At 42.1% G+C, this 72,089-nt stretch overlaps 1 protein-coding gene across 1 annotated transcript; it reads right to left on the bottom strand.

Annotated features, from left to right (window-relative positions):
• Nucleotides 1-14,386: 14,386 nt before the first annotated feature.
• LOC147462488 (uncharacterized) lies at nt 14,387-50,717 on the bottom strand. Its single transcript, XM_086493677.1, has 3 exons — nt 50,359-50,717; nt 21,727-22,325; nt 14,387-14,466 (listed from the first exon to the last, which is right to left on the bottom strand). Exons 1-3 carry the CDS (start codon nt 50,715-50,717, stop codon nt 14,387-14,389), a joined length of 1,038 nt encoding a protein of 345 aa, XP_086349803.1.
• Between the last annotated feature and the right edge of the window lie 21,372 nt (nt 50,718-72,089).

Raw genomic sequence — 72,089 nt, 5'->3', positions numbered from 1 at the left:
AGTCAAGATTTTCCACATTCATTTTGGATTCAGACTATCATGTATGCTACTTATGTACTTAAAAGGTGTCCTATTAAAGCCTTGCAGTGTGTGACTCCTTATGAAGCATGGCATAATAAAAAGCTATCTATTGATCACATGCGCGTTTTAGGTTGTTTAGCTTATGTTTTGGTGTCACAAACTCAACACACAAAATTGGATTGTAAGGCTATCAAATACATTTTTGTTGGTTACAGTATTGAAAGCAAAGGTGACATGTTATACTATCTGTAGACGAAACGTATCTTGGTTGCATGAGATGTTGTGTTTGTAACGGAATATGGCTAATAACATGGATTGTAGCGGAATTAAAGTAACAATAGTGAGTATTTTCTTGAGAGGATTCTTAATGTATAAGAAAAGTACTTTATTGAAGGTAGCAAAATAAACATTATGCCTAGTTAGCTTGGCATAAACAATACTTGCAAAAAAGAGAGAATTAGAGAAATTGATAACAGTTGAGGATTGGTTTCACTTGGAGCCGGTTCCTCCTGCAAAAGGCTTTTTGTATTATAGATTCTTCCTTGAAGAGAGACTTGGTATAATACATGCTTTGTGTTCCTTGAGACCTTGCTGATGCCATGAAGATGGTAAGCGCACTCTTTCAAAATTAGACTAGTTGCTATGACATATGAATGTCCACAAGTCGTTTTTGTTTCATGCTCGACATTTCATGCATATCATTGTTGAGCCAAAAGCAACCTATTATGGACACTTCCAATTGTGAGGCTATGTACAAGGCAATATCATAGCTACTGTTGAGTGTATGGCTCAGATACCTTATGGATGATTCGGGTGTTGGACAGGACATTGCCAGCATCATCTATAGTGACAGTGAGAGCACATTGGAATTTGTGAGGAACATAAGTTTTTAGGCTTGCACAAAGCACATTGAGGTGAATTATCACTATGTCAAGAAGAGACACTCACCAGGAGAGATCAACTTGGATTATGTGCCTACACAGGACAACCTTGCATATTTGTTTACAAAGGCATTGCCATGTGAGAAGTTCAAAGCTTTAAGTTTACTTCCCTTTGTGGATTGATCATGTCCTTAGGGCATAACACTTCCCTATACGCTATGTGTCAACTCTCACTCACTGCATCAATCCCCAAGGGGGATTTGTAACCATATATATGGTACAGTGATGTGCATGAACACACTTTGGAAACTTTGTCTTTTTGTCCTTTGAATAAGTGTTGGCTTGATATCACTTTATGTGTTGCCTCAAGGCTTGTAGAGACAATAGAGCATTGTCCAAAGTTTATGGATAATATGGAGTTCCTAAAAGTGAAGGTATAGGAGCAATAACACAAGGGAAGAAGAAGGGGAAGGCTAAGGGGGATAAGAAGGAGGAGGAAGAAGAGGCAAAGGGGTAGCTAAAGAAGGAGCCATCCACTCCAAGGAAGAGCCTAAGGAGGATACCACCCGAAGGAAGAATCCTAGGTGTAACATTTAATACACTAGTAACTTGTGTGTAGTGGAAATCAATAACATAGTGAGCATTTCATTAAGAATAAGTTCCTAATGAGCATAAAGAGAGTACTTAATTTGAGAAAGAAAACAATTGAAAACAGTTGAGGACTGGATTTACATGGAGCCGGTCCCCCCTCCATAAAGGCTTTGTATTACAGCTTCTCCCACCAAAGGAGACCTTTGTACAATACAATTCTTGTGTTCCTTGACAAAAATCATTGGTTCAATGAAGATGGAAGCTTCATGCACCAAATTATTCTTGAAAAACACACCTAGTGTCCCTAGCCTCAGTCCCAAGACCTCACACACCTTCAAAAATGGTAAGAGCTAGCAGGGAATGAGGATAAATTGAGAGGAAGAAGGTGTATCTTAAGAGGAAAAAGTATTCTCCTCACATAATCACTCTAATAGCATAGCTTATCTTAGTAATTAGCATGGTAGAGGAGATGAGAATGCCATTGAAGCTTGGCTCTTGGTTGGATTTGCATTCCATAGTCAAGAGTTGTTGTTGTAGGCCTCTACTTCTCAATGCTTGGAGAAGGAAATGGAGTTCTTTCTCAACACACACACACATGTGTGTGTGTGTGTGTGTGTGTGTAGCCAAGTGTGTGAGTCTAAAAATGCCAAGATTTCTCTGTCTTGGTCGACCCCTCTTGGTTTTTGCTCATGTTGACCTCTCATCGGCTCCTGCAAAGCTTAGCCAATCACAAATTAGAAGCATAATTGATAGCCTTGTGACATGTGTCCCCCTTTTTCCTTTTGTGAGAGCTTTAGGTAATTAAATAATTCATCTAAACTCTCACTGAACTATTTTTGTCTTCTGGCCATAAGAATCAGGCAAGCCATTGGGGTGTTGGATGCTCATTGGACCCCTTGGTACATTGTACAATAGTCTTCTAGGGAGCTTAATTTTTATTGGTTCTTTTATCAAGAATTTTTAAATTGATTTAGACTAAATTTACTCTAGCCTAATTCTCATTGGGCCACCTCTATGGCCATCCAATAGGATTTAAGGGAATCTTGGGGGCAACTGGCCTAGGAGCTTGACATGTGTCAAGTATTCCCTTTGTGTAAAGGGCGAGCTTTGGTGTGTGTGTGTGTGTGTGTGTGTGTGTGTGTGTGTGTGTGTGTGTGTGTGTTTCTCTCTCATTCCCTACTCTCATGGCTCGCCCCCTCCTTGATAGGGATGTGGGAAGACTTTTTAGTCTTCCCATGATGACCATTCAATTTTCCCCTATATTGGCCTTTGGACAATTGAATTAAAAATTAGGAACCTTAGCCTATGGAAGTCTTAATGGAGCTGAACCTTAGGTCTTTTAAGCCGCATTGAAACACATTGCTCTTTTGCAGATTGTCCCCCTTTGGATGCCTATTTTTCCTCCTTTGGATCCCTGCAGAGACCGGTCTGGCAGCCTTATCAATATTCTAGCTTTTACTCCCCTGGTACTTTCCCATATTAAATGATCAGCTTAGCATGAGAAAATCATTTCGGAAAATTAGATATTAGTTTTTATGACATTACCTCTCTCTTGAAATCATAATCGTCCTCGACTATGAGGTAGAGAAGATAAAGCCTAGTGATTAGTCTGTTTGCTAGGGGGTAGAGTATCCCTATTTTACCCTACGACACCATTCTAGAACAGATGACTAGTCTATTTGGTGCTTGAGAGCCGTAGCTTCTGCAAGCATGTCTGTACGTTAGTCCGTATCAACCTTCCATAGTAGAGTGACAAACTCTACTTGGTATTTGAGAGACGTCGTCTCCACAAACATGATCCTAAGCATGCATACTTATTATCATTTGTGCACAATAAAAAAAAGAGTCTTATAAGAAAACAAATTTGTTCATTTAAACATATTTACGTTTGCTTACTCTAGGGAATCATTGTAATCATTGACAAGGTTTAGGTTATCCTTTAATTGTATGCTTTGCATCCATCTAGCATCTTCAAAAGGATAATTTTTAAACTTTATAAGATATCATCGGATAGTCTTGCTGCCTCGTAATACCTTGTCTTCGTGTCAGAGAATGGACTTGAGCTGCAACACCTCTTCTTGGTCCTCTATCTCCGGTGGGTCTTCAATGATTTCTTCTTGAGATGGCTCTCCTTTGTAAGGCTTTAATAGGCTCACGTGGAAGGCATTGTGTATGAGCCAATGGTTGGGCAACTTAAGTTGATATGCCATCTCATTGATTGGCCTAAGAATCTAAAAGGGTCCATAGTACCTTTTTTCTAACTTAGCATAGTACTTTTGGTGTCCTATAGGATTCTTACCCGTTGTGTGCCTTAATTGGGCCTTGGGAAATTTAAGCAACACCCAATCATTTTGTTTGAAGGCTAGGTCTCTTCTATGCTTATCAGCAGAAGCCTTTTGCCTTTGCTGAGATATGGATATAGCATCCTTAATCTTTTGGAAAGATTCTTGCAGGTCTCGGCTATATTCATCCGCAACGAGGATCTTCCCATGAACCTTGAGTAGTAGGGGACTTTTTGATCTTCCTCAATCACCTCAAAAAGGTGCTTTTCCGGTGGAAGTATGTACAGTGTTATTGTAAGCATACTCCACTAAGGGTAAGTACTTCTCCCATTGGGACTTTTGATCTACTTCTGTGACATAAGCTTTTAGTAGATCAAGAATTGTTAGGTTAGCTATTTCACTTTGGTCATTTGTTTGGGGATGATAGGCCGAAGAGAAGTTTAGTCTTGTACCTAAATTCTCAAAGAGACCCTTCCACAAATTACTGGTCATTCTAGAATCTCTATCTGACACTATGGAAATTGGCAAGCCGTAGAACTTGAAGATTTGTGATATAAAAAGGGTTGACATTTGATGGGCCTTAATAGTCTTTTTAACAGGTATGAAATACGCTTGTTTGCTAAACTTGTCTACTATCGTCCATGTTCGTGTATTCCCATGGATAGACTTAGGCAGTCTAAAGATAAAATTCATGGATATGTTCTCCCATGGTGAATTAGGGATTGGCAAAGGTTGAAGCAATCCAGGTTGCTTTCCTCTATCAAACTTCGTCTTTTGGCATACTACACATTTTGAAACATACTCTTGTATGTTTTCTTTCATGGTAGGCCAATACAAATATGTTTCTATCCCTTTTAGGGTAGACTGCATTCCTCTATGCCCCGCATCAGGAGGAGCATGAGATTCATACATTAATTTCTCATGTAGTGAGTTAGTAACGCATCGTCGGTTATCTTCTCTATTGCCATAGAGAAGATAACCATCTTGTAGGGTAAATGGTTTTTCCTTCTTCCCTAGTGCAAGGGATGAAATCAAATCTCTAAAATTGGGATCAATAGCGTACTCATCTACCATTGAAGATAGATCATTGTGAGTTGCTATGGACACCGCATTCACTCTCGGTTGTCTTGAGAGTGCATCGTCCACTTGATTATTCTTGCCAGCAATGAGAGCAATATGGAATGAAATTGCGAAAGGAAATTTTCCCACCTCATTTGTTTGTCAGAGAGCTTGGTCTGCGTCATTAAGTACTTATGGCTTTGGTGATCCGTTCGCAGAATGAAAAGAGTCCCCAATAAATAGTGCTTCCACGAGTCTAGAGCATGTAGAATTGCTAAGAGTTTCTTCTCATATATGCCTAGAGCTTGCTCAACAGGGTCGAGCCTTCGACTTTCATAGGCTATGGCGTGCCCTTCTTGAAGCAAAACAGCTCCAAGGCAATCACCACAAGCGTCACATTGGACCTCAAATGGCTTTGAGAGATCTGGTAGTGTAAGCACAGGTTGTGCGATAAGCTTCTCTTTAAGCTTTTCGAAATCATTGTTCTCCTTGGTGGACCATATATACCTAATGTTTTTCTTTGTTAGGTCATGTAATGGCCTAAGCTTCTCTTTAAGCTTTTCGAAATCATTGTTCTCCTTGGTGGACCATATATACCTAATGTTTTTCTTTGTTAGGTCATGTAATGGCCCCACAATTTGTGAGAACTTCTCTATGAAGCTTCTATAGTATACAATGCATACCTATAAAGCTTCTTAGTTCATGCAGATTCCTTAGATTAGGCCATCCTTTTATTACCTCAAGCTTTGATGGATCCATTTGGATGCCATCTTGAGAGATAATGTGACCTGAACACTAAATCTCTTGTAAGAAAATTTCACTTTTCTTTCGATTAATATAAAGTTTATTCTCTTGTAAAACTTAAGATATTACCTGGAGGTGTTGTTTGTGTCCGTCTAATGAATTAGAGTAGATGATTATATCATCAAAGAACACTCTAGTAAAGGTTCAGTGAGCCTTGAATAGCTTCTCCATCAAGCGGTTAAATGTGGCTGGTGCATTGGTCAAGCCAAAAGGCATGACAATATACTCATAAAGACCAAACGTAGAGCGAAATGTGGTCTTTACAATGTCTTGATCAACTATCCTTATTTGGTGATAGCCACTTTTTAGGTCAATCCTACTGAAGTAGGTCAACCCTTGTGGTTTATCAAATAGGTCCTCTTCCCGTGGAATGGGAACCCTATTCTTGATAGTGGTCATATTTAGATCTCTATAGTCGACACACATCTAATATGTGCCGTCTTTCTTTTGCACTGATAACACTAGTGAACAAAATGGAGATGAGCTAGGTCTAACCATGCCTTTCTCAACCAACTCATGCACATGCCGCATAATCTCCTCTTGTTGAGCTTGAGAAACTCAATAAAAAGGTTTATTAGGCGATGAGCTTCCTGGAAGAAGTTCAATTGCATGGTCATCATTCCCTCGTTTGGAGGTAGTTCACAAGGAATATCGTCAATAAAACATTTTGGAATCCCTTGAGGAAATTGGATAACTCTAATTGCTTTTGATTGGTTATATCTTCTTTTGCTAAAACATTAGGTTCATTTTGAGAATCTTTAACAAAAATCATGTACACGGAAATAGAGCTCTTTATTGACTTATTGAAAGCTTGCTTATGTACAATGGGTATGGTACTACACAACTCCTTAGCATCTATGTACATATCTTTTTCCATGAACCTAAAGTATATTTTCCTTTCAAGGAATTTAACATTAGGAGCCATGCAATCAAACCATGGTGCCCCTAGGATTACATCCTAATGCTTGAGACGAGAGATGAAGAAATCCTCCTTGTCCACATAGTTTTGGATATAAAGCCTCAATTTCCCAATTAAGGGAGTGATTGAGGCTTCTTGCCCCTTGAAAGCACCATCGGCACATAGGACATCTCCCATCTCATAGTCTTGGATGCTTAGCTTGGTGGCCAACTCTGTGGATATAAAATTGTGAGTAGAACCAGGGTCATAGAGAATAAAAGCATCATGTTCTCTTACTTTTTCCCAAGCATGGCATATAGGATATCCTTTGTGATGAGCATCCTCTTCTTGAATTTTGACCAAGGTAGTTCTAGGAGGCTCATTACGTGTATTCTTGTGGGGACAAGCATGATAAGCATGCCCTTGCTCCCCGCATTTGAAACAACGGTTATCTTTTCGATAACGCTCTAGCTCTTCTAGAGAGAGTTTATTTATGCCTTTATAAACTCCCTTCTCCTTAGCTTTGTTGTTGTTGGCGTTGCCTTTGGGAGATTTTTGGACATTGTCCTTCCCCTTAGGCCCGTTACGGTCCTTGTTTTCCATGCCCTTAAGAGTTTCTCTTAGCCCCTTGTTGGAAGTTGATTATGGAAGCCACCATGGTATGGTGTATGACCCCAGATATGGTGCGTGGCCTTCGGGAGTTAACATACTCCGTCATATCCTCAGCTAAACCCGCAAAAAATTGTTGTTTTTGCTCTCCAAAATCCATCTTTTTGAAGACCGTGGCTTTGAGATGTAAATCCCAAAACTTGTCTACATATTTGTGCATAGATTTGTAGGGAGAGAGTTTCAAGCTTCACCATTCGGTGAGTGCTTTGTCTTTGGCATCGGTAGCCAAAAACTGCTTCATGATGGAAGATCTTAAATCTTTCCATGTTCATGAAGCTTCATTGTTTTCTCGTAGACTAGACCACCATTGCCTGGCGGACTTTTGAAAATGCATAGCTACATGACGTAGCTTAGAGGACTTCGTGAAGCCCTCATATCCAACTGCCGCATCGAATTGTTGGATAAAGGCCAAGACTTTATCTGTAGCACCAAAAGTGCCATTGTAGGTAAGGAAAGTGATGTTCTTTCCTCCCTCTTTGTACTTTTTGAGCTTGGACAGCCTCTTCTAGGCGGCATAGGATTTCCTATGGCCTCTTCTTTTTGGTGGTTCAAGAGTTGCACCATCACTTTCTTCAGAAGAGGAAGAGTATGAGGAGGATGGAGAAGAGGGTGACCTCTTACTCGCCTTTTTCTTCCCATGTTCTTCCTCGTCTGCACCATCACTTTCTGAGGAAGAGTAAGAGGATGAAGAAGATGGAGATGAGGGTGACCTCTTTCTTGCCTTTTTCTTCTCTTGTGTTCTCTCTTCCCTTTTTGAATTATGGTGTAGAGAAGTATGTGATGGTCTTCTATATTTAGGGGGTGTTGGAGAGAGTTTGCCTGCCATCTTCATGGAGGTGTCTCCGTTGTGGTGGAAGGAGTCTCACTTCTTTCTCGTTCTTTCGGTGAAGGCTCTACCGTTGAAACTTGGATTCTCCTTTGAGAGGGAGACGCATCATCGAGTAGTAAGTTTTTGAGACCTTCGTACGGGTCCTCCTCTTCTTCCCTTATCGGAGAGAGCCCTCTTTTGGAAGTCTCACTAGGAGGCTTCCTAGGTACTCTCTCTTCTTGGTGGGGAGTTTGGAGAATACCATGTGTGCGCAATTGCTGTAGCACTTCACCTTGGAGGGATGGATTTCCCAGGGCTTGTTGAAGCCTAGAAACAAGATATTTCACAAGCATAGGGGCATCGTTAGTTTCTCATTCATTATCAAACTCAAAGCTATCAACATCCATTTCAATCTCTTTTCCCTTGTCAGACATACTAGCAAATTTTAGGTGTAAACTTTTACTTGTACTTTGGCACTTCAAGCCCTAGTTGCTACTCCTCTTTACTTTCAAAGATAAGCACTCAAGCATCTATACTTGTGGCTCGAATATTATTAATTGCAATGAATAGAAGAGAGGGTTCAATAGAGCCAAGAAAACACCGATTGCTGTCAAGCTTCTAACATCTCAATAATGGTTAAGCCATAAGCAAGCCCCGTAGGACTCCATTATTAAGACCATAGCTCTCGACGGTATCCCTATTAACTACATAAAGCAGGCGTGCTTCAAGGATGACAAATCTCTATTCTACTTACTCTTTTGCAATTAATAACAACAACCATTTGTAGCAAGCTTGAGGACCTCTCTTCTTGAGCAAGAAAAGAGAAACCAATAGCTTTGATACCAATGTAATATTTAATGCACTAGTAACTTGTGTGTAGCAAAAATTGATAACATAGTGAGCATTTCATTATAAGTTCCTAATGAGCATAGAGAGAGTACTTAATTTTCAAAAGAAACATAGCAATTTACACCTAGCTAATTTGGCATTGACAATACTTGAAAAGAGAGAGAAATAGAACATTTGACAACAGTTGAGGGCCGGATTTACATGGAGCCGGTTTCCCCTCCATAAAGGCTTTGTATTACAGCTTCTCCCATCAAAGGAGACTTTTGTACAATACAATTCTTGTGTTCCTTGACAAAACTCGTTGGTGCAATGAAGATAGAAGCTTCATGCACCAAATTATGCTTGAAAAACACACCTAGTGTCCCTAGTCTCAGTCCCAAGACCTCACACACCTTCAAAAATGGTGAGAGCTAAGCATAATTGATAGCCTTGTGACATGTGTCCCTATTTCCCCTTTTGTGAGAGCTTTAGACAATTAAATAATCAATCTAAACTGTGATTGGACCTTTTTGTCTTCTGGCCAATAAGAATCAGGCAAGCCATTGGGCTGCTAAATGCTCCTTGGACCCCTTGGTAGATTGTCTAATAGTCTTCTAGGGAGCTTAATTTCTATTGGTTCTTCTATCAAGAATTTTTTAATTGATTAGACTAAATTTACTTTAGCCTAATTCTCAGTGGTCCACCTCTATGTCCATCCAATATGATTTGAGGGAAGCTTGGGAGCAACTCGCCTAGGAGCATGACATGTGTCAAGTATTCCCTTTGTGTAAAGGGAGAGATTTGGAGTGTGTGTGTGTGTGTTTCTCTCTCATCCCCTACTCTCATCGCTTGCCCTCTCCTTGATAGGGATGTGGGAAGACTTTTTAGTCTTCCCATGACCATCCAATTTCCCCCTACATTGGCCTTTGGACAATTGAATTAAAAATTATGAACCTTAGCCTATGGAGATCTTAATGGAGCTGAACCTTAGATCTTTTAAGCCCCATTGAAGCACATCGCTCTTTCGCAGACTATCCCCCTTTGGATGCCTATTTTAGCCTTACCAATATTCTAGCTTTTACTTCCTTGATACTTCCCCATATTAAATTATCAGTTTAACATGAGAAAAGGATTTGGGAGAATTAGATATTAGTCTTTATGACACTAGGTATCTTAGTAAATTTTAGTGAAAACACCAAAGAAGAGCACCTAACATTTTGTAAAGAATGTATATTATCCCTTTTTGTTAACAACGTTTTTTATAGCTTAACGTCTTATCAAATTAACCATTTTGATGAAAAACCAAGAAAATGTGCGGGTAAAGGCTTATGGCCATCCACTTGTGACTAACACCCTCTACGTACTAACTCACTAGCTTGATTTAATCTTCAAGTGTATATATAATAAAGAAAACACATAGTGACTTCTCATTCTGTTTTGTTTCCCCCAATTACTCCTCTTTTTCTTCTCCTTCCCACACTCACATGCACAAGCACAGTGCCTCTCTCACAATTAGTATCAAAGTACAATGGTGGCTTGGTTCTAGATTTTCAACACCATCTCCTCCCCTTGCATAAGTAATTACCATAGCTTTGGAGGAATGAAGAATCTCACAACAAAAAAAGAATCTATGTAGGAGAAATAGAAATGTTTCTTTTATATTTTGGAAAAGGAGGAATTTTGAACCTTAGAGAAGCTAAGATGAATTGATTTGAAAAATAAGCAAAGTAAAGCATTGGAAAGAAATGTCAATTGTATGCACAAAATCATAATTTTCTTCTTCTTGAAATGTTTTGAGGAAATCAACTTTAAGAAGATTCGACTTTTGGAGGCTTTGGGCTTGCAAAAGTTTGCAAAATGCTTCAATTTTGTGTAGCAGGCTACAGTGTCACTTTCACAGGACACATAGTTAGTACAGTTGGTCTGGTCTGGTTCACACTGGACGGACTCTCTGGGCTGGGCAGTAACACGTGGTAGGAATATGGACGGTGGTCTAGTGGACATCGTGGCCAGTTCATCACCTCCACTCAGTCTCGAAATAAACTTAGATGGCTGACATTTATGAGTCATTGGTGGCTCTTTACGATGGTACATGTGAGTAGTATCTGTTGACCCAAGATTGTCATCTTCTTCATATATGGTCCAACATTGTCGTCTAGAGTAGAGAGTCTATACACACACAGCACATCTGCACCATCCTTGCACATCTGAGCCTCGACACCCCCATTGAGTTATGGGCTGGAGCTGAGTGTGCTGCCATTCCAGAGTCTGTATCGGTTCTTTGAGATAGTCGAGTCCTATGTTCTGGTGTGTTGTTGTGTCTCTGTGTGACCAGTTGCTATCTATTGTTCCTTTGTTTTCAGTCTGTTTTGAGTGAGATTTTCATGCACATTGCACTAAGAAGCACCCACTGTAGGGAGCACGACACACTATCCGTCCTACAGGTGCTCTCATTTTTGGCGATCACGGTGGGACCTCAACTAAAGTCTCCACTCTTTATCGAGGTGCAAATCAACGAGCTCGCTGGGTTTCCACTCTAGTTGACCTAGTGTCTCGCCTTCTGGTCTGGTCCTCTCTTGCCCTCGTCCAACCAAGTCCTCATCCTTGGTCTACTAGCCCTTCCTCGTCCCTGGTCCAGCTAAGTGGTCTAGTCACTTGCCCTAGTCCTGGACCAGGTGGTCTAGTCACTTGTCCTTGTCTAGAGAGTCTACACCTGTGTTCATTCAGTCAGTTAAAGGTCTTCTTGCCCAAATTTTGGTTGGGTTTGTGGTCACTGAATGACACATACAAGGCGGTCATTTGAGCGTCAAAGCACACTACTGAGTCCTCTAAAGCACTACAACAAAAGATGTCAGCCCTTGGTCTCCCATACCTCCACATACGGCATCATCCATTCCTCCATCCAGTTCTACATATTTCAGGTCACCTTCCCCAGTAAAGCTCTCTCCCATTTTGTTACAACAAACTATTGAGCAACAGGCTCCTAAGCAAGAGGTCATGGAGGCGTTGACCAATGTTTTGGCCAAGGTAAACATCAAGTTTCCTACTTTCAAGGGACTCTCCTCAGAAGATGCAGATGACCATGCAAGGAGGTTTGTATCTCTTTGTAGAGGTCGTGGTCTTAATAGAGAAGATTCTTATTTGGTACTGTTTCCATCAATATTGGATGGCTCAGCAGACAAGTGGTATAGTCAATTTGCAGAGAACCATTTTTCAACTTGGGTAGCCTTAAGAAAACAGTTCCGTGCAACATTCAGGCCAGGTGACTACCAAGAAAAGGTTTTGGATGAGTTGGCCAATATGGTGCTCCAGCCAGAGGAGATTTTTGCAGAACTCATGACTAAAACCAAGTCTGTGGTTGCGAAGATTCCTCAACAACCATGGGAATTTATGGTTAAGAAGTGGGTGGAGAAGGCTCTTCCCAAAACTTCTCAGCAAAAACTCCGAGAGAGTCTCTGACCTGACACCAATCTGGAGGAGTTTGTCGCGGCTACTACTAGGATAGAGAAAGCTAGGAAGCTGTTCACCAACTCTCCTTAGGTAGAGACCCTCTCATTGTTTTTGGAAAGTCCTTCTGATCCGTTAACTTCTTCACGCAGGGAACTAGAAGCCCTAAAGTTACAACGAGCTCTTCAAGAGGAGAGGTCCTTCTCTCTTCGACAGGAGAAGCCTCCACATCACGAGGCATTGGGAGAGCTAGAAGAGCTCAAGTCTCAGCAGGAGACTAAGGCTATGGTTTGGTGTAGCTCATGCCGCTCTCTAGGGCACCCTCTACAGGAATGCCCCCTTCGGGTTTACTGCCACTTCTGTGAAAAGTTTGGACATGAGGACAAGGACTGCTATTACCTAAAGCGATGCGACAAATATAGCAAAGTCTTGGTCCTACTCTTCAACAAGGGCCAACACCTACATCCAACATGGTTTCTCCCTGTAGCCATCCACACCATATGCCACCTTTGTTGATAGCCCCTGCTATGCAAGGTATGCAGAGCACTTTTCCCTCTCAGAGATTTTATCATACCCATGCTCCCTCATCACCTCAAAGCTTCTATGCCTCCACCTCCGTGTACCAGGAGCAAGGACCACCTCGCCCTTCGACTCGCCCTTTGAATCGACCCTTTTGTGCTAGAGATGCGGGGAATATGGGCATTACCAAAACAAATGCCCCCTACCAGAAGGGTCCCCTCACTGCCGTCATTGCCCTGAAACGAAGGATCACTACAGTAAAGATTGCCCTAAACTTCGTGCATCCATGGCTTCGAACCCAAGTCAAAGCCAAAATGAGTTTACCTTTCCCAAGCTCAATTTGATAGCAGTGAGCCCCACTCCTCAACCACCCCCTTCCGCCCATGTGGTTACCACTCAAGAGAAGTTGCAGTTGGTAGAGGAGGCAGCGGGCATCCTCACCCGGGCCCAGAGAGCCGCTATCGGTCTTAGCATTCCAGCAAGTTCAACTCCCCCACACATTCTCACACCAGTGGATACCCTGCCTTCAGCTGTTAACGAGCCATCCCCCAGTGCCATGAAAGAATCCAAATCTTTGCTCTCCGATATTGATGAAGCTTTCTTGGAAGCATTTTCCAATCTATAGAAGATCAAGGTACTAGAGAAACCACTGGTAGATCAGGAGAAGCTAACAGCAGAGACAGTCTTGAAGAACACCTTCCAACAAGTGTCCCTCTATGACATGCTGTGGCTAGATGCGAGTTTTAGAAGTGACACCTTGCTATTATTCAGTCACTTTACCCAAGAGCAAGTCCTAGTTGCGGGCACCTCCCAGTGTGACCATCAGAATCCTTTATGATATCCAATCCCGCTGCTCCCCTCACTGATTATAGAAGCCCTCGCCTGACAGTGTCAGTCTTGGGGCAACAATTTTCAGGAGTAATTGTGGATGGTGGATCTGGCATCAATATGATGCCTGAGTTCATTATGATGGCTTTAGGCCTGCAACCTACTCAACTACCCCATCACAGTAACATTGGCCGACCAGAGGACAGTATACCCTGTGGGCATATGAAAAAGGTGCCTCTGCAAGTACAAGATTTCACTTTTAGTTTGGATTTTGTTGTGATTCGTCTTCCACAGGTGGAGGGCAGATTTCCCTTGCTCATTGGTAGACCATGGCTGTGACACAATAAAGCACTTCATGATTGGGGAAACGATGCCATGTGGATACATACTCCTGGCTCTCCGATGCAACCCATTTGCCTAGGAGGAGGCATGGATCCTGTCGTGCAACATAGTTCTTTGTCCCTAGCAACCAGCTTTGAATTGGAACAGCCTACTCCACTTGATGAGTTAGACAAGGATCTATTGGAGTGGTTGGATGCTACCAAATCTATGCCCTGTTATGAAGTCTCTATTCACTCTTTGCCTGAAGGTACACCCTCTTCCAATGTTTCCACAGTAACTAAACCTAATAAGCCACCTGAGCCAGCACAAAGGTTGAAGGTCACAGAAGCTACTCCTCGTGCGCCCTTGGTGGTAGCCTTTGGATCTGGTGAGCCTATAAAGAATCATAGAAGGGGAAAGAAAGATAAGGTCAACAACCTTCAACATCAGCTCCATCAATGTCTGCTTCTTCAACCAGAACAAAGCTCTCTTCTGTGTCTAGCGAACTCCCTTCACAAAGCTTCTTCAAGACGGCATACAACAAAAACCATTTTGATTTCAAAATTGATATATTCCCTAATCATGACATCTCTCTGCTCTATCTCCCCTCACTACCCCTCTCTCTCCCTCACCCCATACCCACCCCTCGCCCCCCCCCTACCTAGGCCTCGCCCCCTACCTACCCCCTACCTACTCCTCGCCCTCCCCTTACCTAGGCCTCGCCCCCCTACCTACCTAGGCCTCGCCCTCACCCTCCCCCTACCTACCCCTCGCCCCCTACCTACCCCTCACTCTCCCCCTACCTAGGCCTCGCCCTCACCCTACCTAGGCCACCCCTCGGCCATTTACTACCCACTTCCCCCTCGCCCCTACCCACCCGATCTCCCCTCTCGCCCCCCTAGCCCCCCCCCCCCTCGCCCCTGTCTAGCCCTACCCACCCGTTCCCCTCTAGAAAAAAATGCAAAAAAAAGAAAGCAATATGTACACTTTGCTCTGCCAGGCCTGCTAGCTTTTGGAGTTTCTGAAGTAGGTCTTTTGGTGTTTCACAATAGACGAGCAAGATGAAGAGCCCTTTGGCTGTTTCCTTGTGGCTTTCAAGCATTCACTTGGTTGCCATCGCGTTGTTAGTGCTTTTTGTTCTGCCATCACAATGGAGTTTAACCTTATTTGTTGTGTTACTCCACCTTATGGTAAATCCCTCTTTTCAAGAAGAGTGTTGTGCAGAAAGTGTTGCAAGGTTCATCTACAAGCATGGACCAAGTCATTTTTCTCTCACTATGGTTATGGAAGATAAAGAAACGTTGGATCCAAACCGAGCATATCTCTTTGTTGTGGAGCCTCATTCTGTTTTTCCAATTGGGATTCTTGGACTATGCAATCATACTGGGTTCCTGCCTATTCAAAGGCTTAAGGCGTTTGTAAGCAGTACATTGCTTTTAACTCCACTTTTTGAGGCATGTAAGGTCATGGTTGGGGCCTAGCACCTGCTTCACGAAAGATATACGTATGGATGCAGTACCTAGTGGTTTTCTTTCACAATTTTTTAAGTATTCCTCTCATTGAGATGGTGAGTGGTCTTGAGGCGGGCAACCTGTAGCAGGCTACAATGTCACTTTCACAGGACACACAGTTCATATAGTTGGTATGGTCTGGTTCACACTGAACGGACTCTCTAGGCTGGGCAGTGACACATGGCAAGGATATGGATGGTGGTCTAGTGGACATCGTGGCCAGGTCAACACCTCCACTCAGTTTGGAGATAGACTTAGATGGCTGACATTTATGAGCAGTTGGTGGCTCTTTATGGTGGTACATGTGAGTAGTATCTGTTGGGTCAGGATTGTCATCTTCTTCATTTATGGTCCAACATCGTCATCTAGAGTAGGGAGTCTATACAGACACAGCACGTCTGCACCATCCCTACACATATGAGCCTCGACACCCCCATTGTACCTACGAGTTTTGGGTTGGAGCTGAGTGTGTTGCCACGCTAGAGTCTGTATCGATTCTTTGAGATAATCGAGTCCTATGTTTTGTGTGCTGTTGTGTCTCTGTGTGATTAGTTGTTATCTATTGTTCCTTTATTTTCAGTCTGTTTTGAGTGAGATTTTCATGCACATTGCACTGAGGAGCACCCACTGTAGAGAGCACGACACACTATCCGCCCTATACTTTGACAAAATAAAAAGTGAAAAGATGAAGCCTCTTGGATCTATACCAAAAGGAAAAGCATAGCTTTGAAACTTCTTTTGGGGAGTACACACACACCCCACAAACAGTGTGTAACACATATGCATGAAGGAATTCACAAGAGCCCAAAAATCAACGGCCACCATCATTCTCTCCCTTAAAGGATCAGACCTGAGAGTTTGAGAGCAGATTCTATGAGTTTTGTCTTTATATTGCAGCTTTCTTCATTGAGCATCGACAAGCTCGGCTCCGCATCTCAATGATTTTGAGCATTGGCAAGCCCAACATCTGTAGGAATTAGGGTTGCAGGAAAACACACACAGCTTGGAGAAGACGAAGAAAGCTCAAGGCACACAAAAGAGATTGTATTACTTAGTGTGCAATGGAAAGATACATAGCCCTAGAATGATGGGCGTATATACAATGCACGGGGGGGGGGGGGGGGGGGGGGGGGGGGGACCTCCTAGTGAGGGAAAAAAATGCCCTGATGGTCCTAAGTGTGTTCACACACATCACTACCACATGTATATGGTAACAAATCCCCTTGGAGTGAACATTGAACGAAAGCTGGCACATAGAGTAAAGGTAAGTGCCATGCCCTACAGACATGATCAGTCCACAAAGGGGAGTAAGCCCAAAGCTTTTTGGAAAGCTTCAAACTTCTCACAAGACGATGCCTTTGTGAAAAGATCTGCAAGGTTTTCCTGTGTTGGCACATAAGCCAAGCTGATCTCTTTTGCTAAGAGCCTCTCCCTGACATAGTGGTAATGCACCTCAATGTGTTCTGTGCGAGCATGAAAAACTGCGTTCCTCGCAACTGCCAATGCACTCTGACTGTCAGTGTAGATAGTGTTGGCAGTGTCCTGTCCAACACCCAAATCAACCATAAGGCGTCTAAGCCATACACACTCAACCATACCTGGAATTAGCCTCACAACTAGAAGTGTCCACATAGGTTTCTTCTTGCTCGACCATGATATACATGAACTGCCAAGCAGGAAACAAAAACCACTTGTGGACACTCGCGTGTCAAAACAACCAGCCCAATCTGAGTCCGAAAAAGCATGTAAGTTTGGCGACAATGACCCCCCCCGCCCCCTTGGGATAAAACAAGACAATAAGTAAAGTGCCACTCAAGTAGCAAATCCTCTTGACATCTTGCCAATGCTTAGACCTTGGGCTATGCATAAATCTATTGACCTGTGAGACTACAAACTGAATATCTGGCCTTGTGCTGCATACATAAATGAGGCATCTTGGTAAAGAGTGACATCTGCAGGATCACCAGCATCATGAAGACTCAATTTCAAACATGTTTCCATGGTAGTGGCAATAGGTTTGCAATCCTCAAGTCCAAACTTACATAGCAATGTCTCTATGTAACTTTTATGACACAAGGCAATACCATCATCACACTACTTAAATTGTATACCCAAGTAATGATGCAACATCCCCAAATCTTCCATCTTGAAAGTAGCATTTAATCATCCTTAAATTGAGAAATATGTCTCTCATTTGGTCTAGTGATCAACAAATCATCCACATAAACAACCACAATGAGAAATACATCACCCTCACACTTTACATACAATGTGATTTCTGTTGGATTGTTAGAAATCCTCGTTTGACCAAATGAGTGTCAGTCTTCTAATACCAAACACGAGGAGATTGCTTCAACCCATACAAAGCTTTCTTACATCTGTGCACTTTATCCTCTTTTCCTTTCTTGACAAAACCACAAGGCTGCATTACATAAACTTCCTCAAATATGTCACCATTCAAGAAAGCAGTAACAATGTTGGATTGATGTACATCCCAACCAAAATGAGCTGCCAATGCACATAGAAAACACACAGTAGTCATACAAAAAGTGGAAGAAAAAGTATCTTCATAATCTATGTCGTTTTGTTGTGCATAACCTTTTGCAATAAGTTGAGCCTTATGGCGATCAATCTCACCATCCGGATTGCATTTCAACTTGTAAACTCACTTTGTACCATTGGACTTTTTTCCAAGAGGGAAATCACATAAAGTTCATGTGTCATTTCCTATAAGTGCATCATATTGTGATTGCATGGCAGCCATCCAATTTTTTGAATTTTGTGCTTCATCAAAAGATAGAGGTTCCTCAACATCATGTATGTTAGACAGAGCCAAAGCATAACACTCTGATGCATAAGATGCATGGTGAGAACCTGAATGAGTACGGCTAGACAAAGGTGCATCCAATTTACTATCACGCAAAGTATGCACCAACCATTTAGGCATACCTCTAGCCTGCTCATTCTCAGCCCTTTCCTCATCAAGTACATTATGTACATCTGCATTAGTAATAGACTGATCCGTAATATTTTTAGAAACCTCCATAGGCTATACATTTGCCTCATTGGAATTTACATTTGAACTTCTAGCACTGAAAAGAGGCAACAAAGTGCCATAAATGTCATGTGAGCTTACATCATTGTCTCTAATACATGACAGCAAGGGATGAACAGAATCTTCCACAAACACAACATCACGTGGGACCAAGATACGCTTTGTTTACAGATGATACAACCTGTAATCTTTGCTTTCAGCACTATAACCAGCAAAAATACATTTGACAACCTTATCATCCAATTTTCTATGTTGTGTTTGTGGCACCAAAGCATATGCCAAACAGCCAAAAACACGCATGTGCTCAAAAGAAGGCTTTTTATCATGCCATGCTTCATATGGAGTAATAGACTGCAAAGCTTTTGTATGACACTCTTTAAGTACATAAGTGGCACACATGATGGCCTATGTGGCAAAGCTTGACTTTTGACCATAAATCATGCCATTTTCGTAAGTAACCTATTTTTCCTCTCAGCAACACCATTTTGTTGAGGCGTGTAAGGCATTGTACATTGGTGTTTTATCCCACGACTAGCCAAAAACACATTAAATTCATGAGACATATACTACCCCCCCTTGATCGAAACAGAGGGTGCCCATAGTACATTTTGAGACATTTTCAGTCATAGCCAAAAATTGTTTGAAGCACATAAATACTTTGGACTTTTCTTTAAGAGGAAAACCCATGCATCCTAGAGTAATCATCAATGAAAGTCACAAAGTAAAGGTAATTGCCCAAGGACGGAGTTTGCATGGGCCCACAAACATTACTATGCACAAGCTGCAACCTGCATGTGGCCCTAACTGAACCATCCTTTGGAAAATCTGAATGATGCATCTTACCCAAAATACAGCCTTCACAAACATGTTTGACAGGTGCTTCAAGAGGTGGCAAAGAAGCAACCATATCAGATTTCTGCACAGCAAACTGGCAAAATTCAGATGTCCAAAATGTGCATGCCAAAATTTTGCATTTGAAATAGCCTAAGAATCCACAACTGCATTTGCAAAATTTTACCCACACTTGTCATACAATGCGAGCTTATGTAGCCCACGTCATAAAATGCCAGATGCAACAATTTCATCACCAAAACTGAGATCATGTACTGTAAATCTGTCATCCACAAATTTGACTACAAGACCAAGTCTAGCAACTGTAGATACAGACAAAAGATTCTTCTTGATCCCAGGTACATAAAGTGCATCAACAAGTGTGAAAGAACTGCCATTTGCATCAATAAGCACAATCTTTCCAACTCCCTGAACCGGATAAGAGGCATTGTTGACACAAGTAATTGAATTCCCATGATGGACACACTCAAGAAAGGTGAACAAATCACTATGTGAGGAAATGTGCTTTGTAGCACCACTGTCAAAATACCACACATGTGAATCTGTAGCAATTGACATGCATGCATCATGGACAATAGGGTTATAGGTGCACTTTGCACTAAAAAACCATTATGCATAAACATCATCATCATAGTCTCCTTTCATAGAAGACTCAACAATATCTACATTTGTAGTGGAACCATCATTAGTAGTGGAACCAGCTTCTTTCTTCTTAGCTCTTTGGCCTTCAACTTAGGATACTACTTGATCAAGTGATCATTAGCTTTACAATTGTTGGAATTAGGGTTGCAGAGAAACACACACAGCTTGGAGAAGACGAAGGAAGCTCAAGGCACACAATAGAGAGTGTGTTACTTAGTGTGCAATGGAAAGATAGATAGCCCTAGAGTGATGGGCGTATATACAATGCACGGGGGAAAAAACCTCCTAAAGAGGGAAAAAATGCCCCGGCGGTCCTAGTGTGTTCACACACATCACTACCACATGTATATGGTAACAAATCCCCCCTGGAGTGATGCGGTGAACGAGAGCTGGCACATGAGTAAAGGGAAGTGCCATTCCCTAAGGACATGATCAGTCCACAAAGGGAAGTAAGACCAAAGCTTTGCGGAAAGCTTCAAGCTTCTCATGAGACAATGCCTTTGTGAAAAGATCTGCAAGGTTTTCCTATGTTGGCACATAAGCCAAGATGATCTCTCCTGCTGAGAGCCTCTCCCTGACATAGTGGTAATGCACCTCAATGTGCTTTGTGAGAGCATGAAAAATTGGGTTCCTCGCAACTCCCAATGTGCTCTGACTGTCAATGTAGATAGTGTTGGCAGTGTCCTGTCCAACACCCAAATCAGCCATAAGGCGTCTGAGCCATACACACTCAACCATAGCTGTGAAGAGTGCCCTGTACTCAGCCTCACAACTCGAAGTGTCCACAGTAGGTTTCTTCTTGCTCAACCATGATATACATGAACTGCCAAGCATGAAACAAAAACCACTTGTGGACACTCGCGTGTCAAAACAACCAGCCCAATCTTAGTCCAAAAAGCATGTAAGTCTGGCGGCAATGATTCCCCTTGGGATAAAACAAGCCAAGATGTAAAGTGCCACTAAGGTAGTGGAAAATCCTCTTGACAGCCTGCCAATGCTTAGACCCTGGGCTATGCATAAATCTGCTGACCTGTGAGAGTGCAAACTTAATATCCGGCCTCGTATTGCATACATAAATGAGGCAGCCAACACCAGCTTGGTAAAGAGTGACATCAGCAGGATCGCCAGCATCATGTAGATTGAACTTCAAATCTGTTTCCATGGGAGTGGCAATAGGTTTGCAATCCTCAAGTCCAAACTTACATAGCAATGTCTCTATGTAACTTTTCTGACACAAGGCAATACCACCATCACACTGATTAAACTGTATACCCAAGTAATGATGCAATAGCCCCAAGTCTTTCATCTTGAAAGTAGCATTCAAATCAGCCTTAAATTCAGCAATATGTCTCTCATTTGGTCCAGTGATCAGCAAATCAGCAACATAAAGAACCACAATGAAAAGTATATCACCCTCACACTTTACATACAATGTGCTTTCTGTTGGACTATTACGAAAGCCTTGTTTGACCAAATGAGTGTCAGCTTTCTCATACCAAGCACGAGGAGATTGCTTCAACCCATACAAAGCCTTGTTACATTTGCACACTTTGTCCTCTTGTCCTTTTATGACAAAATCGCGAGGCTTCATTACATAAACTTCCTCAAATATGTCACCATTCAAGAAAGCAGTAACAATGTCTGATTGATGTACATCCCAACCAAAATGAGCTGGCAATGCACATAGAAAATGCACAGTATTCATACCACAAGTGGGAGCAAAAGTCTCTTCATAATCAATGCCTTTTTGCTGTGCATAACCCTTTGCAACAAGTCGAGCCTTATGGCGATCGATCTCACCATCCGGCTTGCGTTTGAACTTGTAATCCCACTTTGTACCAATGGCCTTTTTGCCAGGAGGCAAATCACATAAAGTGCATGTGTCATTCTCTATAAGTGCATCATATTCTGATTGCATGGAAGCCATCCAATTTTCTAAATTATGTGCTTCATCAAAAGACAGAGGCTCCTCAACATCATGTAAACTAGACACAGCCAAAGCATAACAATCTGATGCATAAGATGCATGGCGAGAGCTTGAACGAGTATGACTAGACAAAGGTGCATCCAATTTACTGTCATGCAAAGTGTGCACCAGCCATTTTGGCATACCTCTAGCATGCTCATTTTCAGCTCTTTCCTCATCAAGTACATCATGTATATCTGCATCAGTAATAGGCTGATCTAAGACATTTTCGGTAACCCCCATAGGCTGAACATTTTCCTCATTTGAACTTACATTCGTATTTCCACCACTGAAAAGAGGCAACAAAGTGTCATAAATGTCATGTGAGCTTACATTACTGTCTCTAGTACATGACAGCAAGGGTTGAACAGAATCTTCCACAAACACTACATCCCGTGAAACCAGAATACGTTTTTTTTGCGGATGATACAACCTGTAACCTTTTCTTTCAGCACTATAACCAACAAAAATACATTTGACAGCCTTATCATCCAATTTTCTGTGCTGCACTTGTGGCACCAAAGCATATGCCAAACAGCCAAAAACACGCATGTGCTCAATAGAAGTCTTTCTATCATGCCATGCTTCATATGGAGTAATAGACTGCAAAGCTTTTGTAGGACACCTGTTTAGTACATAAGTGGCACACATGATGGCCTCAAGCCAAAAAGAATGCGGCAAAGCTTGACTTTTGCTCATACATCGTGCCATTTCCGTCAGTGACCTGTTTTTCCTCTCAGCAACACCATTTTGCTGAGGTGTATAAGGCATTGTACATTGGTGTTTTATCCCGCGACTAGCCAGAAATGCATTAAATTTATGAGACATATACTCCCCCCCTCGATCGGAACGGAGGGTGCCCATAGTACATTTCGAGACATTTTTAGCCATAGCCAAAAATTGTTTGAAGCACATAAAAACTTCGGACTTCGCTTTAAGCGGAAATACCCATACATGCCGGGAGTAATCATCAATGAAAGTCATGAAGTACAGGTAATTGCCCAAGGACGGAGTTTGCATGGACCCACAAACATCACTATGCACAAGCTGCAACCTACATGTGGCCCGAACTCAACCATCCTTTGGAAATTTAGAACGCTACATCTTACCCAAAATACAGCCTTCACAAACATGTTTATCAAGTGCTTCAAGAGGTGGCAAAGAAGCAACCATATCAGATTTCTGCAAACGCAACAAACTGGTAAAATTCAGATGACCAAAACGTGCATGCCAAATTTTTGCATCTGAAATAGCCCTTGAATCTGCAACAGCATTTGCAAAATTTTGTCCACACTTGTCATACAAAGTGAGCTTATACAGCCCACGGCACAAAAGGCCAGATGCAACAATTCCATCACCAAAACTGAGATCATGAACTGTACGTCTGTCATCCACAAATTTGACTACAAGTCCAAGTCTAGCAAGTGCGGATACAGACAAGAGATTCTTCTTGATCCAAGTGCATCAACAAGTGTGAAGGAACTGCCATTAGCAGCAGTGAGCACAATCTTTCCAACTCCCTGAACTGGATAAGAGGCATTGTTGGCACAAGTGACTGAATTCCCATGAGGGACAGACTCGAGAGAGGTAAACAATTCACGATGTGAGGTAATGTGCTTTGTAGCACCACTGTCGAAATACCACACATGTGAATCTGCAGCAACTGACAGCATGCATCATGGACAGCAGGATTGTATGTGCACTCTGCACTAAAATCCCATTCTGCATCAACATCAACAACACAGTCTTCTTTCACAGAAGACTCAATGGCTGCATTTATAGTGGAACCAACATTTGCAGTGGAACCACCCTCTTTCTTCTTAGCCTCTTTGGCCTTCAACTTAGGACACGACTTGATCAAGTGATCATTGGCTTTACAATAATGGCAATGCATCTTCTTTTTGCCCTTATCACCAGAATTTCCAGACGAATTACTGTTAGCAGAAGCATTAGGAACAAAATTTTTCCACTCGCAACAGAACCATAAGAAGTGGCTACATTGCTGTTACCACCCTTTCTTTGAGAAGCAATAAAAGCCTGTTCAACTGCACGTCATCTAGTCCTGCTTTTTCTGGAAAGTGACTCTTGCAACAGCAATGTGCATAATGCATCAAACTTGACAACTTCTGGATTTCCTTGGGTCATAAGTCTCCAAGTACTAGAAAAAGTCTGGTAAGAATCTGGTAAGGCATCAAGAACAGTCTGCACAAGGGAACAAGGGAACTATCTGAAATGACTTCTCCTGCAGAAATAAGTTGCTCATTGATATCCTTGACACTAGCAAGGAAAGTTTCCATATCATCTTCCTCATGCATAATCTTCGGCTCCAACTCTTTACGCAGCAAAGCAATTTTAGCCTCATTGCAACTTGCATAAAGACCAACCAAAATATCCCAAGCCTGTTTTGCAGATTTTGCTGAACGGATGTGAGGAACAATGGTGCGCTTCACAGACAACGCAATTAATGCATGAGCCTACACATACTTAACATCCCAACGAGCTTGTTCTGCCGTAGGCAAAACAACTCTAACAACAACAATCCTTGCAGCAAGACCTGCAACATCCTCAACATCGCCTACATTCTCAAAACTAGGATGTACATCAATGCCCTGCACAATGTTCCAGACACCCTTTGACACAAGAACATGTTGCATCATATAAGCCCACATATGGTAGTTGTCCCCATCCAACCTGTCCTCAACAGCAAACATCTTGAACACATCTGTGTTGTTGTTGTCAGCCATGGTAAATGTTGCACCTGATGTGAAAACTGCCCAAAAATAGGAGAAATAGAGCGGGAACAACTTGTGCTATATAGCACAAACCGTAGAAGACTATAAGGAATCTGTTATGCAGAAAACAACACTGACAAAAATTCTGCACAAAATGATGAAATAGCCTGTGCAGTACTGCCTGTAGTGGAAACGAAGGCCGAAATGAGCCCAAATCAAAATTATGAGCAGACCAGGCTCTTCGAGCTCACCCAAAATATTTGTCGACCTACGAACGCTTGCCAAAGCTCACTAAAATCGAAGAAAGTGAGCAGGCATGTGCTGGAGCAGATGGCGACTAAGCCTGGGAGGACGTGACCTGCTCTGATACCAATTGTTGGAATTAGGGTTGCAAAGAAACACACACAGCTTGGAGAAGACGAAGGAAGCTCAAGGCACACAATAGAGAGTGTGTTACTTAGTGTGCAATGGAAAGATAGATATCCCTAGAGTGATGGGCGTATATACAATGCACGTGGGAAAAAACCTCCTAAAGAGGGAAAAAATTCCCCGGTGGTCCTATTGTGTTCACACACATCACTACCACATGTATATGGTAACAACAATAATGGCAACACATGTTCTTTTTGCCCTTATCACCAGAATTTCCATACTAATTTTTGCCAATAGAAGCATTGGGAACATGTGATTGTCCACTCACAAAAGAACCATAAGAAGTGGTTGCATTGATGTTACCACCTTTTCTTTGAGCAACAATAAAATCATGTTCAACTGCACGCTGTCTAGTCATGTTTTTTTTTTAAAGTGACTCTTGCAACAACAATGTGCACAATGCATCAAACTTGACAACTTAAGGATTTCCTTGGGTGATAAGTCTCCAAGTACTAGCAAAAGTCTGGTAAGAATCTGGCAAGGCGTCAAGGACAGTCTGCACAAGGGAATTGTATGAAATGACTTCCCTTGAAGAAATAAGTTGCTCATTGATATCCTTGACACTAGCAAGGAAAGTGTCTATATCATCTTCCTCATGCATAATCTTTGACTCCAGCTCTTTATGTAGCAATGCGATTTTTGCCTCATTGCGACTTGCATAAAGACCAGCCATAATATTCCAAGCCTGTTTTGCAAATTTGTTGAAAATATGTGAGGAGTATTAGTACGCTTTGTAGACAACACAATCAATGCATGAACATGTGCATCTTTTACATCCCAATGATCTTGTTCAATCGTAGGCAAAACAACTCTAACAACAGCAATCCTTGCAGCAAGACCTGCAACATCCTCAACATTACTTGTATCCTCAAAACCAAGACGTACATCAATGCCCTGCACAATGTTCCAAATGCCCTTTGACACAAGAACATGTTGCATCATATAAGCACACATAGGGTGACTATCCCCATCCAATCTGTCCTCAGCATCAAACATCTTGAACACATATGTGTTGTTGGCAGTCATGGTATATGTTGCACCTGATGTGAAAAATTCCTGAAAAGAGAAGAAGGATTGCGGGAACAACACGTGCTATATAGCACAAACAGTAGAAGATCGTAAGGGACCTGTTATGCAAAAAATGGCACTGATAGAAATTTTGCACAAAATGACAACATAGCTCATAAAAATCGAAGAAGTGAGTAGGCATGTGCTGGAGCTGCTGGCGACTCAGCCCAGGAGGATCCAAGCTACTCTGATACCAATTGTTGGAATTAGGGTTGCAAGAAAACACACACAGCTTGGAGAAGACGAAGGAAGCTCGAGGAACACAATAGAGAGTGTATTACTTAGTGTGCAATGGAAAAATAGATAGCCCTAGAATGATGCGCATATATACAATGCACGGGGGGGAAAAATCCTAGTGAGGGAAAAAATGCCCCAACGGTCCTAAGTGTGTTCACACACATCACTACCACATGTATATGGTAACAACATCAGCATTGAGGCTTGTCACTTCTATCCGAGCAATGAAAGATGGCATCAACTCACATTATCTTTGGCATCACATTGATTTGGTGAAATCTTGAGCATCAGTGGCCTTCCCAGCCTACCATTGACACATACCTATGGATTTCTTACACTCACAGTGAGTGATTTTTGGAGAGTTATCATACTTTTTGGACTGGTTTCTTGAGACACTGTTCCGATGTGGAGTATAAAAATTGACATCATGGGTGGGGTTCATTGGAGTTGTAATTGAAGATCTTATTTTGGTTGAGGTGTAGTTTCTTGCATTGACATTGCAGGTGGAGTTTTACACTCATAGGGATGTTGTTTGCACATCGCTTGCACACAATTTATCAGTTTCTATATGCATAGGGATAACACGTTATTGGATATATATTTTGCACTAGCTTTTGGTTTCAATGGTAGGTTTATGCATTGATAGATGCATTTTATTTTTGAGAATCTAGAGTGTCATTGAGCTCTTTTGAGAGTGATATCTCCATTAAGATCTTATACATTGTTTGCATTACTTTTGTCACTTGTTTGTGCACATTTTCACTCATGTATGTTGAGTTGCAACACTGCCTATTTTATACTATGTGGAGCCATTTTTTGGCATTTTTTGAAAGTATCCCAGTTTTGTTTTAGACTCACCATAGATCATGTATCTTATGGGATATTTTTCTCGACATCATGTATGGCATTCGTTTTTTAGTGATACTCTCTTTAGTTGATTTTATGCATCATTTGGGTTGAATTTTCACTCCCCATACAAAGCAGACACTGTCGGATTTTTTCACAAGTCTACCTACTATGAATTTTTTGACAATTTGAGCACCATTTTGGATTGATATTTTTCTCAAGTTACAAAGGAGGTTCTATCAAAATTTATCCATGTTATCTTGTTAGAATATTTTGGCATTCTTGCCATTGTGCTCAACTCTCGCAAATATGGCATCTTCCTCTAAGGACATTCACAATATTATAAATTTTATGGAACAAATAATTTATATGGAAAGAAAAAATACACGATGTGTTAATCCAAAAATGCCAATTAGAGCCAATCTCTAAGTATGCAATAGGATATGGCTATATAAGTATGCCTAATGAAAGATACTAGATACAAAAGCCTAATGAAAGATACTAGATACAAAATCCAGGTTCACTCTTTGCTTACACTTAGTTGAATCTATGTATTTCACTATAGAGGGTGAAGATATTGCTAATCCTTATACATATGAGAGAGAGAGCACAATTAACAAGGTGTACTTGCTGAAGAATCTCTTCAAGCTTTGCATGAAAGAAGGTGACAATTTCCAAGCACTTGAATGCGTTCAGTGTATTTTTTAGTCAATTGATATCACAGGGAGTGGATTTTGACAACGAAGTGTGGTCTATATTATTATCATGATCTCTATCTTCTTTATGGTATATATCTGCATCATGAGTTAGCAAACCTATGCTGGACAAAAATTGGCCTATGGTTTTGTAGTTTCCATTCTACTCAGTGAAGAGATATGTAGAAGTGTATGGAGCCTGCAAAGCAAGGTGATGCATATATTGCTACTGACAAAGATAAAATAGGTCACACTCATAACTGTGCCAAAAGTAAGTATTACAAGAATTCTTACAACAAATCTACAGGTTCTTTGCATTAGTTTGAGTGCTACTAGTGTCAAAAGAAATGGAATTTAAAGAAAGATAATCGAGTATGGTAAAGAGATAAGAAAAAAATCTCCAAGACAACAAATGGTTTGACAAAATAAGAAAGGGGTGTATTTTAGTTGTAGAAATTTTACAGAGAAGGAGTTTTAGAAATATTCCTTGAACGCACATGATATAAAAAATATATACATAGTGACCCCCCCCCCCCCCCCCCCCCCCCCAAAAGAGGTTGAGTATGCTGCAGCATTAATCCAACAAGTTCCAATTTTGTGTTGTGATAGTCAGTGCCATTGCTTTGGCAAGAAATTTTGTGTTTCACTCCAAGTCAAAACACATTGAGGTGAGATAACATCTCATTCAAAGATGCATTGACAAATGAATGATTAGATTTTGACAAGGTCCACATTGATGACAACCCAACAAATGCTCTTATGAAGAGCCTAGCTACAAAGTTGTTTGCACATTGCATCAAGTTAATGGGTATAGGGTGAATACAATTGTACAAGGTTGGCTCATTTAGTAAGAGATTTAGACATTCAATAAGCTACAATTTTGTGTTGTGATAGTCAATGCCATTGCTTTGGCAAGAAATTTTGTTTTTTACTCCAAGTCAAAACACATTGAGGTCAGATATCATCTCAATCAAGATGCATTGACAAATGAGTGATTAGATCTTGACAAGGTCCACATTGATGACAACCCATTGAACGCCCTTATGAAGATCCTAGCTACAAAGAGGTTTGCACATTCCATTGAGTTGATGGGTATAGGGTGAATACAGTTGTACAAGGGTGAAGCTCTCATGCTTTGCGGTTGTACATACTAGCTTTAGTCATATCCACTTATGGCCACATAGGCCTTATAGTGGGAAATTTTCAGGATAAAAGCATGTGGCCATCCACCTATTCCTAACACCCTCTATACATTAACTCACTAACTTGATTTACTCTTCAAGTGTATATACAATGAAGGAAACACATAGTGATTTCTCATTGTGTGTTTTTTTCCCAATTAATATTCTCTTCTTCTTCCCCTTCCTGCTGCATTCTCACTTATGGGCACACTGCCTTCCTTAGATGAAGTAAAGGGAGTACAAGTTAATTAAGATAAGACTTCCACTATTATAATTGCATCGCATCTACCTCTCATGTGTAGTCTTAGAACAATTGTAGCATACCTTTGGTTTCACTTTTTATGTTTAGTCCAATATCACTATGTTAAAAGTAGCATGTCAAGCCCCAAAAAATTATTCATGCTATATTCTAGCCTTAAACCTAAAGTGCCTAAATACACTACCGAACATGGTGGGAGATACTTCAACTAAGTTGAGATTATGAAATATGGCTCTAGATCTAGCAAGGACCTTTTTGCAGTGACAAGTCCCAATATACAAGTATGTGGCATGACAATATCTAATAATAATACAAAAATGTGACTTTTGGTGGGCAATTTTTTTCCTGCATAACAAGATTCAATATACAAAACTCTATTGCATCTTTTCACATCAGCTAACAACACAAAAACCTTACAAAATTGTAAGCTTACATTGTCACCTCTTTTCACATCATCCAACACAAAATCTTACAAAATTGAAACCAAGGAGATGAGCCATTTACACCTATCATTGATATCAAAATTCTGCAAAATGTCAATTGTAAATGACAATGGGTACAAACTATCAATAGTAGGCAATATGATAAGGTTCTAGCTAGGGAGTATGGTTTAACTTAAGAATAGATGCACGATCCACTCCGGCATGTCTTTGCATGAGAATTTTCTTTCATTGTCCTTTCATGAGACTTTCTTTTCATTCCTTCTCAAGACTTGCAAGTTGTAAGAGCAATTGAAAAAATTAAAACTATACTACTTACAAGCCAAGAAGGTCACCAACAAATAAAGAATTCATTATTTACACAACTTCTTTCCATCTATCTAAAAATCAAAATCTATAGGCAAATTTATCTCTTTGATTTTGTACATCCTACATCACTTGCTCAAACGTGCACATGGATTTTATCTCCAAAGTGGCTAGATGTTTGGTGTACATCCACACATCAATTCATGGATGGGTTCTATACATCAATTGTAAAGTGTGAGCTTTGTCATAGAGTACAAGAGTATGATTCAAGAAGAGGAAAGGTAGAATTATCTCATATGCAATGGTGCAAGGCTGTAGAGCTACTTAAATCTCATTTCATGAATGAATAAACCAAGTCTATTTTGCATTACATATCTCTTGTTTATGGTGAGCTTGTGATCGCTTAGCAACAACTCAAGATCATGTTTATGAATCCAAGTTAATTGATCTTGGAACCTAATTCGCATGAGTGATCATCTAGCCAGCACACACTCACTTGTGTGCATGATGTTTCTCTTTCATCCACCATAGCTAGCACAATCCGATTCCCATCAAGTGGTATCAAGCTCTAGGTTATGCTAGCTAGGTTTGCCATTATGTACTAATGTGTTAGTGATTAGCATCTCCATTAGAGTGATTAATTATTTCACATAACCATTTGCATCTCTCACTAATTAAGTCCTAATCTAGCTATGTGAGGGCATGTCCTTGACACACCCAGGAGGCCACTACCCTCCATGGCTAGGTAGGCTTGACTAGGGAGAGGTTTAGCACCTATTACAACATTTCTAGTGATTTTTTGTGTCAATTTCTTTCTAATTTTCATATTCAATTAATATCATCGAGTTATTTTTCTCCTTGCTTTGGTCACATAATCTCGAAGACTCCCTCACGAGATCTCTGTAGACTCCTCAAGCTCCCCATTCCAAGGTTGGGAGCTCCCTCAACCCCATCACCATCTTTCTATTATATTTTGGTGTGTGTGTGAGTTTGTGTGACTGTCGAGCCAAGTTTAATAATTTATTTATTGGGAGGTAATGCCAACCAAATGGTTTAGTCCACTTGGATAGCTCCCTATTTATAGAGTGTTGACTCTTGTGGACGTGGGCTTAAATTGGAGCTTGTTGGGAATGTGGACGGACATCAACTCTGCATTTCAAATCATTTTTTATGGTTCAAGCGGGTCCGCGAGGGGGGGGGGGGGGGGGGGGGGGGGGGGTGTGGCCGCGCACCAGGCATTTGAGCCGCATGCCTAGACCTGATAGCTTATATAATGCAATTTGTCACCAATGTTTCCAAGTCCGCTAAGCGATTGTCCATGTGCCAAGTCTCCTAGCTAGCTCTTGAATGTGCTTGGCTTTATAATACTGCCTTCCCACGGCCTTGTTGCATCGAGACAAAACCCTAAGAGGAGCTCATTCTCGTAAGTTTTCTGCCTCAAGCCTTCAAGACCCTTTAAGAGCTTTCTCCCATCGAGCTGCGGCAAAGCATACTTCAAGGACTTCTCCAAGGCAAATAATCCAAAGCCTTCAAAGACTCAAAAGGAATCCAAAAAGGAGATTCAAGGCCTTCATCAAAGCTTTTCAAAGAACTTCACATCAAAGGCTCAAGGTAAAGCAAGCATCCAAAGGAAGTTCAAACAAGTTCAAAACCTTTTTTTGTGAAGAGGGGCTTCACCCAAAAAGTGAAGAGGAGCTTCACAAAAGGATTTTTTTCTTTTCACTCTCTCTCTCTCTCTCTCTCTCTCTCTCTCTCTCTCTCTCTCTCTCTCTCTATCTATCTATCTATCTATCTATCTATCTCTAAAACTTCAAAAATCTTGCAACTAAGCACAATAATTTGCAAAAAGTTTCCTATCATGCTCATGTGAAGAGGTAGACACTGGCTAGGAGAGTCTCCTAAGCTGAGACCCCTCTATTAGCAATGGAAGAGAAAGGGCTTATGAAATTTAACGGGGAGGGCTTTTACACTTGGCAGACCAAGTTGAAAGGTTACTTAACGAAGAAGATTCCATGGGGAATCATCAAGCCAACCATCATTGATATTTCATCCAATGATGGATCATACATACGGACACGAGCTATGAGCGCACAAAGTCAAGATAAGGATGAGAAAGCACTATGAATCATAATCATTGCACTACATGAAAACTATGTACACTTCATTGATGATTGTGAAACCTCATTAGCTGCATGGAAAGCATTAGAAAAAAAAATTGGAGCTAGGAAAAAGAAGAGAAAAGTGATCTTAAAGAAAGATCTATACAAATTACAAATGAAACATAACAAATATATTGCAAGCTTAGTCAATTGCCTCAAAAGCATGACCACACAACTAGCTTGTATAAGCAGTGTAGTACCAAAGGAGGACAAAATGGTAGTTCTTCTAGTAGCCTTACCACCTAGCTTTGATTAGATCATGACCATCATTGAGGAGAAGGATTCAACGCCATATTTCAAGATGTCATCAACTCTTTAATGTCGGAGGAGAAGAAGCAAGGGAGGAATGCTTATTCAAGGGAGGAGCTTTTGCAATTGGCTCTACTAACAAAACTTGTTTTAAGTGTGGCAAATAAGGGCACATAACAAAGGACTGTCTAGCATCAAAGACTTGCAGCATTTTGTGGGAAGAAGGTTCACCTTCCTTCCAAGTTTTTCAAAAGGGACAGAGAGAGCACCAACGATCCAAGGTCCAAAGTCTATTTGGAAAAAGAAGACAAAGGTGAAGATGAAGAAGAAGGCAGCAATAGCCTTCTAGTCTACGACAACATCCTCTAGCTTCTATTTTGGAATTTCCCTTTCACTTGTATTTGTTTGGACATATCTTGGACAATCTTGGTCTCAGTTTTATACATCTGTGTAAGGGGAGGTGTTGAGTATCTCTTGGATTAGAGATAGTTTGTCTCCTGGATTGGGGATGATCTCTTGGATCGGAGATGTTCTTTTTGCTCCTAGATTGGAGTGTACCAGAGTTGTCAGTTTCTTCCTAGTCGAAAGCTCAAGGGGAGGATTGTAAAGTGTGAGCTTTGTCCTAGAGTAAAGAGTATGATTCAAGGAGAGGAAAGGTGGAATTATCCCACATGTAGTGGTGCAAGGTTGTAGATCTATTTAAAGCTCATTCCATGAATGAATAAACCAAGTCTATTTTGCATTACATCTCTCTTGTTTATGGTGATCTTTTGATGGCTTAGCAACAACTCAAGATTGTGTTTATGAGTCCATGTTAGTTGATCTTGGAACCTAATTTTCTTGAGTGATAATCTAGCCAACACACACTCACTTGTGTGCATGATATTTCTCTTTCATCCACCTTAGTTAGCATGATCCAATTCCCATCATCAATGTCTAGGATGGGGTTCTCAACTTAATCATCCATGTTTTCATATAGATGGACTAATTGACCACCCACATGATACCATTGATTGTAAAAATAAAACAAGATGAAGTTTTGAGTATGGATCATATATGAACAAGTAATGGAACTAGTTTACACTTTTCAAATGATTGCGTTCACAATTTTCTCACCCCAACATTCATCCACAAATTCTAGAACCTCTTCAGGACCATGGTTCTAAACACTTTCACATCTACCTTTATAAAAAGATCCATGAAGACAATGATCAACATAAAAATTGATACTCTACTTTCTTGGTTGCAATGTTAGGCTTTTAAACATTTTAGATTTCATAAGAGAGCTTGCACCTATAGCTTTCACTTGTGCTCAGGCTTGGAAGTTTCCACTCTCCAGTTGTAAAGTTAGGTAGTGTAAGCTTGAGACACTTCCACATTTCTTCATAGATGTTGGTGGAACATAGAATGGATCATAAAAGAAAAATATCCTTCTCTACAAGAGACCCATGAGTTTTCCATTTTTAAAGCTCTTTTCCAATGGAGCATTGCCAACTAGTCACAATGTCAATGAGATAATTTGAGAGTTGCCATTCCTCTATGCTTGAGGGATACATATCTATTAGGAGTAAAGTAGCACAAACAGAATATTAAGAACCAAGGACAACGTTGAAAGATTTGTTAATAATCTAGTGCAAATAAATGAATCACTTACATTTTTCTTTGTGCAAAGGAAGATTGGAGCTTCCTAGTTGGAAATGAATCTTCTTTGTGCATATGGACATGTTGCACTAAGACTTCCTTGCTTAGGGGGGTCACCCATAAATATGTGGATATAGAACATGAGTTCAACATAAGGGGTTTTAAAAACATAGATTTTACCCTTCTTCAACATACCAAAGGGTACCAAGCAAAGGAGGTTTACACATATTGAATAGGAAAAGCATGTATTTTATTCATAGAAAATATATAGGTAAGGGGTTTTAAAAATGGACCTTGAACACACGTGATATGGAGGGTTTACATATAATGACCACCTGAGCTTCATGGACTATCTTCCTAGCTCCAAAGAGCCTAAAATCCTTCACTCTCCCTTTTCACCATAACCAAAATTTATTTTTTAAATAATATCTCCTTCTTTTGGTCTACTTGATGATTGATATTGGGATTCACCTATTGTGTTCATGTAGTGTGTCATAGATGGTGATGGATTCAATAGAGGTGCTAGGTCATTTTGATCGAGTGGAAGAAAGAGAAAAAGAGGGAAGCAGGAAGAGGAGGGTTAAGAGTGTGGTGAAAAGAGGAGGGAAAATGTGTGTGGTAGCTTAGTTCAATGATATTGTGTGAGAAAGTGTTGAGCTTATCTATTAGAATCTACTATAGGGTCAGCCTCACAAGCTAAAGAATAGAATCACACATTAAGTTGCATCAGCTAATTATGGCAAGAGCTATTGGGTCAAGAAAAAATAGTGTTTCCAACTTAAGAATTGTATAGTCCCCCGTTTTGGAAATGTTGTCACCTCAAGGCACATGTTGTGCTTGAGGCTCATTGTACCTTCTTTGTTGAGCTAATATAACATCTCCACTCACAATTGTGAGTATGGAAAAAACAATGTGTGTGATATTGAGATATAAAGATTACCCCATTAGGTCTCCCCAATCTCAGAAAAATTAAAAGCCCTTCAAAACATCTTAAGTGCATAACTAAAGGGTGAGTTTAGGAAATGAAAAGACCCATGGAAGTGGGAAGTCAAAAGACTTTTCGTGTCCATATAAAGAGATGTTCAAGTGCACATTGATACATTTTGGTTTTCTTTCACTTGAATTCCCTTTAGCATTTTCTTCTCTTTAGAGTGTCCTTGCACTTTATAGGTAGTGAATATATCTTTTTTGAAACCATTAGGAGAGCTACATTAAATAAAGAGAATGTAGATCCCAATGAAGGTAAATAACATGAAGATTTCTATTATTGGCTTACAATAAATGATGCATTGTTGTGAGTATGTGCCATTGATTCAATGATTTTGGACACAAATATTAATTAGAGGGTATCTTGAAAGATGGCCTTTGGCAATCTTAAAGAAAATGAATGCCTTCTTGTGAAGATCATAGGCAAGTATGCACATGGAGAGGACATCTGGTGAGCTAGAGAGGGTGGCTAGGGTAGGCAATGTTGCACAATTTTTTTTCAAAATACATAGTGGGATGCTACAGTTGTGGTGAATGGAGCTGTGTATGTGGCTTAGCCTAGCACAAATTGCGCAATCCTCATCAGCGCATCTGTTCACGTTTGATTTGTGGCCCTAAAACAAACTCACAAAACACGCTAGAGTTCTTTCTTGCCATGTGGGGCTTAGTCCATCATGGATTGCACAATCCTAAGCGGATGTGTTTGTGTTTTATTTGTGGCCCTGGAGCTTTAGCGAGCTCGTGAGACACGCTAGAGTTTTGTCTTGGGAAGCATGAGAGACAGGGAGTCTATAAAGGTTTGGCTTAATGAACCTTGAAAGGACCTGAACTCCTTTGCCTTTCCCATGCGATCACTACAACTTCTTTTCCCTTTTCTGTTCCATTATCAAGGGGGTTCTTGCAAGATTCCCCCTAATAAGAACGTTTCGAAGTAGGTGTGCCAAAAGGTCTCATTAAGGGGAATGTAAACAAATTCCCTTTCATTTTAAAGTTAGTATTGAAATGAAGTTATAAGGGAAAGAAAACAAAAGGAGGCGTGTGAGGCAAGGGTAGAAAGTGACATGGGAAACGCCACCTGGCAGGAGTGCACACATTGTTGTGGTCGAAACATGAGTTTGGACTAGTTTTTGTAGGAAGTGCATGTATGGAATGTGTCAACAGTTGGTAAGAGAACATGCAAGAAGGTGGAAACAATGACACACATAAAGGATCATGATAGGCAACAGGTGTAGAGGCAATGGGAGGATGGCTTTGTATTTTTTTAAATGCTAATGTAGGGTGTAGCAAGACTCAAGGCATTTTCCTGCTTGGCCTAAGCCACCATACATAGAGTCATCCATGTAGATGGGCATGTGCTCAATCCCTTCATTCAGTTGTGTCCTTTAGCATGGCGTACCGTCTTGAGACAAATAGGATCTTTGGAGATTCTATCTAATAGATGTGACTGGAGCTAGTAGGTGGACACCTACTTGAATGAATGTCAATAATATTAGTTAGTAGGTGGACACCTACTTGAATGAATGGCAATCATATTAGGTAGGATTACATATTTGATGGAGCAAAAAGTGATCATTGAAACAACTCATTGAGAAAGTGTTTTTTTTTTAAATCTTACATGTGTTGCAAGGTGGATGAGACCTTCCTTTATCTATACTATGTCTTTATTGAGCTTACAATTTTTTTGAGTAGAGAGCGCTACTATACTTCCTCTAAAGAGCTTGAGATATCATTGAGTGCTGAATCCTACCACACATCGTGGGGACTCCAAATCCTAGGGTGCTCCTCTTGTGCACAAGCTACTCCGTATACACACACACACACACAAAGAGAGAGAGAGAGAGAGAGAGAGAGAGAGAGAGAGAGAGAGAGAGAGAGAGAGAGAGAGAGAGAGAGATTCTATTATCATCCTCAAAAGTCAAATATGAGCTATGGGACCAAAGATACATGTGATGTCATATGTGTGGGGTTAATAAATGATTCTTGATGCTCCAAGATTGTGGTGATAAGAGTCATAATGGAGAGCCCATTCTCTAGTTGGGAGGGAAAATCATGTAGGTCTAAGTCATGGCAGCTAAAAATGTGAGGGAAGCAAGTGTGGATGTGAGAAAAATCTGAGCACTGTAAAAGTATGTGGTGCTCAGACTCTCCAACTTGCAGTGAGCATAATGTGTAGATTCGATTTGACTCTTCTCCATAGCCTCAAAGACATATCTCGCATTGAAGGAAGTGGGAGCTAAGCCGAATGGCTACCATAATGCATATCACCAACAAGGGGATAGGCTCAAGCATAAAAGGGTGAGTATATTTTCCTCGTTTGGTGATGAACATGGTTTTGTAGTTGGGTACAATATGGGTGGTGTAATGTATGAAGTACTACCTACTGGATTCCTCCCTCCGGTGGGGGTCACTACAATAAAACAATGTCTATCACGTGCGTTCAATAGTGGGGATTTTTTTATTCTATATTTTCTCACATTTTCACATATAGAAGGGTGTTGAGAAAATAATATTGGAAAAAATTATAGATTGAATAGGAAAAGGATCCCTTTTATTTGTGTAAAAAATTCACAGATAAGGGGTTTTATAAATAGTCCTTGAATGCACGTGATATAAAGGGTATACATATAGTGGCCCCCATGAGATTCCTCCCAAGCCATAATACACTGGCATTGTGAAAAAGCTTCATTCACTTGGGAGTCTATTGAGGCATCATGTAGCAAGTATAATGAACCAAACCACGTCTTAATGTCTTGCATCCATCCCGTGCTCAAGATCCTACTTTTATGTGTCTTTTGAAAATTTTTGCCTGCTTCCCATCCAATTGTAGAAAGTTGATGTGAGGGATTTTGACAAATTTTTATTATGTACTCCATAACTCTTTCCATGCCCATAATCTCAATAGGAAGAGATCTTGACTCAAGTAAGAGCATATATGGGTGAAAGCATGTTAACGTGTCGCGCTTTTAGTTAACATATGCGAACAAGCACATATTATAAGCATAACACATGGATAGGACAATCATGTTTTCTCAAGTGTGTGGGCCACCATCGTGAACTACACAAAGTGTAATACTTGGACTTCAAAAAAATGAATCGTAATATTTTTAAACTCTCTAACAGTTAAGCTCAGTCGTTACGTTGAGGTAGTGGTGTAGTCATGAAGCGTGGAGGGAAGCACAACGTAGGGGCCACAAGTCAGAGAGAGGGAGGAAAGCGATTGCGAGCTGCAAGCAGGTCTGAAGTCAAAGGCCAATAGTCAGCCCAAGTAGAGGATAGCTCACCACTGGAGCCAGCCACCTCCGACAGCAATCTTGACAGTACTCCACCGAGAAGGAAGTCAAGGGGCAAAGGTTCTGTTGCTTCTCCTCCACCCTGCAAAAGATTGAATGCTTCTAATTCCCACGGATCCCCAATGTCAAAGTACATGCATGCAGGGAAGGGGAAGCAGGACTGAGGTACTCTTTCTCTCTCTCTCTCTCTCTCTCTCTCTCTCTCTCTCTCTCTCTCTCTCTCTCTCTCTCTCTCTCTCTCTCTCTCTCTTCAATGAGGGGGCCACATTTGGAAGTTGTAAATCAAGCAAAGCATGACACATTTCTCCAGCATGCCCCAACTACTAATCTGTTAGTGAATCCTCTCACCCATGAGTCCTCTCACCCATGAGAAAATTGTGTTGGTAAGCATATGCTGCAATCAACAAAGAGGACTATGCATTCAACTTATATGCTTGTTTTTGCAGTAGCCCCTAACTGCAATCTAGTTGTGGATTCTCTCACACTGATCAGGTGCTTGTGCATTGCCTTAGGCATTCAAGGTGCATGCTTAGATGATTGCATCTAAGGAGAGCCCACACAATTGCCTTTGTATAAATTACTTGACAACCCTATTCTAGTGGGGTTTTGTAAGGTTTTAATCTTATAATCCTGTGTGATGTGCATGCTGATGGAAAGCTCCTAAGCTGAACATCCCACTGCAGGAAAAGTTGTGTAACAACAGAAGAGTTTAATGTTGTCCATGGCCTCTCCATGGATGGTGACGACTTCAGATTGGTTAAGTGGGAGCAGATTATAGATTTGGAGTGGTTCAGTGTATTCAAAGAGGCGAAGGATCGCAACAAATATCGCTCAAATGCAATAGCATTCATGGTGGCGACATGTATGACCAAGTACTTTAGCTGCACTACAGGGTGTACCAGACGCCCCCCACCAACATGGAAATTAATTCGGCTTTTGCGAAGGGTTTTGTAAAACAATTCAATCCAGTGGCAATTGCAAGTGGCTCAATCATGCAAGTGGTTCAGTGTATTCAAAGAGGCGAAGTATCGCAAAAAATATTGCTAAAATGCAGTAGCATTCGTGGAGACATGTATGACCAAGTACTTCAGCTGCACTACAGGGTGTACCTGAAGCCCCCCACCAACATGGAAATTAATTCGGCTTTTGCGAAGGATTTTGTAAAACAATTCAGTCTAGTGGCAATTGCAAGTGGCTCAATCATGCAATTTAATTGGGCTGAGTTTGCTGTCCAGCATTTGTAGGACCTTCGAGAAAAAGGATACTATAATCCCATGTTGAAAAGTGGAGGGTGCGTAATACCCACCCCTCAAGTCAAAAAACAGAGGAGGGCTCCGTGGAAACAAAGGATGATTGCGATGGCCAAGTAGCTCCGGACGTTGTTTCTGCTACCAGGGAAACACCCCTCTCTATTAACACTCTCTCAAAGTGACACCAAGCATGTCATATTTTGGGCTCTCTGATTTGCAGCACATCATGAGTGCAAATGACCATCTCAGAAATCGACTGCAGGATGCTAAACAGCAGCTCAAGAATGCGGGTGAGGAGCTTGAAGCTGCGAGGGTTCTGAAAGCAAGCCATGATATGGTCAGCCCTATAGTACTTTCTATGAGACATAAGCTTCATGATGCTGAGAATGAATTGCGGTGTTTAGGCCTCAATGACGTGTGGATGCAAGGAGAGAAATAGAGCTCAAGGTAAAGATTGAGACACTGAAGGAGACATTGGATGCTTTGGGGTTTCCTCATAGTGAGTACACCCCACTGCTATTGATATTGACATGACATGTCTTCATGTAAGTGCTGATGGTTTTTGTGATTGAACCTTATGTTTTGAATATGTGAACAACTATCCTATGTACTTACCATGCCTCTGTTTTGATTGGTTTGTAGATTAATGTGGAGGTGCAGGAAGCGAAAGTGCACGCCTGCGATAGTCAATTGCAGCCGCTCATGCAGATAAGTAGGATGATACAAGGCTCCTTCATCCCCACTGCCCTATGCAAGATAGCTATGGACACTTTTACAAAGTGTATAGGAGGGGAATGCGATGGGACAACAAGCAACATGTGTATTGACTGTGGTCTGCCACTAGAAGTACACGAAATCAGTGCAATGGCCAAAATGCCATGTGAGCATACCTATCACCTAATCTTCTTTGTTGCTGCATGCTCCCTTGGGACCGAATGTAGAGCTTCCACCTGCCATCAGAGGATACCAGCTGAATGGTGTGGCAAGGTCATAGGGCAAGGACCTCCAATCACACAGAGTTCTGGTAAGATAATGTTAAGGAATAGTTATCCAACCTTGATTCCTACACTAGCCCTGTGTATGCTAGTTAGAAGAGAAGGTATGCTAGTTAGCTTAGTGGGTATGGTGTCTAGCATATTGTGTATGGTAGTTATGCTAGTTAGCATAGAAGGTATGCTAGTTAGCTTAGTGGGTATGGTAGTTATGCTAGTTAGCACAGATGGTATGCTAGTTAGCTTAGTGGGTATGGTGTCTAGCATATTGTGTATGGTAGTTGTCAAACCTAGTTATGCTAGTAAGCATACTATGAGATATAGCTAGCATACATTGTCATGGTGGTAAGAATTATGTGTATGCTAGTTAGCACAGATAGCTATCCTAGCTAGCATATTGTGAATACTAGTTGGCATTTTTGTATGCTAGTTAGTATACTGTGTATGCTAATAAGCATACCTTCTATGCTAGTTAACAAAATATGCATGCTAACTAGCATAGAGATTTTCCCAGTTAGACACAAAGTATGCTAATTAGCATACCCTGTATGCTAGTTAGCATATTGTGTATGCTAATAAGCATACCTCCTATGCTAGTTAACAAACTATGCATGCTAACTAGCATAGAGAGTTTCCCAGTTAGACACAAAGTGTGCTAATTAGCATACCCTGTGCGCTAACTAACGTACAGGGTATGCAAATTAGCACACACAGTGTGCTAACTAACATAGAGGGTATGCTAATTAGCACACACAGTGTGCTAACTAACATACATGGTATGCTAATTAGCATATATAATATGTTGATTAGCATACTTTTTATGCTAATTAGAATACTGTATGATGGCTAGCATGCAAGTATGCTAATTAGGAAAAAGGTATGCTAATCAGCATGCATAAGCATACCTTTTCTTATAGTTATCATACTTGCATGCTAGTCATCATACACAATGTTCTAATTAGCATATTTTATATGCTAATTAGCCTACCTTGTTAGCTAGTTAGCACACACGGCTAAACACAATGTTCTAATTAGCATAAAAAGTATGCTAATTAGCATACCTTGTTAGCCATGTGTGCTAACTAGCTAACAAGATATGCTAATTAGCATATTATATATGCTAATGCATACCTCTTATGCTAATTAGAACATTTAGTATGATGGCTAGCATGCAAGTATGATAGATATAAAACAAGGTATGATAATTAGCATACTCTGTATGCTAGCTAGCATTTGGTGCATGCTAACAAGCATTCAAAGTTTAGTTAGCATACCTTCTTTGCTAGCTAGCAAAATGTGTAGGCTTGTTAGCATACCTCTATGCTAGTTAGCATACATTCATAATTTGTATTATAGCTAGCATACCTCTTTGCTAGTTATCCTAATGTGTATTTGAGTTAGCATGCACAATATGCTAACCAACAAAAATGGTATGCTAATTAGTAGAGACGTTATGTTTATTAGCATAACTTATCCTCTAGTTAGCATACCATTTATGCTAATTAACATAGAATGTATGCTAATTAGCACACTATCAAACATAAGCATACCATTAACATACACACAATTTTGCCTATTAACATTTTATATATGCTAATTAGCATACATTCTCTGCTAGTTAGCATACACACTATATTCACACTTCCTTGTTAGCATATTTTGTATGCTAGTTAGTATATTAATCATGGTGGTTAGGACACTTTGTATACTAGTTAGCATAGTTAGCATAGACAATATGAATGTCTATAGGATATAGATGCCTACCATACATGGAATGCTACTTGTCACATTATGCATACAAGCAATCATAATGGTATCGATGAAAATTAACGGGTGAATGGAATACACAGGTATGAATGATGCAGGATATGAACCTGACAAGACACTTGTCAATCAAAGGAAAGAAGAGAAGCTCTGTAATGATGAATCTAATGAACTAGATAGACAACAAGAAAGGGCAGATGTAATGCGACAACATGCAACAGCGCACGAGGCTGTTGCAGATGGTAAAGGAGCAGATGATGATGATGAAGAAGATTTTATCATGATTACTCATCCCAAACCCAAGCCCCCTACAAATGATCAAACAAGCGTCTCAGAGGAAACAGTTAGGAGTGTGTAGGAGGAAGGTAGGAGTGCTCAAGAGGAAGGTTTCAGTACTGACAATGGGCTGACTACGCAAGACGCCGGTGATGACAGCCTCCTATAGGGTTTTGTAAACAAAGTGAAATTAAAGAGAAAAGGTGGCTTGGAACAGATTCTGGAAGAACCTAGGGACGAGAAATGTGATGCCCCTCCGAGCACCCTGGATGACATAAACGACCACAACAGAGGTGAAAAGAAAGCCATTCGCTTACGTGCTTGCAAGAAATTATGTTGAATCTGTTCCCTATTGTGTCCAAGTTATGTAGTGTTAGCAAGCTCCACACTGTGTGGCATGTATCTCTCTAGATATTTGTAATGGAAAAACTCTTTTCAATATTATTTTATTGTGCAACAGTTTAGTAATTTTTGCTTGTCCTTTATGATGTCTTTATTCGATACCATTTCTGTGTCACAAGGCAAGAGAAATTGTAGTTAGTTGCCCTGCATGATTTGAATTATGCCATTGCATGCAAAACCATATGAAAGCGACGTATTGCCAAGGCTAGATAGCTACAAAAAGAAAAAGGCGAGATTGAGAAGCACCTGGCTAGCTATCTTAAACGCTTAACGAAAATAAATGAGTACTTCAGTTATGCTCATCCCTCGGGGGAAGTTATTTATGTTGGGTGGTATGCACTGCCAGACCCAATATGTGTGCCAAAGCCATTGCCAGATGAGGGGCACGCTTTGGTTCTTGATTTAAATGGACTGCTTGTTCAAGTTGTAGAGCCAATGCACGATGACATTCCCCCTAAACATGCAGGGGAAATGATAAAGTACAATGTGCAAGATAGGAGGTTGGTATTTTGTCTCAAAGACAACCACAAATTTTTGGATTGGTGCCTCCATTTTTTCCATGTGTATATATGGAGCACCAGCATGGCACCTAAAGTGAATGCAATATTAGAAATAGTATTCAAAGAGCAGTGGGATAAGCTGAGAGGTGTTTTCACACAGGGTCATTGTACTGGCCAACCTTGGCAGATATGTAATAAGCCTGTATTCTTGAAGGATTTGAGATTGTTTTAAAAGAACTGCAACTTTGGGCCACAAAATAGTCTAATTATTGATGATAGTATGTGCAAAGTGTGCCAGAACCCTGAAGGAAGTTGGCTTGTTACTCCTAAGATAGAGGACCATACCAAAGAACAGTGGCAAAACTTCCTGATAGATACTTTGATTAGCATACACAGTATATAGAAACTGCCATGTTTTCTCCTTGAAACCAGCAATGGTATGCTAATCAGCATACTGTCTATGCCAACTAGCATAAACAATATGCCAATTAGCATGCTTGGTATCATAATTAGCATTCCTTGAATTAGCATACTGTGGATTTTTGTTTTTGCTAACTTCCATTCACAGCATAGTATGCTAATTAGCATACACAATATATAGAAATCTGCCATCCCTTCTTGAAACCGGCATACATTATGCTGATTAGCATACATGAAATGCTTATTGGCATACACAGTATACAGAGAGCTGTTATCTCTTCTCCTTGAAACCAGCAAACCTATGCTAACTAGCATACTGTTAATGGTGTAAACTATGCTAATTAGCATACCCACGAAATGCGAATTCCACTCACAACATAGTATACTAATTAGCATACACAGTATACAGAAATCTGCCATCTCTTCTCCTTGAAAACCAGCAAAGTTATGCTAACTAGCATATATAAGTTTATGCTAATCAACATAAACAGTATGCTAATTAGCATTAGCATACAAAGTATACAGGAAGTTGCCATCTCTTCTCCTTGAAAACCAGCAAGAGGTATGCTAATTTGAACATTTTGTATGCTAAGTAGCATTAACATTTTGTATGCTAACTAGCATTAACAGTATGCTAGTTAGCATACCATTTATGCTAATTAGCATACCCACAGAACACAATGAGACGGGTTGTACAAATGATCTCTCTTAAACTGAGACCCCTCTGTGATAGACACCAAAGCCATGTATACACAAAGCACACAAGAGACACAAGATACCCAAGTTTTTGATAAAACAACATTATATCCGAGCAAGAAGTATATTGAAGATCGTCATGGCATTTATTACTATCCTCATCCAAGAAGCATAACTTCAATAGGGGAGTAACACAGAATCAGATCTCTCCACCAAGGGCGAGGCCACCACCACCCAGGCAACCAGAGCCAACAATCCCACCGGTCCAAATCCTTCAACCGCCCGCACCACCACCACCACCGCAAGCTCTCATTCCACCGCTACCTCCACCACCTGCTGAAAACCAAACAATGAGTGTCATCAGTGTTGAAGCTAAAGGAAAGGCAAAGGTAGAAGAGCATGTCAAGGAGAAGGACAAGGGAAAAGGGAAAGTAGAAGAAATGGATGCCATGGGAGTGAAGCGTGCTAGGCACGAAGAGGCCTCTCAAAGGGAGGAAAAGATAAAGGGAAAAGGAGAGTCTAGACAACATGCATCTAAGCCTTGGTGGAAGATCAACATCGTCGACTTTTTGTTGGGCAACTGTGCTAAACCATATGATCTAGTTCAAGATATTTTGATGCAGGGTCCAAAAATAACATGGCCCCAATTACTCCATCTTGCACCAAGAATGAGGAGACAATGGACGAAGATGGTAAGTACTAGAAAGTCAAGACCAAGGATAGTTGGGGCTATCTTTGGGAGGAACCAAGAAGACATCCTACCCACGCATCTCAAACATCTACATAGATGGTGGCGCATAGATATGCATCACATGAGTGAGAAAATAATGCACCTTCTAGGCCTAGAGGTAAGTAGGCTGGCAGCTTGCCGAGCTAAAATGGAAAATAACATCCAAGTGAAGTGCATAGGCATTGTGAATGCAGTCAAGGTGAAGGCATTCAACACCAAAGTGGAGGTAGACATTTTTGTCATGCCACACAAAGGGGAGGACTAACCTATCATTCTCAAAAGACCATGGCTCATGGCTATGGAGGCTAAGCAAGACTAGAGTACCAGAATGATCCAGATCAAGGATGCTAAGGGAAAGCCCATATTGTTCTCTTTCCTTCAGAAGAAGGTAAGGTATTTGAGCAGGTTTATTCACTTGGCTCTCTCAAGTGGTTCTCCCCTACAACAAGTCACCCATAGAGATGTCTTCCTATGGAGTGAAAAAAATGAGCAACAGTTCAGTAAAGTGAAATAGATCCTAGCTTCACTTCCCACCATTGCACCCCCTAGATGGGACGATCCATTTTGTGTTAGCCCCAGTGTAGGAAGTGATACACTTGGAGCAATACTAATGCAGAAGGACCCCCAAACCTCTTTCATGCATCCTATGTACTTCTCTAGTCGTGTCATGACCCCATCAAAAAAAATATTCCACGGTAGAGCACATGGTGCTTGCATTGATGTTTGACACCACAAAGTTTCGCTCTTATCTATTGCCTAGACCCTTTGTAATTCTAACAATGGAAGAGGTCTTTCCGTATGTGATGCAACACATGGATGTCTCATCTAGAATCGCTAAGTGGCTCGCTAGATTACAAGAGTTTGATTACACTATGCAAGTGGAGAACTCCACTAGAGCTAGTCTAGCAGGTATTCTTACTCATCGTCACTATGAGAAGAAGCTAAAGGTCAACACACGAGGCAAAGGAGTGACATTAATGGTAGAAGTTCCTAAGCTAGAAGGAGCTCACTCTCTTTTCTTTGATGGAGCTTACAAAAGAACAATAGACCATGCCGCAACTGGCGTTGGAGAGAGGGAATGGGGGAACACACCCGACACAAACACAAGGGCCTCTCTATAGCTCAAGGTATCCACAACACCCCTATCCTCTGAGAAAACACCTTCAAAGAAACACTTTACACTAGCAGACCACTGCCTGCCCAATTTCCACTGCTCACACACTCCATAAACCCACCACACAACGCACACCTACTACCATTGCCTGTCTCCACCCTTACACACACTCGCAACCACTCAATCTCACTCTCTCACATAAGACATTGTCGGTCAGGGGGGGCACACACTTCCACACAGCCGGCACCGAGGGGAAACACCAGAGCAGAAGAAAGAGAAGGGGGAAGGGGAAACAACAGCAAGATGGAAAACTATGGCTTGATTGCATTCCAAAAAACATGTACACTGGCTTGCATTGCCATCACTATGGCCATTTTTAGGAAAAAGTTACAAAGGGGCTAGCTTGCTAGAGAACTCCACTTTGCAGGCTTCAAATGGCACCAGAAAAGCTAGGAAAAAAGCCCCAAATTTGATCCAATTTTGACTTTTATAAGGGGGGCCCTTAATTTGTGAATTTGCATTTTCATTGGTCCATCTGGCATCTTAATTTGGCATTTTTGGAGGGGAGAAACCGCTTTACTCCATCTTCTCTCTTCCTCTCTCTTTTGCACTTGAGGGGGTGCAATAGCGACATCGCTATTGCCTCTTGGTACTTTTATTATTTATACTTTTCTTTTACTTTTTACCCCTTTGTGGGGGACCTAGCTTTGTATTGCCTCTTTGACCCAATTCTGGTCCTCTTTGTCTGACCCACACTTACCTTCTTTCTACTTTTCCTTTTCCCTCTTTCTTCCTTTTGGCCCTGGCTTTGCCTTTGCTTCTTGCCTCGGCTTACTCTTTGCTCGGACATGCCTCAAAATGAGCTCCCTTGCTTTGCCTTGTACGCTTGGCGGCTTCTTTCTCGCGGGACATTCCCCCTATCTCATGTCTTGGGGACGGGGGCATTAGCGAGGTCGCTAATGCCTCTCCCCCCAATGGCCTTCAAAAGGGTCCCTTCAGTGGCCGTGGGATCTGGTCCCCCTATTGGGCGGCCACGTCATCACATGCGGGACTGCTCTCCTCACTCTCATGCGGGTGCGCCACCCCTGGCTCCGCTTCACTAGCCAAAAACCACCACGATGCACCCAACTGGGCCACATGCCACCGCCAGCACCAGCTCGTAGCGCCCATGAGCACTCGCCAACACAATGCACCACGAGAGCTTCCCCTCAACTATATACCCTCAAATGGACTACCGCCTGGCCCATATACTGCATGCTCTCCATGCCCGGCTTCGCATGTGGGATTAAACCTCTCCACGTGGCAGCACAAGATGTGTCCTCTTTTAAAATGGCCTCCAAGGTCATGTAAAAAATTCCCACCCTCATTGTTTTTTCCCCCCCACTTCATAAGCCTGCCATATTCTACTCAGAAACCCAATGACCGGAGTAAAAACTCCACCCGACCGTCTGGATCGTCGGCTCTTATCCCCCCCGTGCTCGCTGAATTTCAACTTCCCCGTGCCCACGACCTGAGGCGACCAAATTCGAAAAAATCATCTGCAAACGCTTTATCTTCAATTCAACTAGGTTTCTCCAGGCTGTAATTCGGTGTTCGGAACTCAGAATCACACGCGGTCGATTTCAACTAACTCCATATAGTGCACACATCACCGAGATACCTGGAAAGCTCCAAAAAACGCCAGGTGGTGCATTTTTCAATGCGGACTAATGGGCTTAGACCCGGCCCCCAGGAAATCTTCCGATGGCTATAACTTGCTAACCAGAGCTCCGATTTGCAATCCGAGAAGACAGGAATGCTCCACAACTCGAGCTCTACACATGCATCCACTGACATAATCTTGGGACACCTGTCCCTAGCTGTCTTGTCCGTCGGCGATCTGCAACACACTCTACCTTTAAACTTCAGTATCTTGCACACCGGGGCTCCGTTTGAGGAGTTGTCTGGACCTACTTCTAGAGCACACTGAACACTACATTCTAGAGCCCTGACTTTTCATTTAGGACACCTTCATCTGCCCTCCCATCTAGACCATCCCGCAGCTCTTTTGGCCTAAAAAACCACTTCAGACATACTTTTCCGTTATCCTTGGGCTGCCCAGGTCCTTGGCACCTACCCTAGCTTTATGTTCGACCAAAAGCATATGTACAAAACTTTGAAACTGACACACCAAACTGACGATTAAAAGCACTCACAAAACCACAACTGTATATACAGGCTATGTGCTGCACCTCAGGCACTAAATCCCTCTTGAAATACAGTTTGAGATCCACACCATTCACCCTGTTTCTAAGAAGGTTGCCATTTGCTCTTACTAGCTAATAGGTCCGATTCGGAAAGGCCTTCCGCACTTTATACGGACCTATCCACTTCTTCTTGAACTTCTTCTGGAATGTGAAAATCCAAGTAGCTTTCGTACTTCATGACCAGGTCTCCTTCTTCTATCTTCTTATCTGGCAGGTTTTGATTAAACTTGGCAATCCGCCTCTCTCTTTGCTTGACATAATAGTCTACCGATGCCTCTCTATTCATCTACAAAGCCTCCAAACTAGCTATCCGATCCTGTAGAACTCCTTGTTGGGTGGCATTGACACACCACATACCCTTTAAAGCACCTAACTACGCATGCACTGGCAACACAACCTATTTACCATAAACTAGCTTGAATGGAGTGAAATTTCTAACTACTTTATAGGACGTTCTATACGCCCACAAACACTTCTCAAGATTTGCTTCCCACTCAGCTTCCTGCTTGTACACGTACTTCGTTAACATTTTTACGATTTGACCATTAGCACTCTCTACTAGACCATTGAACTGGGGGTGATAGGGTGAGGAAAATCAATGCTGAATCTTTAACTTTTCCATTAATGCACTCATAAGCTTGCTTCTAAACCCTTGAGCCCTATCAGAAACTAACACCCATGGAACACCAAAACGGCAACAGATGTTATCAAATACAAACTGAGCCACCACATTAGCATTTACTTTCTTCACTGCTTTGGCCTTGACCCACCTTGTAAGGTAGTCAATGGCTACCACCATGTACTTCTTATCGCTTGTAGACTTTCCAGACCCCACTTTTCGAAAGCACTTTGTGTGTGATGGCTCCCTGTGACTCCGCTACCAGTCGTCTTTCACCTATAGTTTGACACTCTTGGCACGTCTTGCACCAGTCATGCACGTCCTTCACAATGGAAGGCCACCAAAAGCCTTCTCTAAGCACTCAAAATAGAACCAGGTTTTTGCCCTGGTGTCCGCTCTCTTTGTGGCATTGCTCCAGCACCATTCCTATTTCTTCTTTGTACAACACCCTTCTAAGCACTCTGTCACGCCCATAGTTCATGAGATCCCCACCTACCAGTGTGAACTTACAGGGCTTTTGCACCAGTCTTCTCTTTTGCAACTTGGACAAACCCTCTTAGCATTGCCTTGTACCCAGAAAACCTTCAACCTCCTTTAGAGTCTCCCTACCTGCATAAGTGGCTGGGGCCACATATAAACCTACAACATGTACCTGCACTTTGCTACTTGCTAGATGATCTGCCTCTTGGTTCTGTTCTCTCCTCACATGCCTTAATTGAACCTCTTCAAAATAATTTAGCATATTCTTGATGGAAAAGAACCAATGCTTCAATGAATCGCACTTTACCTGCCATTGGCCTAACAGTTGCTTGATGACTAGCAATGCATCTCCCTTCACTACCAACTTTGAAATGCCAAACTCTATACACTTCTTTAAACCCAAATGTAGAGTGAGATCCTCTGCCTCATTATCGGTGTGGACATCCTCTAGATCATACGCCTTCGAGAATATAGTTTTACCGTGTGGATCGTGTATCACCACACCCCCTCCTTCTTTCTGTACTACCCTTTGATATGCTCCGTCAAACCACATTGTAAAGGCATCCTCTAAATCCGCCTCTTCCTTAGCTTCATCTCGCACCATCCTTGGATAGGCAGGCAAATCGACGACCTTGCTGACAAGAATGTCTGCTAAGTGAGACCAACTCTTGTGATCTACTTTGAACTCCAACTCGAACTCTTGCAGCTCCAACACCCACTTCATAATCCTCCTTCCTGGCTTCAAATGTAATACTACCTCTAGCAATAGATTATTAGCTGTCAACACAAAAAATGTGCACACAATCAAATGCACCTTGAATTTCCTGCAAGCGAAGACCAGAGACATCACCCATTGCTCTGCCTTGGTGTAGGTAGCCTCTCCTGGTTTGATCACCCTGCTCTCAAAGTATATCGGCTTGTAGCTTCTCCCTACATTTTGCAATAGAACTGCTCCAATAGAAACTGTGCCCACTGCCATAGACACATAGAAGTTGTCCTCTCGATTGGGAGGACATACTGCTGGCAACTAACACAAAATCTCTTTGATCCTATCAAAGGCTTCCTGAGCTTCTCCATCCCACTCATAACCATGCACTTGTTGAGCCCTCTTTTGAAGAGGATGCACATATTGTGACAACATCCAAAAGAAACGTGATAGAGATACTTCAGCTTATGAACAAACGAAGCCAAAACTTGAGCATGTGATGGTGGCTCCATCAACACCAATGATTTCATCTTCTCGGGATCAGCCTCTATACCATTTTGTGATACCACATGACCTAATAGCTGCGCTCGAGGCTATGCTAGCTTGCATTTATTGGGGTTTAGCTGACCTCCTTCTTCATCAAGCCTTTGAAAGCATAATTGTAGCTTCAATAGGTGCTCCAATCTTGAATTGTAGCAACCTATATCATCCATAAAGACCCTGATAAAATGGCCCAAGTATGGACCAAATATCCTGTTCATCCAATCTTGGAAGGTGCCATATGCATTCGCCAGTCCAAACGGCATCCTACGGTAAGCGAAACAACCCCATGGAGATATGAATGTGGTCTTCAACTGGTCTTCAAGTGCAATCCCTATTTGAAAATACCCCGAAAAGCCATCCATAATCGAGTATCTCTCATGCCCAGCCACCTGATTTAGGATATCGTCTTGAAATGGCAATGGATAGTGATTCCTCTTGGTCGGGGCATTCAATGGCTTGTAGTCATCACACACTCTCCATTTCCCATTCTTCTTAGGGGTTATGACCACTAGCGAGACCCACTCTGACTCTTTCATCGGGAATATGGTGCCAACATCTAGTAGCTTATTGATCTTCTGCCAAAGGGCCTCCTTTTGGATTTCCCCTAATCTTCTCAGCTTATGTGCTTTAGGCGGATGCCCCTCCTCAGAACAGTCTTGTTCTCCACCCCCTTTGCACCTCACAAATTCTTGTACTCCGTCGCAAAATAGGTTTGGATAAGAATCACACAGTTGAAAATAACCCTCCTTTTCACCTTTGGTTAAATCTTCACTAATCATGCTCGAAACCTCCTCTATGCTTAAACCATGAGCTCGAGGCTACGTACTGAAGCGGTCCGGGGTGGGCAACAAGAAGAGCAACCTCTCGACACCCTTCAAGGCTCCCGTGCTGCTCAATGGGGCTGGGGCACAACACAACACAAACCAAAACAACAAACCCACACCCAAATCCCAACTACACAAGGGGAACCACCTAGTTTAAGAGCGAACTAGGACGCAAAAGAGGAGAATCGTTAGAGCAACCCACAAACAAGCAAGGAATTAACACTAACCCTAACACCAATGGAACACTCTCACACACTAAAACACGAGAGAGAGAGAGAGAGAGAGAGAGAGAGAGAGAGAGAGAGAGAGAGAGAGATGGTGCTCGGGCTGCTTTGAAGTGTATCATTAATGATCAAGCAAACATAAATATATATATGTAAGAAAGAGAGAGAAGGGGGAAGGGGGTGCTTGTTGCACTAATGCCTTCTTACAAATCTGTCATGACCAATCAAAGTGAGATTAGTATTTGTTCAACATAGCCTGAGTAAATTACACCACAACACATCACAAGAAAAAAGCCACCCCAATCACTGTCTTAAGGCCAGGGGAGTCCTCTCCACCCTGTCGCCCTCTTACAGCATGTGGGACTTATGGCTAAATTGATAACAATACCCGGAGACAAGCTATCAAGAAGTTAAATAAAACACCAAGACACTTACACATCATTATTGTCCATGACTTCACGTTGGAAGGGAGACAAGGTATCCATGCTTAGTCCAAATTCACCCTCCTTGATTCAGCAAATGTTGGGCTTACACTAGTAGGAGAAATGATAGATTTCCTACTCTCAATTGAATGATCACTCTCTCTTACAATGGCATAGAGTTCCCTTGCTAATCACCCCTAATACAACACATACATATGCCTAATGCCAATGAGATTCCACTCAAGAGCTCCTTCTCAAGAGGTTGAGCTTGGCTTCTCAAGCTATAGCATAGTGCTCTTTCTTCTCCTTTTTTGTGCTAGCTACACCCTCCTTTTATAGCAATTTTGAAGGCTAGGGTTACTCCTCTAACCATGGTTGGGTTAGATTTTCAGCAATTTACCTAATTTCTTTTCCTTGGAATTATCAAGAAGTTGGTGGGGAAAGAGAGAGGAGAGAAATGGAGGTGATAGGACTTTTCATAGTGGGTTAGTGTTAGTAGAGTTAATATTAATTTACAAATGGAATTGGATATTTACAATGGGAGTATCCATGTAGGATACAAATAAGGAAGAAAAACTCTTAAGAGGTAAGAAAAGGTGGATTTCTTACAAGGTTGATGCTCCAAGTGTCTTGAGTAGGGCCAATTTTGACGCTTGTTGACGGTCCACTAGCTTTGACGGTACATTTTTTCTCCACTCTTGACCTTCCTTGAGAGACAAGGTAATTGAAGCTGAGTAATCAACCACCATGATGCTGTCTTTTAAGAGAAGAGGCTGAATTTTGTGGTTTTTTGATAGATATGGGTAATTTGGAGGAGGAAAAATGAGACTAGGTGGTCAATTTTGGAATGGAATTGTGTGTGGGAGGTATGAGTTCACCATGGTTTCTCTTATTCTTCAAGGTTGAGGAGAAGGTGAGTAGGGTGCAGAGAGGAGTGGTGAGAGAGGTGGGGATGATGAGTGGAGAAGTGTGTGTGAAAGAGGAAAATGATAAAGTGGAAGAGAGAGTGTAGCTGCATAGCATGGGAAAACTGGGGTCCACTAATAAAATCATAGCTCACAGCTCGTAGCTCAAAAAAATATGAAAAACTTTGAGGCAAAAGTTCAGTCCACGAGCTACAACTTTTGTTTGTATCACCTTTGCAAATTCGGAGAGCAAGTGAACTTTAAAAATTAAGCAAAACCGACTGTTTTTTTTCCACTGCACAAAGTCCTTGTGGGGTCCTTCTTTGGATGATTCTTTTGAATACCTCCAAGAGTGAGCCCTCCATAGTGCATGTATGCATGCCACCTACCCTTGACCTTATCTGGTAGGTCTATAATTGAAGATATTGTTGAGATCATGATATAAGTGAATAGTACAACTAAGAAAATCAAATATTGAGGGGTCTAAAAAATATGTACATGTCAAATATAAATAATATAAGTGGAAAAAATATAAAGGGGTCAAAAGAAATCTCTCTCAGTATGAGGCTACCATAAAAAGATAAATATTTTTGGTGTTCTAATTTTTTAGAAAAAAAAAACAAAATAGATGTAGGAAGGGAAAAATCACAATGGTGAAAAAATATACACATAAATAAAACTAGTTTTTTTTAATTTTTGTTGGGGTGGAGTTACACCAAATATAAGAGAAGCTTACATGAAAATATTTCTATATGGAATAAAGAGTATGAAAAATGGTAAGAAAAATTGTGGTAATGGTGAGGCAATGTACAGAGCATAAATAACACACACCTAGGTAGAAATATTTAAATAAATACCAAAATAATTATGAAAAAATCTTTTATTTAGGCCCTATATACAAAGAAATATTTACATACGCATGGGCCATAATATACTTAATTTTTTTATATTTTATATTTTTTTTGGCTCAACTAGCCCAATGACTAGCTAATTGAGGGTTTTTTATTTCAGTAAGGAGATATGGGAAAAGTCCCCTAACTCACACGCACCTATATACAGTGAAAGGGTGAGGGTAACCACAGTGTTTGAGTGATTTGATAGGGTGAGATAACTCACTATGGCAATTACAGAGAGCCGAAAAACGGCTATCAGTACCTTCTTCTTTAGGTGGGGATTCGTCTATGGTGACTCCGAATAAGTTTGCATCTATCTTCAGCATGTCTTCCTCACTCTCCTCTTCCTTTGTGCTAGTATAGCCTTCATCATAGCCTGTCTCTATCTCGTACTCGTAGCTCCTCGAGTCGCCCTCATCTTTAACTGCCATAGGACAAGAACTGCTCTCCTTGGTCTTCAAATCAAGCACAACTTGCCTTCCTCTCTCTTTGTCAGGCAAGGTGAACACTTTGCTCTCCCAATCTTGCTTTGCACCTATTGCCAAAATCCATGGCCTAACCAAAATGATTGGATAATCATTATCCCTTGCTTTCATCATGAAAAATTCTATCAGGCACTCTATGACCATCACCTTGACCTTCACATCGTGAGCCACACCCAGACATCTGGCCTTAGTATGGTTAAGCCATTCTCATGCGCACATTTGACTTGACTATTGCCTTGACTCCCGTCGCTTTCATGGCTGCTTCCATCATGACACAAACATGCATGCCACCGTCTATATAGGCTTGTACCTGCATCCTCGTTTCTATAATCGCATCCACAAGCAGAAGAACATCAGTGGGGCTACCTACCCTCAAAGCCTATTTTGCACTGCTTGCACATTTCCCTTAGCTCTTGGCGGCCTGGTGCTACCACTTGGTGGACCACTGCCTTCTTAGGTTTGGATTTAAAGCTAACAACTGACGAAAAGTAATGTTTTCTTTTTTATTTTGAACATCACTCACCAGATTGTACTTGGGATAGCCATGCCCTAGCTGGAAATCCGCTTGTTTAATTTTGCGACGCCTCCTTCTTTTGCTAGGCTCGGGCTTCTCTCTACCTTCGTACACCTCTCTTTGCCTTTGCGAGCTCTGGTTTCCCACTCTGTCTCCGTTTCCCTCTCATATCATTTCGACATCCTGCTTATCCACCCTGATAATATTCACTCTTGGGACCTCACCTTCGTTTGGCGGAACTGGCTGCACAAGATTCTCTACCACTTGCTCTCTTGGACCATTGAACTGCCCTTGACCTTGACCTCTACCAAACAGTGGGTAGATACCTCCTCTCTCACTCTGTGGTTGAGGACAATCAGGTACATAGTGCCCCTCTTCTGCACAATTGTAACACGTACCTGGCAGCGGCATCGCCCTGCCCCTTGCTCCTCTTGGCTGTCCTCTATCCATGACACTGGTCAGCAACTCCTGCATTTGCTCAAAAAAATCCTGTATTGTGCTCACCCAATTTTGCGGCACAACAGCTACACCTCGATTTCCATGATTTTCTTTGTGTACAGCCTCCCTCAGACTCTACGGTTGAACATGGGCCATCGTCTCATAACCTGACACACCCTGCTCTATCTTCTTCTTTATCTTTCTACTCTTTGATTGGACAATCGCTACCGCACCATTGTAATTCTCTGGGATCTCGAAATCGATTTTTTCTCTCACTTTGGCGTGCAGACACGTCATGAACTTGTCTAGCTTGAAATAGTCTCGATTAGCCAACTGCATGGCTGTCGCTAGCTCTGTCCAACACTCTTCAAAATGACCCAAAAATAGATTGAACTCTTTACTTACATCTTGCTTAAGCGCCTTCAGCTTTGCATACATCTCGACTGGGGATGCCTCCTTGCGAAAGTCGTGAAGAAACCTCGCCCATAGAGCCGGCTATGCTTGCTTTGGCTCGCCTTCCAGTACTTCATACCATACTTTAGCTTTACCACGCATCACCAAAGAAAAAGTCTGCATTTTGCTATCCTCGTTCGGCATACGCAACGATAGCATATACAGCTCGAAATCTAATATCCACTCGTCAGGGTTCTCTTTGCGTATGAAAATCGGTCCATAGCTTCTAGCTTCCATGACTTCCCATGCAAAAAAATGCTTCTTTTCAATTAACTGGGAGCAATCAGTGTGCTCCTTAGTGGGGCACCAGAAGATGGAGAGGGGGAATGGGGGAACAAACCTGGCACAAACGCAAGGGCCTCTTGTTTGGCGGAAGAAGCAACAGGTGGCCATGGCGGAAGAAGCAACAGGCGGCTGTGGCCATTGTAAAATTCTTTTGTAAAGAAGCATCTCTAAGCCAGAAAATTGTCAAGGATGTATGGTTATTCTTTTGGGAGCAATTGTATATTAGAGAGCCAATTTTAAGATTAGGAGCTTATGACCAGACAAGCCATTTTTGCAAAGACTAATCTATAAAGGTCATTTTCTGTAAGTTTTGGATAATCTTTTTGGAGGAAAAACTGAGAAGACAGCGTACGAAAGAGAGCTCCTTCTTGTTCAAACTTGTAATCTTCGCCATTGGGGCTACGGTAATCCAAATTCAGTTTTGTTTCTTGCATTGTGTTCCTCTTACTCTGCTCTTCCATTCAAGTGTAAGCATTCAAGATTCGGTGAAGGTTTGAAACACATCTGTCTAGGCCTTAAATCGTTGTTTTGAGTGTTTATATACGTATTTTATGTTGTTTTGACCCTAGGAGAGGCTTTAGGGACCTAAAAACGACCCTTTAGGATCATTCGTTTCCTGTTTTTGCGTACTTTAGGACGAACGAGCGCGATCGTTGTACCTCTCCAGAATGCTGTGACAGTGATAGGATATGTTCCTAATAGTCCCCTGTAGCTTCCCTTCAAGTTTCGTGCGATTCCGATATGATTTGCATGGCGAACGGGCGTGATGACTGTAGAGCTGTGTAGAAGGACATAGGCAGATTGCTTGGCTTTAGTGCGATTGATCTGCTTGTAGAGTTAGTAGTTGCATCTCTTCGAGTTCACTGCATTAGGATTGACAACCTAATGAGTTTCCATGCCTCATCCGAGTCGCTTCCCCTGTATCGATAAATTTATGTTGATGCTTGAGAGTTATGCTATGGACGTCCGTCGCGGTGACCCGCAAACATTGGCGCCGCTGCCGGGGAATGAATCTTAGGTGATGAGTGACCGAGTGCGTATTCAAGGTTTTCTTATTGTTCCAAAAGATAATTTCCATTCCATTTACATTTCAGTGAAGCATCTAGACAGGGGTTTAGAGCGTAGTGGAGTCTAGGGTCGGTGGACTGGCTAGATCTACTCTTGAGAGATATAGGGAGTTGTGAGTGAGGTTGCTTCAAGCAATTTTTCTCTTCAAATTTCTTTGTATCGATTGAGTACTGATCCATCATCCATTTTTTATCCTGTTTGTTTTGTTTGATTCATTTTCTTATGTTCTTTCATTTCTGTACTTAGGAGTAGGATAAGTAAATCACATTCCAGTCAGATTTGGGGGAAAAGTTAGAGTCGAGAAACCAGAAAACCATAACTTTGGCAAAAAGGCCATAAGACTCTGAAATTTTGAAAACATGGATGACTTGTGCGTTCACTCCCTTGTAAGACTGGAGCACATAGAGCACTTGACCAAGGTGTTCGAAAAATGCAGGCTGTATCGGATTTGCCTGAATCCAGAAAAATGCGTCTTCATGGTAAGACAGGGCAAAATACTGGGACATATAGTGTCCAAAAATGGGATTTCGACAGACATGGAGAAGATCAGCGTCATTGTTGATCTACCACGACCAGCAAGGGTGAAAGAGGTACAGGCATTTATGGATCATTGTGGGTATTATCGCAGATTTATCTACTCATACGCTATAATTGCAAAACCACTTTACGCGGTGATAACTAAATTTGAGTGGATAGAAGAGTGCAAAGAAGATTTTCAAACGTTGAAGCAGAGATTAATTTCCGCTCCAATATTGAAAGCTCCGGATTGGGAAAAGATCTTTCACATTCACGTGGATGCATCAGCGTATGCAATAGGATGCATACTTGCACAACCTGGAGAGAACAACATGGATTTTCCAATAAGTTACTCTAGTAGACAATTGAACAACGCAGAGAGTAATTACATGACAACTGAGAGGGAGGGATTAGGTATGGTCTATGCGGTGAAAAAGTTTAGACACTACTTACTTTCCAATAAATTTGTATTCTTCGTTGATCACCAAGCACTGTTGTACTTAGTAAACAAACCTTGCAGTACGGGAAGGATTGTTCGATGGTTCATCATACTGCTTGAGTTTGATTTCACGGTAGTGGTCAAGAAAGGTACTACACACCAAAGAGCGGACCATTTATCTAGAATGATGCATGGAGAAAACCCTGTAGGAGTTGATGATGATCTGCCAGATGCGTATCTTTTCAACATAGAAATGGTTCCAAGATGGAGCGAGGACTTAATTCCCTTGCTGACTATCGAGTCTTTGAATATGACAAGACAACCATCTACCATTGCAGCATCCAGATCATTGGTAATGTTAGCGGGCCGGTTATATAAACAGGGAACAGATCAAATCCTTAGGCTTTGTGTTGAACCTGACGAACGGGAATTGTACCTAAACCAGGCTCATGTGAAAACAACGGGAATTCACAATGGGCATGCACAGATGTACCAGAGATTGATGAGAACAGGTGTGTATTGGCCAAAAATGCAACATAGTGTTCATATGCATATCAAATCTTGTGTCAAATGCACGCTTCAAAAGCCAATAGAACACGCGACTCTATTCAAATTTTCTGTAGCACCCCGATGGAGTAACTACATCGTTGAATACCTCACCACCAGGATACTACCTAAGGGGATGAGTAGATCGCGAATCAAAACAATCATGAAAGAGGCAGAAAACTATGTAATGATTGAGGACGCTCTTTACAAGAGGGGAAAGGACCATCAATTGAGAATGTGTGTGACCGAAGAGGAATACATTCCTATCTTAGAGCAATCACACAGCGGACAAGCTGGTGGACACTTCTCAGCTTACAAAACGGCCAAAGCAATTCTTATTGCGGACATATGGTGGCCTACACTATTCATGGATGCTGAAGAGTTTGTCAAACGATGTGATGAGTGCCAGAAAACAAAAATTCTGAGAGCGCGCGACGATATGCCCTTAAGGCCAATGATGGGGGCAAGAGCGTTTGCAAAATGGGGAATAGATTTTGTAGGACCGATAGCACCTCAGGGGCATAAAACGCACGCTCAATACATTATAGTGGCAACAGATTATCTAACAAAATGGGTGGAAGCTAAAGCAACAGCCAGAAATGATGCAAAAACGACAGCACAGTTTTTATACGAGAACATTTTCACCAGATATGGCTTACCAATTGAGCTCGTGAGCGATAGAGTCACTCACTTCATCAATGAAGTAATCGAATTCCTATTGGACGAATTCTTGGTAATTCACAGGAAGTCCGCTCCCTATCACCCACAAGCGAACGGCCAAGCAGAAAGTACGAATAAAATTTTGGTGACAATTCTCACCAAAACTGTCGGCAAATCGAGAGCTGACTGGGATCAAAAGCTGCATTCAGCTTTATGGACGTATCGAGTAGCTTACAAAACATCCATCGGAACGACTCCATTCAACATGGTTTATGGAATGCAAGCACTTTTGCCACTTGAATTCCTTATTCCCACACTTCGAGTCGCTAAACAATTAGAATGGACGGGCTATGAATTATCCAATTAGGTAGATGTCCTAGAAAAACTAGATGAAGCTAGATTGAGAGTTGTTGCGTCAATCTACGCGCAAAAACGAAACATCAAATCATTCTTTGATCAACACGTAATCAGCAAGGAATTTGCTACTGGGTATTACGTTTTAATGTATACCCTAAAACAATATTCCCGAAAACTCAAAAAGCGAGGGAATGGACCCTACGTGATTCATGACATATCATCTAGCGGTGCCATCAAACTTGCGACATTAGAGGGAGAGGAAATGCCTAACTGGATTAGTGGTTGCAGACTAAAGAAATATAACTTGCCACTAACCACAGAGATGCTTGCCAAAATACACGCTGCGAAACAACGCAAGAACAAAGAAAAAGAAACAAAAGCTCAAGCGCAGGAGGAAGCCAAAGTCAGGATTTTTAAAAGAAAACAAGCATTACAACAACAAAGACTTCCTACACCAGTGAACACGGCTCGAATTTCTTTAGCTATCATTCAAACTGATGACCAATGGCAAATAGGAATTGATGTTCAAATCAATGTCAAACTCCCACATGGTAGGTATCAGCGAGCATTAATTGACACAGGTGCAAGAGTAAATGCGGTCAACTTCTCCACTTACAACATGCTAACAGATGAACCACTCGTGCAATCCACAATTGATCTACGAGCGGCAAACGGTGCAACAATGCCAGCGATGGGGATAGTAAACTTGACAATCAATCTTGATGGAAACAGTTACCCTCATCAATTTTTCGTAATGAAAGACGGAGAAATCAAAGAATCAATATGTTTAGGAGTTCCATGGATGAGAACGTACAATGCAGTCACTGAATGGTCGAAACATGCGTTAAGGTATACACACAACTCTAACGTGTACATGACTCCATTTGCAAAAACAGATCACTCGTGGCCAAGTATCCCCATCGACAATAAGCAATAGGCTATTCAACCAAAAACAACCCCCAAGGTTATTCAGAAGGTCTGAATCAGGAAATCATTGCTGACCAACAAACCGAGCAAGATATGGCTACCTAAGGGCAAACTCCTGACGGAAGCGGCATTATCTCCAAAACCTTCCAAAGCTACTTCCAAGTGGAAATGGCAACAAAAAAAGGATAACGCTAAAATACTAGAGCTCAAAAGGAACACCAAAACTCAAACCACGAAGCCTGAATCTTCCAAATGGCATTGGAAACCGGTGAAAACTAAAGCAGAATCGGTGCAGATGCCACAAACCACATATAAATGGGTTCCAAAAATAGTTGCCGGCACAACACCCACAATCAAGGAAAGAGCAATTCAACTACAGGCTCTCATGTTCCATAAACAACTACCCTCACCATCAAAGGCTACTGAAAACTATATTCAGTTCCCACATCATGCACATCATATTGTTACCCAACGCATTGTCTCAAACATCAGAATAGGGCCACATGACACGGCCATGCATAGACATAGAGTTCAAAACCCATGCACATGCACCACCCTTCATCTGGGACGACTCGGACAAGGAAGGGGAGAGTAACAGTCAAGGCCATTAAGAGATCCAAGGTGTATATATTTACATAATGTGTGTTTTTTTCATTATTTAGAGTTCAGTTTTGAACAAATTCGATCAAAACCTGGCATCTTTTAGCAGTTTTTTTTGTATAATCCGACTAGCATAATAATGAGCTGTAATGACAAATTCGGAGCATTGGGATGCTTCAAGAGAAAATATATGCTTAGGGGTGAGTATAATAATTTTGGCTAATTTTTCTCCAGTTAATAAGTATTTTCATTTTATTGTGTTTGATTTTCGTTAATAAAACATCTAAAATTCAAAAAATCTCGCTCACAAGTGTCGGAATCAAGTTTTGGAAGCAAACGCCGAAGTATCATGATAAAATTATCAAGCATGGAAGATATGAAGCTAATCTGAAGATGTCAAATTTCGGCCTCAATGATCATGACTACATTTTGCCAAAATCGCATCAAACGGTCATACGACGCCGGAATGATGAACGGTTCGACCCACAAGTGGTATGCAGATTAAATCAGGATCAATGGTGAGAAAAATAAACCAGGAAGATATAGGTCAGGTAGGCCAAAGTCTAGCTCATGGTGTTATGAAAATCTCGGGAAGATATAGGTCAGGTAGGCCAAAGTCTAGCTCATTGTTCATTTTCACCTTTTGAGAGAGAAGGAGAGAGCTTTTTTTACCTAGAGCGAGCTGCCACGTTTCTGCCCCGTACGGACGGTTGGAGCCAGCATTTCACACCAGATTTCATAGGTATGTTCCCTATTAAGTAAAAATCAAGTCTATTATGCATGCAAACCCGAATCTTTGCACAAACGGGCGAAAGGATCGAATCAAAGTCGGATTGGGTCAAAGAAGTCGAGGGCCCTTAGAGGCATCCATGCAAAACTTCTTTCAACCACAGAACACATCAGTGTGCTCCCCACAAGGCCAGGAACAAATCTATGTGGTCAAAACCATATTTGGTGGTGGTACACCGATTGCGATCGGTGTACCTCCCTGACAAAAACTGGGACAGATTTTGCAAAACACCTCCCCTCAACCTCACCTACAACCTGCTGGTGTCAAAACCAAATTTGGCCTCCATGGTACGATCGCGATCGATTCCCCCATTTGCAGGTTTTGCAACTTTTGAGTTGGCCCATGCTTGGAACTCAGATAAAAGTACACCCTCTTGAATTTTCAAGGAAAATGCACAATTTTTCCTCATAGAATGGGCCCAATTTGTCAAACACAACCAAAATGGGAAAATTTGACCTAATACTACCGAAATCTAGTTAAAAATGATGATGGATGGTTTGGAAGGAGTACTTGTCCGACTATGGGTTAGGACAGTTACAGGAAACCTCAGATGGATCTCAGAATCTCCTACAAGTACAGATATGGTAATTTCAGTTTTGAATGATCACACAAAGCTAGACTTGGAGCCGAGGCAATGCCAAAACCACCTTAAGGATGCTCAAACATCACATGGATATCCAAGAAATGCCTGAAAAATGCACAGATCTGGGAAACCTCCTAAGACAGGGTCTAAAGTGCATGATAAGGTCAAAATCAGACAATGGAGTAGGCTGATAGAAGCAGAACATCATAGGAGCAGTGGCAGCTCCAGAACTAACTTCAACTAACTCCAGGATCCAACCAAAATTCATCGGGGAAACCAAATATGGTTAGACTTAGTAAAATATGGTCAAATAGTGAAAAAATGCTCTAGATTGTTCATTTTAAGTCCAAACTTGAAAATAAATCATCAGTGGGCTAGGCAAGCATAAGAGTTCATGACCATCCAGTTTCCCCCAAATTTGGCCTCTGTACTACGATCGCGATCGGTGTACCTCAAACCCAGAATTTGACCAAAACCTATCAGATCCCTTGTACACATCTTGTTCAAGTCACCATCCAAGTTTCAAGCCAATTGGACATCAAAAACTCATAAAAAATCAGAGTCTAGTCCAAAACTCCCTTGTAACCCAGAAATGGGACAGGATGGACCAAAATGACCCTCTAACTATCAGCAACCCACTCATATGATCAAATCCAAATTTGGCCTCTGTACTACGATCGCGATCGATGTACCTCAGATCCAGAACTGGCTCAAATTTTTATCAGTCATAGCTCTAGCATTCCTAGTCCCACTGGTGAAATATGGACAAGAATGGATGAAATTTGTTCAAATTATGATCAGTTTTAACTTTTGAACTGTTTTTTACTAAAAGTCTAAATGCAATTGATTGCGAAGTGAAATTCTTGATAGCTTGTGATTCTCCTAACACAGAATGCCTCGCCCAAAGAAAGACGGGCAGTGGACAGCAGCACCATATGAAGTGGAGGAGCTTGCCACAAATGAGAAGGCTCACATCTCGGATGAAATACTGGCTCAAATCCCTGCCCACATCTTCATCTCAAAGTTTAAGGATGTTGATGGTGACTTGGTGAAGACAACTATCATGCCACGGGAGATATGGACTCTCCACCAAAGGCCGGAAGTAATAGAGGCTGTGCGGGCGATACACTTGGAACAATTCTTCAGATTACAGCCATGGGGAACGGATTACATGAGGGCCCACGAACTCATGAGCTCAATACAATATGATGGGCAGGCAATGCTCACAGACAAAGATGGGTCAAAGGTTAAAGTAAAGATCACAAAGGAGATCATCAATGAGGCCTTGCATTTCCTCCCAGGGCAACACGATTTGTTAGTAAAGACAAAGTCACTAGACAATGAGAAGGCATTCGTCAAAGCGAAGGGGAACAAATACAAATACACTGACATGATCTACGGAGAGCTGGAGTTGCCAATGAGATTGATATCTCAACATTTCAGAGTTCAAAAGCCTCCTCGCTACACAAAGCCAATCCTGCACATTGCCGTAGTCATGGCTCTAGCGACAGCAGATGGTAGATCCATTCACTGCGACTACGGATCTTATATTCTGGATAATCTGATTGAAGCAAATTTGAAAAGCTCGGCAAAAAACAAAACCTACATGAGTGCAGGGCCGATGCTAACCTGAATAGCATACCAGGCTTTAGGAATGATCGAGGATTTGCCAGCTGCCAGCTCACAAACGGCCTTGATCCAGAAAGCTAAGCTGGTTGCACACTCTGTAAGGACAACACCTGGCGCTACATCTCGCGCTCAGCGAAGGCCACCAATAAAATTTCTAGTGACGAAGAGAAAACGGAGACAGATGACGAAGGCAAGTCTCAGGAGTCTAAAGATAAAGTGCCTTCAGAGTTTGAGGAAAGTGAGGAGGAAGATTCTACAAAGCCGCTTGATAGAAAAAGAGGATAGAGAAGTACAATACCGCAGTCGGACTTACAAAAAGCGTATGCGGAAGCCCAGAAAAGGGTCAAAAAAAGACGCACCAAATTGCTGGCTGACAGACAAGCTCGAGCAGTGGAAACCCAACAGGCACAAAAACGAAGATTAGAAAGGGAAAGACAAGAAAGGATAGAAAATGCAACTCGCCTATGGGCTGAGAAGCAAAGACTAGAAGCGGAACAAAAGGCTGCTGAAGTGGACATATCCTCACAGTCCACGAAACAAACGAAGGCAAAAGATGCAGCTGAAGAGCAAAATCAGGCTGAGCGGCTTAAGCAGATCCAGAGAGATAGAAATCTAGATGCGCGACGCGCGGCGGATCTCACCTGCCAAAGAATAATCGGGATCCTAAAGAAAAGGAAAGCGGAAGCATCTGCGTCGCAGCAAGGCGAGGAAACTTCCAAAAGGAGGCATGTGTGAGAAAAATCGAGTCCGCCTCCTCCCTCGCCCAAATCACCTCCTCCCTCGCCTAGAAAATCACCTCCGCCATCACCCAAATCTCCACCTCCTCCCCCTTCTCCATCGGACAAAAAACAACCAACTCCTCCCCCTTCAACCTCGCAACAGGAAGCTTTACCACCTACAGAATCAATTGGATACCAAGAAGCATGTCAAGCAGTGGCTGGATTTGATTATAAGCAAACACTGCGAGAGTTAGAACGGCAATTCCAGTGTCAATATGTGGTGCTGACTGAATAAGAAAGTCAGGTACAGGAAGCCCGACAAAAGCAAGAATCAGGGCAAGAAGAGTTAAACAGCCTAAGAACGCGACTAGAACGCACAACGGAGGAAAGAGACCTTGAGCAGCAGCAGGCTCACTCTCTGATCAAAGATTTGGTGGACGTCAGGACAGACCTGACTGCCAAAGAGAAAGAATGCCAAGAACTAACGGCCAGAGTCCAGAAAGCGACAGAGCAGCTTGCCTACGAAAGTGCAAGATTTCAAAGGCTTAGCAACTCCTACAGCACTGTCAAGGGCACTCTGACGACTTTGATGGCTAATCAGGAACTTGTTGGAGCATTGGTCTCCACATCTGACAATGCCAAAGCAGCAAATACTATAGCAGCGCTAAAAGCAGAGCTCGAGCAAGAAAGGCTCCAGAGACAGCTACTCGTATCAGGAATGGTGGCCCAGACAACGGCAAACGAGTTAAAATTAAAAGAAGTGGAGCAGCAACTCGTTCAAGCAAGCGCTGAACTCCAGATTCAGAGACAGATCGGTGACACATTTCTTAAGGAAAAATAAGATCCTCTTGTCAAACAGAAGATCAAAGCAGACAAAGCATAGACTCAATCGCAACTGCTGCCTGGACACCATGCGACAGATTTGCCTGGAACCTCACAACAAGGGCAACAGGAGCAGCAATTTGAAGGACCCAATCTGGACATACGAGATGAACTCAGTGAAAGCATTCAGGACATGCCAGAGGGGCCAGCCAAGGAATATATGCTCTATGAAAAGAAGATAGTGGAGTCAGCAACCTTGGCGTATTTACAACCAGAAGAGCAAGTGGAAGGGTTTGGCCACGAATACCTTCCGTTTCCTCTGTTGTGCCATGAAGCAAATTTATGGAAAGAAAAGATGCGTCCAGCCTTGCCACGAAACAAAGAAGGGGGTTACGAGGGCATTGCACTCACAGTGGAAGAAGCTCAGGTGCTTGTCGATGACCACCCCAAGTGGAGGCAGAAGTGGTTGGACAACAGACCACAGGATCTAACAAATTACCACAACGCGCCTCAACATATACAGATAGATCTTACATTCTGCCCTGTCCCTCGAAGACGCACGTGGAAAGATTTCACAACATGGAAGGGGTCAAGGCAGCACAAGCTAAATTACCCGGTTCTAACAACGCAGCATCCCCCTACAGTGGCATACATGGTCAGCACACTGAACTCAACAACGACTTTGCTACGGGATGTCCCCGATTTGGCCTGCCAGATGTTAGTAAAGATAGCCCGGATGATCGTCACCTGCATCCAGGTGTTTAAAGACACTGAAGGCGATGATCATCCGTGGAATCTATTCTTGGAAGGACACAGAGGCATCTACTAGAATCTACAGGATTCACCGCCACGGCATATCTTGATGGCCATGTACTCCAGGCTAATGTACCTGCCATCACATTACTTGCAAACATTTGAGAGTTCTTCGTCACAGGATTCTTCGAAATGGATTCAAGGATTTTCCATCCCATGGCGAAGGACCTCAAGGCAAGGTACATGGCATACCAACACACATTATCAAAAAATCCATTCAGGCAACACCAAGAAGCCCTCGAAGCCGTACCCCGAACAAGAAGCTTTTCAGCGACACTCGCTTCATTAGAGCCACATCAACGGCCAAAGCACTGAACATGCACGAGGGCGTGCAAGGATAAGGAAGGGGAGAGTGTTTGGCGGAAGAAGCAACAGGCGGCCGTGTCCATTGTAAAATTCTTTTGTAAAGAAGCATCTCTAAGCCGAGAAATTGTCAAGGATGTATGATTATTCTTTTGGGAGCAATTGTATATTAGAGAGCCAGTTTTAAGATTAGGAGCTTATGGTCGGACAATCCATTTTTGCAAAGACCTAATCTATAAAGGTCATTTTCTGTAAGTTTTGGATAATCTTTTTGGAGGAAAAACTGAGAAGACAGCGTACGAAAGAGAGCTCCTTCTTGTTCAAACTTGTAATCTTCGCCATTGCGGCTACGGTAATCCAAATTCAGTTTTGTTTCTTGCAATGTGTTCCTCTTACTCTGCTCTTCCATTCAAGTGTAAGCATTCAAGATTCGGTGAAGGTTTGAGACACATCCGTCTAGGCCTTAAGTCGCTGTTTTGAGTGTTTATATGCGTATTTTATGTTGTTTTGACCCTAGGAGAGGCTTTAGGGACCTAAAAACGACCCTTTAGGATCATTCGTTTACTGTTTTTGCGTACTTTAGGACGAACGATCGTGATCGTTGTACCTCTCCAGAATGCTGTGACAGTGATAGGATATGTTCCTAATAGTCCCCTGTAGCTTCCCTTCAAGTTTCGTGCGATTCCGATATGATTTGCATGGTGAACGGGCGTGATGACTGTAGAGCTGTGTAGAAGGACATAGGCAGATTGCTGGCTTTAGTGTGATTGATTTTCTTGTAGAGTTAGTAGTTGCATCTCTTTGATTTCACTGCATTAGGATTGACAACCTAATGAGTTTCCATGACTCATCCTAGTCGCTTCCCCTGTATCGATAAATTTATGTTGATGCTTGAGAGCTATGCTATGGACATCCGTCGCGGCGACCCGCAAACACCTCTCTATAGCTCAGGGTATCCACAACACCCCTATCCTCTCAGAAAACACCTTCAAAGAAACACTTTACACTAGCAGACCACTGCCTACCCAATTTCCACTGCTCAAACACTCCACAAACCCACCACACAACGCACACCTGCTACCACTGCCTGTCTCCACGCTTACCACACTCGCAACCACTCCATCTCACTCTCTCACATAAGACATAGTTGGTCCGGGGGGGCACACACTTCCACAGAGCCGGCACCGAGGGGACCGAGGGGAAACACAAAAGGAGGAGAAAGAGAAGGGGGGAAGGGGAAACAACAGCAAGATGGTCAACTATGGCTTGATTGCACTCCCAAAAACATGTACACTAGCTTGCATTGCCATCACTATGGCCATTTTTAGGAAAAAGTTACAAAGGGGCTAGCTTGCTAGAGAACTCCACTTTGCAGGCTTCAAACGGAACCAAAAAATCCAGGAAAAAATCCCCTAATTTGATCCAATTCTGACTTTTATAGGGGGGGGACCCTTAATTTGTGAATTTGCATTTTCATTGGTCCATCTGGCATCTTGATTTGGCATTTTTGGAGGGGGGAAACCGCTTTACTCCATCTGCTCTCTTCCTCTCTCTTTTGCACTTGGGGGGGTGCAATAGCGACATCGCTATTGCCTCTTTGGTACTTTTAATATTTATACTTTTCTTTTACTTTTTACCCCTTTGTGGGGGACCTCACTTTGTACTGCCTCTTTGACCCAATTTTGGTCCTCTTTGTCCGACCCACACTTACCTTCTCTCTACTTTTCCTTTTCCCTCTTTCTTCCTTTTGGCCCTGGCTTTGCCTTTGCTTCTTGCCTCAGCTTACTCTTTGCTCGGACATGCCTCAAAATGAGCTCCCTTGCTTTGCCTTGTACACCTGGGGGCTTCTTTCTTGCAGGACATTACCCCTATCTCATGTCTCGGGGAGGGGGGCATTAGTGAGGTCGCTAATGCCTCTCCCCCCAATGGCCTTCAAAAGGGTCCCTTCAGTGGCCGTGGGATCGGGACCTCTGTTGGGCGGCCACATCATCACATGCGGGACTCGTCTCCTCACTCTCATGCCGGTGCACCGCCCCTGGTGCCGCTTCGCTGGCCAAAAACCGCCACGATGCGCCCAACTGGGCTGCGCACCACCAGTAGCTCGCAGCGCCCATGAGGGCTCGCCATCACTATGCACCACAAGAGCTTCCCTTAATGAGATACCCTCAAATGGACTGCCGCCTGGTCCATATACCACATGCTCTCCATGCTCGGATTTGCATGTGGGATAATGTGTCCTTCATCAAAATGGCCTCCAAGGTCATGTAAAAATTCCCACCCTCATTGTTTTGTTTCCCCCACTTCATAAGCTTGCGATATTCTACTCAAAAGCCCAATGACCGGAGTAAAAACTCCACCCGACCGTCTCGATTGTCGGCTTTAATCCCCCTCGTGCTTGCCGAATTTCAACTTCTCCTGGCCCATGATCTGAGGCGACCAAAATTCGGAAAAATCATCTGCAAACACTTTATCTTCAACTCCCCTAGGTTTCTCCAGGCCGTAATTCGGTGCTCGGAACTCAGAATCACACGCGATCGATTTTGACTAACTCCATATAGTGCACACCATCATCGAAATACCTGGCGAGCTCCAGAAAATTCCAGGTGGTGCATCTTTCAATGCGAGCTAATGGGACCCGGCCCCGAGAAATCTTCTGATGGCCATAACTTGCTAGCCAGAGCTCCGATTTGCAATCCAAGAAGACAAACATGCTCCACAACTCGATCTCTACACATGCATCTAGTGACATCAGCCTGGGCCACCTGTCCCTAGCTGTCTTGTCAGTCGGGGATCTGCAACACACTTTACCTTTAAAGTTCAATATCTTGCACACCGGGGCTCCGTTTGACGAGCCATCTGGACCTACTTCTAGAGCACACTGAACACTACATTCTAGAGCCCTTACTTGGCATTTTGGGCACCTTCATCTACTATCCCATCTGGACCATCCCGCAGCTCTTTTGGCCTAAAAAACCACTTCAAACATACGTTTTTTCTATCCTTGGGCTACCCAGGTCCTTGGCACCTGCCCTAGCCTTCTGCACTGCACTTGCCTGCTGCCTCTACTTGGCATAGACCACCTCCTCTAGCTTTGACCAAATTTGGCTACACCAGTGTCATCATTTTCATGAGCAGAGGGAAAAGGTCTTCTCTATTGGGCACCTGCTACACTCCCACTCCAACAACAAAGCAGAGTACGCGACCCTAATTCTTGGATTATGACAATGTGTTTTGAAAGGAGTTCAGTGCCTAAATGTGTTTAGTGATGCCATGCTCTTGATTAAGCAGATAAATGGCACTTGGGTTTGTAAAAATCAGGTTTTGCTTAGTCAATTACGCCAAGTTAAGAATCTTTTAAGGAAGTTTAAAGTGGTGCAGTTATTTCATGTCCCTAGGGAAAAAATCAAGAAGCAGATGCTCTGGCCAAGGAAAGAATACAAGATGTTCCCATAGGAGCAATCAAAGTGAAGCTGCCCCTTTTTTAGGGTAGCGATGCTATGCCTGAAATTAGCAGGCTTCTTAGATACAGGAGAATATCCTCAAGGGTATACAAAGGGCCAGAAACAATGGCTTGTCCAAAAGGCAACAAGATACCGCCTTATAAACATCACCTTGTACTACTACAAGGGCAAAGACCAGATTCTCAGGCAAGTGCCAATCTCCAGTGAAATCACAGAGGTGATCTCAGGTTGCCATGATGGTGTTTGCGACAACCACTTTGCTCTAGATATTACTAGTAGGAAGATTCTACAGGCAGAATTCTCTTGGCCTAGTCTGAACAAGGATGTACATCATTGGTGTAAAACAGGCAAAGCTTGTCAAGTATCCAATGATCGAACACTAACCTATGAGCCACAGACTCCTATCATCTCATATGGCCCCTTTGAGAAGTGGGGAATAGATGCAATTGGTCCTTTACCAAGGGCCCAGTTGGGTAAACTGTACATTCTAGTTGGTGTAGACTACATGACCCGATGGGCGGAGACGAGCGCGCTACACCAATGCAAAGCCTACGATTCACCGGCATCTCGTCGACGACGCATCTCCTCAGTAAACATCCGTAGGGTAATCCATTTTTTTGTTTTCAAGCCAAACCTTGTAAAAAAAATCATTTGTATATTCCACCTCTCTCTAGGTGATGGTCACAAAGGTGTACCTAGGAGAAAACAAAGCACCAGTCAACCATCCGAGACCCAACTGTCCACTTTGTCTCTCCAACTTAGGGCCCTAAACCTAATCAGTTTATGTTAAAATAATGTACCCTGCACCTATAAAAGAGCATTGAGAGGTCACTATTGGCAGTCAGCACTTGAGAGGGACTCCCATGCACACACACTGACTCCAAGGGTTGCTAGGCATAGGAGTAGGATCTCCGCACACGTGAATTTTCCCTAGAGAATGCACTATAGGCTCTCTTTCTCTCTCGCTCTCTCTCGCTCTCTCTTTCTTTCTCTCTCTCTCTCTATCACCACGGTCTCCATCTCACCAGAAACTAAGGTTTCTATAAATACCACCATGAGTCAAGTTTCCCGCACATCCCAAGGGGGTTTCATCATCTACATCTACATCTTCGTCTCTCTCTCTCTCTCTCTCTCTCTCTCTCTCTCTCTCTCTCTCTCTCTCTCTCTCTCT

The sequence above is a fragment of the Adiantum capillus-veneris genome, chromosome 2, assembly GCF_014529385.1.
Source record: "Adiantum capillus-veneris isolate H3 chromosome 2, ASM1452938v2, whole genome shotgun sequence".
Lineage (NCBI taxonomy): Eukaryota > Viridiplantae > Streptophyta > Polypodiopsida > Polypodiales > Pteridaceae > Adiantum > Adiantum capillus-veneris.
The sequence above is the reverse complement of the archived record's forward strand: the minus strand, read 5'-3'. Positions and strand labels throughout refer to the sequence as shown.

Coding starts and splice junctions, on each gene's coding strand:
- LOC147462488 (XM_086493677.1), bottom strand. CDS start 50,717: ATGAAGTGGGTGTTGGAGCTGCAAGAGTTCGAGTTGGAGTTCAAAGTA. Junction 22,326..50,358: donor ATAGAGTTTGGCATTTCAAA/GTTGGTAGTGAA, acceptor GTCATGTACTAG/AGACAGTAATGTAAGCTCAC. Junction 14,467..21,726: donor AGAGACTTTTGCTCCCACTT/GTGGTATGAATA, acceptor AGCTTTGTGAAG/GGAGTTCGCTAGACACAGAA.